The sequence below is a fragment of the Ichthyophthirius multifiliis genome (assembly GCF_000220395.1).
Source record: "Ichthyophthirius multifiliis unplaced genomic scaffold scaff_1120509251309, whole genome shotgun sequence".
Classification (NCBI taxonomy): domain Eukaryota; phylum Ciliophora; class Oligohymenophorea; order Hymenostomatida; genus Ichthyophthirius; species Ichthyophthirius multifiliis.
In genome coordinates, this window is record NW_004086000.1 from 19,010 (window position 1) to 87,642 (window position 68,633).

A 68,633-nucleotide genomic window follows, 5' to 3' on the forward strand; every position below is an offset into this window, starting at 1 on the left:
TAAGATTATCCTTAAAATTATCAGAATAATTATTAATGGATACCATTGTATCTTATTCGTAAGTTAATTTTACATTTTAATTGAATTTTTCGAATTATTAAGAATTAAAATATTACTTAAGTATTTCGTCTGATAAATTTTATTGCATATTATGCTCTTTTAAAGTTTCAGAAATTTTTTTTTGGGGACTAAGAGCTAGTTCTTTTAGAGTTTTATTCTCTTTTATTAATAAAGAGTACATTAAAATTATTAAAGATGTCTAATTGCTTTATTTCATCTGAATATCGTGTTTTAAAATTGCGTCTTAAATTCCTTTCCATATAGTTCTGTAGATTAAACTGAATTGAGTTAATAATCTATATGTATTATGAACTATTCTTATTACTTTTTATTTGAACATATTTGCAAATTGTATTTAATAATATGGTGAATTCTATATTGAAACGTCATTATCGTTTTAGTTTAAACTAGCCAGATTTTCAATTTAAGGAAGATTTACTTCTTATATTTCTATTTAATTCAACTGTGGATCATAATTACTTATATTAATAATTTAATTAGTATTCACACTATTTATTAAAGGATTTTAATTATTATTCTTGCCAGAAATACAAACATGCTATGCTACCTAAAATATATATATATATATATATATATATATATATATATATATATATAAATATTAAGTATATATACTTAATTCCAATCATATCTTTTATTCTCATCTTTTTCAAGCATGTGTTTTAATAAATCTTTTACAGCCTCTGATCTTTTTACATTTAGATTAGGATTAAGATCTAATTATTTTCTCATGACATTATCATATAACTAATCAACATTATCAGCATAGAAGGGAAAACATTAATAAAGCATATAATAAAGGCAAACACCAGCACTCCAGACATCACCTTTCATTAAATTATATTCGCCATGAAATTAAAGAGCTTATGGACACATAAATATTGGAGTTCCAACTACTGTATTTTTAGTTTAGTTCTAATTAACTTCTTTTGCAAAACCGAAATCAGCAAGTTTTAATTAATTATTTTTTAATAAAATATTCGCAGGTTTTAAATCTCTATGGACTATATTTTTTTTAGTCAAAAGTTAGAAGGCATCTACTATTTAACGAAAAAAATCTAAAACCTCAGTTTCAGATATTTATTTATGTTCTTTTAAATATTGCTCAAGATCCCCTCCATCGCAATATTCTAAGAAAAAATAATATCTAATTTAATATAAATATTATATATATATATATATATTATTTTACATTTTTTGGAGTTTCTTTTACATCATAAAAATCTATTATAAAAGGATGCTTAACTTTTCTTTATATACCAATTTAGCGTCGTATTTATTCAACTTATTTATCATATAGTTATTAATCGCCTTAACATGATTAAAGTATTTAGTCCTTTATGATTGTTTTGGCAGCAACTGGAGTACCGTTTTATAAAAAGGCCTAATATACTGTAGCATATTGACCTTTACCTAACACAGTGTTGTGTATTATGAATTATCCTACTTGCTTTTATGTCCAACTTTTGTCCATTTTATTATTTTTGTTTATTTAATTTTTTTTTTATTTAATTTTATATAATTATTTTTATTTTATTTATTTTTACAAAAATTATGTATTAAAAATAAATTATATTAAAAAATGTGTTTATATAGTTTTAATATTTTACTTTTTAATATATATATATTTGTAAAATTTATAATTTTTTTTTTAAAAAAATCTTTTAATATTTATATATGATATAAAAAATTTAAAAAAATAAATAAAAATATTAAAGAATTTTTTATTTCCATTATTATAGGAATGAAAAAAAATTAGAATTTAAATATTTTTTTTTATTTATTCATTATGTTAGATTATATGAGATTAAAATAAGAAAAAATTAATACTAAAAAGAAATTTTATTTATAGATAAGATTTTAGTTAATAATTAAACATTTTTTTATTTGTGGTTAATATTAATAAGGAATAAAAAAGTTAAAAAATTGATTTATATATATATATATATAATATTTTTTATTAAATATTAAAAATTAAAAAAATTAAATTATAGAATAATATAAAATAATTTAATAATTAATAAAAAAATAATATATATCATAAAAAATATATAAATTTTATATATTATTTAATTATAATAATATAAAAAATATTTTTAAATATAATTTTTTTTAAAAATTAATAATAATTAAATAATATATAAATTTATATTTTTTATATTATTATTAAAATTATATTAATTTTAATAATTTATATATTCTTTTATTTTAATAATTTATTTTATTTTAAACATTTTATCTTTAAAATTTTTTATTATATATTTATTGATTTAAAAAAATAAATTAAAATATAAATATAATATAAGTATAAAAATAAATATATATAAATTAACTTATATTATAATTTCAATTTTTTTTTTTTTACTATTTTTAATAAATTAAATCAAATTAAAATATACTATTTTCTCATTTTTCTTTATATATATATAGTTTTCGATAAAATTGGTTGCCATATATAAATAATTATTTGTAACTATATATAAAATAAAAATATTTTTTTTTTATTTATTTTAAAATTTATTTTTTTGGTAATTTTCTTTTTTTTAAATATCCATAATACAAATATATTAAAATAAAATATGTCTGATGATTGTAATGAAAATTAATTCCCAACATAAAATGTTTCATATGTATTATCCCAATCTGGTCTCTAAATTCTTAATGGTCTTTAAGGAATATTTGTGAAATAAAAATTTGAGGCTTTAGAGGTCTTATTAGGTTGTGATTTTCCAAACGTTTACAAAGTATTTGCCATAGACTCCAATGGAGTAAAAATAGGTCAGTTTCCATTATTTAAATGTAAAGAAATAAGTAATTGTTGTGTTCGAAATTTTCTTCCTGGAGACTGTCGTCCTTTCTAAATGCAAGTTAGTAATAATTTAGGTCAAGTAGGCTAAGTAGGCTTTGAAAAATCTATGTTTATGATTCTTGAAAGACCTTTTAAATGTACTTGCTGTTGTTTAAATAGACCTATTTTAGATGTTAATATAGTGGAAAACGGTAGTTCATAAAATGGTGTTATTGGTAGGATTTTTAGTCCATGCTTAGTTTGTAGTCTAGGTGTGGATATATAAGATGCACAAGGAAATCTGAAATATTAAATTGAAGGTAATATCTGTCAAGCAGGTATTTGCTGTAAAGCATTACCATGTGACAGCTGTTAAACTGTAAATTTAGAACTAAAAGGACCAGATGGAAATATAATTTCTTAAATCACTAAAACTACAGCTGATTGTTTAATATCTTATATATCAGATACTTCGAATTTTTAAGTATAATTTCCTACAGATGCTTCAGCAGAAGATAAAGCACTTATATTATCAGCAACTTTATTTTTAGATTTTATGTATTTCGAAGAAAATAATTAAAATAGAAATAGAGTAGATGATTGAAGAAATAAATAGTTATTGATTTTTAATATTAAAAAATGTATTTTATTATATATAAATTAATTTATATAAATATAAAATATTAAATTATAAATTATATAATAATTAAAAAAAAAAATTTTAATAAAATAAATATATTTAAATATATGTTAAAATATGAAAAAAAATAGGTATAAAAATAATTATATATATATATATATATATAAATATGAATATATATATAATTTTATTTAATAATATAATATATTATTATTATTTATTAAAATAAAATAAATATAGACTATTATTTCTTTTATTATAAATTTGTTAACATAAAAATATTATTATATATTTTTCTAATAAAAAAAAAATATATATATATTATATTGTTAAAATATAATGAAATATAATTTGAAAATAGATATATGTATAATTTCATTAAATTAATAAATTATATAATAAAATTATTTAATACGATATATATTCTTATACTTATTTAAATAAATATTTTGCTTAAATAAAAAAAAAATATTATTAATATCATAAAAATTTAATTATATTATTTTAAAATTAAAAATTATTATATATTTAATCAGATAAAATTATATATATTACAAATAATAGATTTTATTCTATTTTTTTGTTTTAAAAAAATAAATTTTAAATATATATATATATATATATTAATTTTTTTTTTTTTATATATAAAATATATATTTATTAGATATTTAAAAAATTAAAAATAATAGAAAAAAAGAAATTTTATAAAAATTCTATATTTGGAATTTTTTATATAAAATATTTATAATATTATATATATTGTTTAAAATATGTTTTCGTTATGAAAATATGAGTGAGGATTTGGGCATAATGTTATTTTTGAAAATTGAGTTTATTAAAAACATGTTTAATATATAAAAAATATTTTTAAATAAATTTGATCTTTTATTATTTTTTAAATAAAATTATTATAATATATTAATAATTATTATTATAGATACAAATTAAATTATTATTTATATTTATATATTTTTTTTTAAAATAAATATTTAGTAATAATTTATTTTTAATTTTTTGTTTGATGAATTATTATTTACTATGCTTTTGAAAGTAAAATTTATATTTACAATTACTTAATTATTTTTTATTATAGAAGATAAAAAATAATAATATAAATTATAAAAAATATATAACAATTTAATTTTTTATTTTTTATTTTTTTATATATATATATATATTAATAAATAAAAATAATTCAAATATTAATTATTATAAAATTAAAATTAAATTATATAAAATTTATTTACATATTTTTACATTTATTTAATATGTAAATATTTTTTAATTTATTTAAATAAATGCATTATTTTTTATATATTTAATTATGAAATAATTTTTAAACTTAAATGCATTCATTATTTTTTTATGAGTGTTAATATTTTTTTTTCATTCAAAAGATCTATATTTTTATAAGGAATAAATATAGACAATTTTATTCAATAAATAAGGCATTTATATGTAATTTTTTTATATATAATTTTTTAATATATAATAATTTTGATGTTAGGTCTAGTACCCTATTTGTAGTGAATTATATTTTTTCTAAATGCCTGAAAATTAAATTTTTGGACAAACATATAATTTTAGAAATAATGATAATATCATTATGGAAGTTAAAAACATGCATTTTAGATAATGAATATGAATACTATTATTTATTTTTGTTATTGGGTTTGCTTTGATTTAATTTCAATATTCTATAGGATATTGTGGAATGGGTGGGTATTATTATGCTTTGACATATTAGTTATTAATTTTTTTTTTTTCAGAAATAAATTTATATTTTATATTTTTTTCGATAGTTCATATTATTTATAATATATTTTTTTTCGTTTTAATTTAAAATATTTTTTTTATTAAAATATTGATATTAATATATTAATATTAATATAATTTTTAAAATAATTTATATAATTAAATATTTATATATTATATAATATCTTTAAAAAAAATTAATTTAATTATTTTATATCATTTTATTTAATATAAACTTAATTTATATCAATTTTTTAAATAATAATTTTATTATAGTTTAATATATTTTTATGGTATTTAATTTATAAAAAATAAAAATACGTAAATATAGAAATTTATTATATTTTTTGTACAATAATTTCTCAGGATATTTATTTTTAATGAAAAAATTATTATATGGTTATAAATTTTTAAAAAACTTATTTTAAATTTTATAAATAAAAATCCATAAATATTTATTAATAAAATATTAAATTATATATAATATTAATATTCATGTATATTGTTTTTTTTTTTTAATATTGAAATAAAATTTATATATCTATTTAAATATAAAATTAAAATAATATTTATTCAAAAAAAATTTATTTTACTATATAAAATTTAAAAGAAAAATAAATATATTTAAAAAAATAATTAAATAAAGGAAAAAAAATAAATATTATAAATTAATATATAAAAATAAAAAATAATTTAAAAAAAAGCAAAAAAAGAAAGAAAAAAGTAAAGCACAAAATGTCTGATTTAGATATTGACCAACATTTAGAAAAGCTAGCAAACTCCAAATATTGTATACCCGAGCGACAATTGCGTCTCATATGCGAGAGAGTAAAAGAATTATTAGCTGAGGAATCAAACGTTTAACCTGTTAACTCTCCTGTGAACATATGCGGAGATGTACACGGTTAATTTTTCGATGTTCTAGAGTTATTTTAAAAAGGAGGAGAAATACCTAATAGCCGTTATATATTTATAGGAGATTTTGTAGATAGAGGACATAACTCTGTTGAAACAATAGAATACTTAATATGTTTAAAAGCAAGATATCCTGAATGCATTACATTATTAAGAGGAAACCATGAATCTCGATAAACTACTTAGGCATACGGATTTTATGATGAAGTATAAAGAAAATATGGAAACATAAATCCTTGGCATTACTTTTGTGAAGTTTTTGATTATTTACCTTTAGGAGCTATCGTTGATGGAGAAATTTTCTGTGTACATGGGGGACTATCTCCAGATATTAAAACTGTAGATTAAATAAGAACTATTCATAGAAAATAGGAAATTCCTTTAGAAGGTGCTTTTACAGATTTATTATGGTCAGATCCTGTAATAGATTAATTAGATTATTTATATTTATATTTATATTTTTATATATTTTTTTTTAATTTAAAAAATAAAGGATGATGTTTCAACTTGGGCTATTAATAGTAGAGGAGCTGGTTGGCTTTTTGGAGATAAAGTAGTTAGCGATTTTAATCATATTAATGATTTTAAATTGATTTGTAGAGCACATTAATTAGCTCATGAAGGATATTTATATTGGTTTGAAGTAATTTTTTTTAGTTTTATATATATATATATATATATATATATATATATATTTATTTATAGTAAAAAAATCTCTGTACTGTTTGGAGTGCTCCTAATTATTGTTATAGAATGGGTAATAAAGCTTCTATACTTAAATTAGATGAAAATTTAGAAAGAGAATTTATTATTTTTACTGAAGTTGAATAATCTAGTTAGGCTGTTCCTCCAAGAAAAGCTTTACCTTATTTCCTTTGAAATTTGTTTTTTAACGAAACAAAAATTTGTTATTAAAAAATAAAATATATAATATGAAAAATATATATATTTATATATGCTTTAAATAAAAATATTATATATTTAATATATATCTTATTATTTCCATTTTCATTTTTTATATTAAATAAATATTGTTTAAAAAATATTATTATTTTCTTATAACTTCTTTATTTTATTTAAATAAATATTCTATATAATAATTTATTAATTTCTAATTTTTTTTAATTTTCATTTTAAATTTTTTAAAAAAAAAATAATTCAATTTTTAAAATGATTTTTTAAATTTTAAATTTTTTTCTTTTATTTTAGAAAATAAAAAAATAGGAATTATATTATTTATTGTTTTGTAAAAATAATTATTCTAAAAAACCAATTGTGAAACATTATAATATATATTGATTATTATAAAAGAATTCAATTGATTTTTTTATATTCAAAATTTAAATTTAGTATATTAAATAAAATCAATATTTTAATCTCCATTAAAATTATTAACCCAAGGACTAAATTATAAATATTCATTTTATTAAAAGTTAGTCTAACTTGTTTTTTCAATACATTTTTTATATGATTTTGGTTAAAATTAAATTTTTATTTTATCTTTATTAATATTTTTTCTTTAATTTTTATTTTAAATTAACTGATTTTTATTTAAGGAAGAAGTTTGAATATTTTATTTACTGTGTAAAAATTATGATTGAGTTTTAATTAATTTTTTTTACTTTTAAAAATCTTTCAGTTTCTATAATAATTCTAAATTTTAAGATTATTTATTCAAACTTTATGATATTTATTCTACTATTTCATTAGCATATTTATATTTTTGTTATTTTATTAGATTATTTAAATGGTTTTAAAAATAATATTCATTTTTTGGTTTATAATAGTCTTATATATTTTAATTTGTTTTATTAAAAATTCCATATTTTTTTATATTTTAATTATTATTTTTATGAAATTTCTAAAAATAATTATTAATTTCATTATTTTTATTATTAAATTTATTAGTTTTTATAAAATAATTTCTCATTATAAAAAAATCATCATTTTATTTTAATTCATCTTATATTTGATTTTCACTATTAAATTTTTTTAATTCCTATAAGCTTTAGATATTTGATTTTAAAAAATAATCATTTTTTTATTATTACTATTATTAAATAAAAGGAATAAATTTTTTATTTAATTATTTTTATAAATATGTTTTAGTTCTTTAACCTGATTAACTTATAGCCCTTTAGACATATATATATTTTATTTTTTATTCAGGATTATGTTAAATATTACTTATTTAACTTACTATTTATTGATCTAAATTATAACTTTGTTAGATTAATAGTTAGTCTTATTCATATTTATTTAATTACTTTTAATTGTCTTTAATATTTTATTAGGAATTCAAAAATATATTTAATTTAATATTATTAATGTTTTTTCGAGTAATTTAATTGTTTCTTTATATATAAATATTGTTTAATGAATTTCGTTCAGTATTAAATTTATTTTAAAAGTTATTTTAATGCAAATTATTGTATAAATTTAATTTCTAAACTATCATTTAATAAGAAAAAATATATTTTATTAATTTTTGTTTGATTTAAATATAAATATTATATTTTAAATCTTTTTTTAAAAAAATATATAAATATATAAATTAATTTTAATAAAAAAATAAAAGGGTATAATTAATATATATATATATTATTAAATATAATAATTTATGTAAATTTAATTATATAATTTATTTTTACGTATTTTTAATATAATTAATTATATATTTAATTTATTTAATAATATATATAATATTAATAAATATATCATTATATTTATATTAAATTAAAAATTTATAAATTTATAAATTATTTATTAAATTATATATAAATTTACTTAAGCAAATTATTTAGAGATAATCAGATTATTTAATTTTTAAAAGAAAGTTAAAATAAATATTGTAAAATATTATTATTATTATTTAAAAATTCGTTTAATTTAAATATAAAGTATAAACATTTATATTTATAAAATAAAATTATAAATAAAAAATAATATTTATATTTTATTTATAAATTTTATATAAATAGACAATATATTATTTTAATATAAAACAAATATATTAGATTAATATTATTTTAAATATAAAATAAATATATAAATATAAATATAAATATAAATATAAATATATTAAATATAAATAATTTTTATATCTATATTTATTTATATTTATATTTAAATTTATATTTAATTTTTTGTTTTCTTTTATTTGTATCCTATTTTAATTTGTTAATCTCATATTATATTTATTATCTAATACATAAAAATAAAACTTATATATTATATTTATTTTAATATCTTTATTAATGCTTATTTTTTGAATATCAATTTTTTTAAAATATTATATAATTTATAATTTCTTATTTATTTTCAATATTATTTATTTATATTATTAAAATATTAATATAATAAATTTAATAATTTTTCTTTGTATTTTTATTATAATTATATTAGATTATATTAAACTTTTTATATTTATTTTTTATATTTTATTAATTTTTACTAATTAAATTAATTTTTTTATTTTTCATTTTCTTATAATTTTGTTTTTAATTTAATAATTTTTTTAATATATTTTCATTTAAATAAAATATTTTATTAATGTTATTTTTTATTATAAATTACTTTTTCGTAAAAAACATTTTTGATTAATAAGTTATTTTCTTATCTTATTATCATTATCATTATTTAAAATTTATAGTTCAACATTTTAACAAAATTAATCTTTTTATTTTTATGAAAAAAACATTTTCTTAAACTTAATTATTTTCAATTTCTTTTACGGCCTTTTAGTTTTTATTTATTAGTTTCTGTTTTTAATTATTTAATTTATTATAAATATTTATATCTAATATTTTTCCTTAATTAAAATATTTATGTAAATTATAATAATTTAACCTTTTTTAAAAAAAATAAGAAAATTAGATTATTTTAAACTAATATAAATTTAGCTTGGCATTTATTACAATTTTTTCTAAAAAATTCAAATTATATGATTCTTATATGCTTTATTAAATCTTATATTTAAAAAAAATATATAAAGATTCTTTTACATATTAAATGTTAAAATAAATATATATATATATGATTTTTAAAAAAATTATAATAATTCTTAAATATAATATATATAAATTAAATATATTTTTAATAAATAATAAAAAAGAAAATCATAATAAAAAAAATATTTTTTTAATTTATATGATTATATTATATATATTTAATAGATTAATTTTCATATATTAAATTTTAAGTTATATATCATATCGCCCGCTTAGCTCAGTCGGTAGAGCGCAAGACTCTTAATCTTGTGGTCAGGGGTTCGAGCCCCCTAGCAGGCTTATTTTTTTTTATAATGTTTTTTTTAACATTATATATAAATATTTATTTTTTAAATAATTAATAAAATATAAAAAATTATATTTTTATTTATATATATATATTATATTATATACTTAAATTATATATATATAATTTTTTTAATCAAAAAATGGATAAATATATAAATTATGGTGATTATATAATATTATACACTTCCGATTATAAATATTTAATGGCACGTTCATTATAAGAAAATTAGGTATTTTTAGTCTAAAGTAGTCCCAATAATCTATTATAAGATGATATAACACACTATCCATATACATGTGATTTAATATTCGCTATATATCCAAAACATAATTATATTGCGTAAAAAATATATGAGAAATTCATAACTGCAAATGAAGGTAAATTATAATCAGTTTCTATATTAAAAAAGACTGAAACTCTATATAAACGAAAAGAAACCGAGAAATAATTAAATGATAAAATAATGAAATAATTAATAGGATAACCAATTACTATAGATTAAGAAATATAATTATATCATATATATTCAAATTCTTTTTTAAAAGCATCAAGTGAAAAATATAATGATTTATTTAAAAATGAAGAAAATATATAAGAAATTTAAGAATTTTCTAAAAATCTTTTTCTTTAAAATTATCAAAAATGTCATCCTCTTAGACTCATTTTTAGATAAAAATAAGCCCTTTTTAAATTTTTTAAAAAAACGGGGAATATATTTAATATTAGGATTTTTTTTATTTTTATAATTAAAAAAATGACTCGATTTTATAGAATTAAAATTTGCCAAAAATTCAATAAGTTTTTTCCAAAAAAAACATTAATATTAAGTAAAATCTATAGATTTTTTAACCAAAAAAAAGCCTTTTGTATAATCTATATACCGCAGGTCATAAAAAAAATTCCATTTAAATTTTCAGAGCTTTTTTTATAAGAGAAAATACATAAATTATAGAAATAAATAATATATAGAATAACTAAAATAACCAAAATTCGTAAAAAATTCTACATTATGGAGAATATGTAACTATAAAACACATCCGTAGGGACAACAAATCTTCCACAGTATTAATTTCCGAAAATAATCTTTGCGGATTTTACCCTAATGTACTTCTAATTAACGATAAACCTTATATATATCATGAATAAATACCTTCTTCGAGTATTTTTTAGATACTTCCGGTAAATGAAGACCTTTTAGGAACCCCTATTATGTTTGATTGTTAAGATTACGGGAAAGTTAATGTCAGAATTAGACATTTTAATACTTAGAGTTATCTTAAATTTAATAATTAAGGAAATGGTGTGGGATTGTCGATTCCATTATAAGACGCAATTAAAGAATTTTAGAAAACTTATAATATTAAAAAGTAAAGTATATATATATATATATATTATTAGTATAATAAAATATAAAATTATTTAATTATAATTATAATTAATATTTTAAGAATATTTTTTATAATAAATTTAGTAACAATATAAACTTTTAATAAAAAGATGAGGTTAAGAAGTGGTTTTGCTTAAATAATGATTTAGTTTTGGAAAGTATAAGTAGAGAAGAATAATATTTACTTTCACTTAATTCTTTTAGTATTAAAGATTCGAAATTTAGTAATTATATGTGTGCTAATTAATAAGAAGGATATGTTATTGAGGATTTTTTAGGTATTTCAGATAGTTGTTTGGATGAAGGATTTATTTCAATGTTTAATAATCTTAATACTTTAAAAAGAAATTATAATTCACTATATTAAAATAGTTTAAATGGAGATTTCTTTTTCTTTTAACCTATTCCTAATCATATTATATCAAATATTATTAGTATTATGTCTTAAGTAGAAGTTATTTTTGAAATACTAGAATAACCATAAAAAACATTATATGATTAAAAATATATTGAAAAAACTGAATAATCATTAATTAATCTTAATTTATGGATTTGTGATATTATAAAAAATGAAAAAGTAATTTTATATATAAATTTATATATATATATATATATAAATAATTTTTATAAATTATATATTTATTATATATATATATATATATATATATATATATTATATTGTCTTTAAGAGTAAAAATATTGTATATACAATAAATTAATTACCTGTTCATGAGAAATAGAATTATTTCCGAGAATTAGGTTTGATTGATATTTTTATGAAATTAATAGAAACTATATATAATGAAAAATTTCTTCTTGTAGATGTTTAAGGATAAAGCTATATTTTCTAATTTGTTCATTAAGTTTTGATATTTTTAGAATTAATATGTTAATAAGTTTAAATTTTTATTTTATTTATAGATATTATTTTCTTTTTATAAAAAAATATATGTATAGAATTATGCCAATTCTGTTTATACATTATAATGGTATAATTTATTGAAAAAAATAATTTTAGACGAGAATATTATACTTGATTTAAGATTTGATTTATTTTGTTTTGAATTATTTAAAATGACTAAACTAAATGTTTCTTTTTAAAATGATTTCGAAATACTTACAACTTATATTTAATTTGAGGCTTTTAATATTAATGCATTAAATCTACTACTTACTTTTTGTTAGTATAATGAATATAGATCAAAAAATTAATCAGAAGAAATTATTAAAACAATAATAGATTGCAAAAGTAATATATTTAGACCTTATATAGAAGATAATGATGAAGTAATAATAAATATAAATATATATATATATATATATATATATATATATATATATATTTATTTATATATAATTATATATATAATTATATATGTATATATCTAAAGGTTTATTTATTAATAAACAGCCAATTAAAATATTGTATTAATAAAGATTTAGAAATTTAAGAAAGAGAAGTTTTTGATTATAGTATAGTTGTAATAAATTTAATGATAGAACTTTGTAAAGCAAATGTTTCTTTAGTTATTTTACATGTAAATGAATTATACCCTTTTTAAACTATATTCAAAATTATTAATAATAAAAAATTAGCTGAATAATATAGAGTAAATAAAATATACTAATAATATATACATATACATAAATATTTACTTAAAGGCTATTTTCTTAAGTTTATTGAAAGAAAGTTATATAAAAAATGATTTTCGTTAAATATTTAAAATTAATTATCCAAATTATATAAAAATGAAAAAATTAAAACAACCAAATTCACATTTATATTAAAAATGTTAATATTAAAGCAATTAAACAATATATATAAATAATGAAAATAGATTATTATTAAAATAGTTTTTGGATTAATAAATATTATCTGATATAAATAATAATCAAAAAAATTCTAAATTAATTCTATCTGTTTTAAAAACATATAATTTTTTACTTTAGAGGTAATTCTTTTCTATATATGATATAATTAAATTAAAATAAACTTTAATGAATTTTCTATAATATTAAATTTCCTTAATGGAATTAAATTAAAGTAATCAAAATATTAATTAATAATAATCCGCTATCTATTCTTCTTTTTTAATAAGCCAAACATAATATTAATTTAATTATAGTAAAAAACTAAAGGTTTTGTAGTTTAGTCTATTGAACATAAATAATGGATTTTATGTTCTTTGAAAATTTTATAATAAATTGAATATATATAATAGAATCATTTATTAGAATTATTATATTAAATGAATGAAAAATAAGGTCTATTAAAAAATAACTAAAGGTAAAATAAAGAAAAGGTGAATAAAATTTTATATAATTAAGAAATTTTTAGCTATAACGAATCCTATTATAAGTAATTGATTGAGATTTTAAATAAGATTCTACTTTTTAACAATATAGAGATAAAATCTTAGGTTGTTTTTAATATTTATAATTTATTTTCAAGAAATCATAATGTTTATTAAAGTATAAATATTATATAGCCTATAGAGGATTCCAATTTTAAAATGTATAATTTTTTTAATAAATTTATGAATGTATACATTATTCAATTGTTAATATGAAGTATATTCCTAATTATGAATGTGCTAAAAAATTAGAAATTTTAATTTATTTATAAAATGCTCTTAATGAACTCTGTGATAAGATTTTTGTTAAAATAAATTAATTTGAGAATGTTTAAAGACTTAAATTTAATACTGTTTGGGAAACTAGTAATTTAATTTAAAATGATGAAGGTTTTAATATACTTTAAAATAATACTATGTATAAAAATAGAAATAATACTTAAATTAAAAAACCATCTAATATATAAAAAGTACTTTATATATATTTTAGACTTCATATAATTTTATCAATATTATTTAAAAATTATAATTAAAAATTAATTTTATTAAAATATTATTTTTATATTAATTAAATATATAGTTTAATAAAGAATATGTTGAAAAAAACTATTATAATTTAGCGGATGAATATTATATAGATTTAAAAAATTTAAACTAAATCTAAAATATGATGGCTAATATGAATTTTCACTAAAAGTTAATAGTTTTATTAGACTTTTTATTTAAAGAAACTGATATAAAAAATTAAAAAAAAAAATACTTATGTTATGTATGCCCATATTAATATTTTTCTGTATAAAAAACGAATAAAATCAATAAATTTTGTTAGAACAAAAAAATTTACAGGTTAAAAATTCTAAGAAGAGTAATCTGAAAAAAGCTTAACTTTTAGTTTAATATCTACCGATTCTTAAGTTTAATAATTATTTTTTGTACTCATATCATAAATATAGAAAAATAATTATGGATAATTAATGAGTTTTTTATCTTCAAAATCTTAAATGAAAATTATTTTATAAGAAATAATGATATAAATAGTAAAAAGAATACCAGAAGATAAGTCTTATTCTATTTATTTTTTGGATATGTTAAAGTACTTTTTTACTATTAATAATAAAATAATTCTTTAAAATGCGAATTATATAGTTTCATAAATACAATAGAGATATCCGGAATTCAGTTAGAATATTTAAAAAAGTTTAAAATAAGAATTAAACAATTTACCTAGTTTAAATATGTGTATTTCTTTGTAAAAAATTAACTTTTAACAAAATTAAGAATAAATAAATTAAAATAATTAAAATTAAGAGATTAATGTAAATAAAAATATCACTTAATAAGATATCAAAAAAATAGACTTTCCCAATAATTCTTGCATATTGATCTGCCTTTTAAGAACTTTCAAATTAATGGCTAAAAATGCTTCTTAGTAAATTTATACTTTTGTTAGAGGATTGTTTTCTATTAAATAAATTCATGAAAATTTAATTTTTGCAGAATATTTATACCCTCTTAAGTATGAATTTCTTTAATTTCTATTAGCTACTTATATCAATTAAAAATAAATAGAATCTTAAGATTATGAAGAAGTTTGTTAAATTTTGAGATTTTTGTAAAAGGAACTGATTACTTTTATTGAGATTAATAAAGTTTAAAGTGAAGTTGATAAATATTAAGAGAATTACCTATTTTCGGAATTTAAAAATATCTTCAAAGAAGATTAGTTTTATTCAGATGAGTATTTAGTTCAAATTAATTTATATTAGTCGTTTAAACTTTATATATTAAATGGAATTATTCCAATGATTAAAGAATTTATAAATAAAGTATAAATATTAATTTATTTCGATAATATATATATATATATATATATATATATATATATATATATATATATATATATATATATATATATATATATATATATATATATTTATAAATTAAAGATACCTCCAGAACCCATAGATAATGATCGAAAAATTATAGATATGTAATAAAAATAAATATTTTGTATTTTAATTAAAAATAAAAGATTTTTATAATTAATTAATATTTTAAATGATTAATAAGAATATTGGAATAAAATTAATCATGATTTATTATATCAATACAATTAAATTAAAGAAGAAATATGTTAAATTTATAATATAAATGATTAACAAAAAAAAACAACTATAGTAAGTTTAAATATATGTATATATGTATATATGTATATATGTATATATGTATATATGTATATATGTATATATGTATATATGTATATATGTATATATGAATATATGTATATATGTATATATGTATATATGTATATATGTATATATGTATATATGTATATATGTATATATGTATATATGTATATATGTATATATGTATATATGTATATATGTATATATGTATATATGTATATATATATATATATATATTTATATATATATATATATAAATATATATATATATATATATATAAATATTTTATACTTTTTTTAAAAATTATAGAAATTAGAATAAAATAATCTTACATATAGATAATCTACTATATTAAATATTCAATAAAATAAACAATAATTAAACAAATAAGTATTTTTTTAGATAAAAATAACAGATAAAAATGAAATATAATAATTACAAATAAAAAATAATAGCCTTATTAAATTATTAGAAAATTTAGAAATTTAACTTTTTTCATAAACATTTATTGAGAAATAAAATAATAGAAATATAATAATTAAATTAGAAAAGAAAAATAACTTTTAATATTTTAATAAAAAATTTATACAAAGAGAACATGATATAGAAATAAAAGAATATATATAAATACTTATGTCTACTTAACAAAAATAACCTGAATAATTTAAATAAATTTTATTAAGTTACATTGAAGTTTTGGCTTAGTAAACAGGAAAAAGGGAAAATTAAGTCACAATAAGAATGCTTGCAATGTAAATGTTAAGAAAAATATCAAATTATAAAAGAAATGAATCTATAAGTAATATTATTTAAACAGATTTAAGTGATGTTGGATATTTGAACTTTTTATGTGATTTAATTGTCCATGAAGATGATCCTAAAATGAAATTGGAATATATTTTAGGATATAATAATTTTATGAAAAAAGCAAACAATGATATATTACATAAATTAAAAAGATATCTGCAAAATGATAATTAAAATTAATTTATACGCACGATTCATTGTTTTATAAAAGATAATTTCAATTAATTTAAAAATTATATCAAAAATAATGATGAATATATATCAGATAAATAAAATGAAGAATATTTTAATTATAATAATGTAATTAAATTATATATATATAAATATTTGTAAATAAAAATAAATTCATTTTATATATATATATATATATAATAGATTATATAATAAATATAAGAAAATCTTATATATACTATTGAATGTATAAGACTATCTTGCGAGAATCATTTTTTATTAATGTAGAATTATTTAAGGGTACAGACTGATATTAATGATTAAGTAAAATCAAATTCGATTAATATTGTTATTTTCTTGAGTGATATATTCTAAAAATATTATAAGATTATGAATTAAAATAATTTTAAATTGGGGCTTTAAATTTTAAATACTTTAATAGAATTAACGTAGGGGCCTTGTATTGAGAATTAAAAAGTTTTATGCCATTCAAAAATATTGGAGAATTTAGAAGATATTATAGCAGAGTTTAATGGAAAAAGTAAAAGATTTAAATTCAAATAAAAGAAAAATAATTAGATAAATTCATAGTTTTCCTTAAAAATAATTCTTTTTATAAAAAGTTTATTTGATGGTAGTGAAGAAGTAGAAATTATTTAAAAATTGTCATCTTAAATAGATTAATATTAATATATTAAAAAGATGCAAAATGCTTACTTTAATTATAAATAAATTTATAAAAAAATAAGTAAATATATAAATATATATAAACATAAATATATATATATATATATATATATATATATATATATATTTATATTATTCATTTTTTTGCATTAAAACAATAGAAAATAAGCATTTAGGACTGAGGAAGTTTTTAAAATATAAATAAGACGAAAAAAATTTGGAAATTTTAAATGAAGATTATGATTCTGACTATTAAAAATAAAATTAAAATAAAAAGTTAAAAAAAGCAAATGACTTTGGGCTTTAAAGTTATCAAAAAAACTTAATTAATTATATAAATAGCAATTTACATATAAACGAAGGATTCAGTTGTTTCATTTTATTTAAAAACTTGAAATATTTAGATAATAATTTTAGGAAGAATTATAAAAATATAATGATAAAAATAGTAAAATATATATATAAAAAATAAAATAATTATATTTTTTAAAAAAAAATAAAGAATAAAAGTAATGAAAAAAACGATAAAAATATAAAAAACTCGTTAATTTTTTATAAATAAAGAACTATATCTATAGAAATAATAAACTAGAAAGGAAATCTATAAAAAATATATTTCCGAAAACCAAAATTAATGAAATATTTATCCTAAATAACAAGAGAAAAGTTTCTTGATTTTTGTGATAGAGAAACAGCCAATTAAAAAATTTAAGGATTTCTTTAATAAGAAAACTTTTTTTTGGATGAAATTAGATATTTTTTGTTATTAAATTCTAAAGGATTATTTTTTAATTTAACTTATCTTTCTAGATTAAGAAATTTTAATTTATTTATTGTCTTCATTATTAATTTGTTAAATATATATATTTATATTATTTTTTTAATTAATTTTCTAAGGTTTATTCTTTTAGATATGGTAAAAGATAATAATACTAATTTGAATTAATAGTATTTATTACTAATATAAGTTTTAGAGATAATTTAATTAATAACAGTTCTCATTATTTTTATTATATGGATTATATTTTAGTTTCCTTTAGAATATAAAAATACAATTAATAAATATTCGTAAAGTTTAAATTTTACAAATAGATATTCATTAGAAATTAATAAAATGAAATAAAAATTAGACACACAGAAATAAATTTACATTGTAAAGAAAAATATTAAAAAATTAAAAAAAAAATATAAATAATTAGTTAAGAAATTTTATTAAGAAAATATTTTATATGGCAATAGATTTATTATTTATAGAAAGTCAACTTTTATATTTAACTATTTTTATTATTTTAAGTTTTCTTGGATTTTATATTAATCCTTTATTTTATAGTCTTACATTATTAGATATTATTGAAAGATCAGTAAATCAAAAAAAAAAATTATTTAAATATTTATAAAAAAAAGGTTGTATTAAGAAATGTTATAAAGGCAATAACTTTAAATTCAGTGTCTTTACTAATGACTGCTGTATTAGGAATGATAATAGTTTATATATATTCTATATCTGCTTATTTTTCTAATGATCTAAAAAATTCGTTTTAATTTAATGGAAATAATAATAATTTATAAGTATGTGGAAATAAACTTGATTGCTTTTTACTTTTTTTGAATTTAGGTTTAAGAAATGGTGGTGGAATAGGTGAATCATTTGATTAAGTTTATCCTGGTTAAAATTAATATTATGGAAGATTTATTTTTGAGTTAAGCTTTTTTTTAGTAATTATTGTTATTTGGCTAAATATAATATTTGGTATTATTATTGATACTTTTGCAGAATTAAGAGATATTAAATATTTTAAAGGTAAATTTTATAAAAAAAAAAAAATGTAAATGAAATAAAAACATATAAAAATATATTTATATATATATATATAAATTTTAGATAATGATTCAAAAAATAAATGTTTTATTTGTAATTAAGATAGAGCTGATTTTTACAATTTGGGAATAAATTTTTAAAAACATATCGAAAAAGAGCATCATTTATGGAATTATTTGGCATTTATTATAATGATAAAATAAAAAGAGATAAATGATTTAGATGGGACAGAATATTTTATAAGAAATAACTTGGATACTTAAAATATATCATGGTTTCCAATTGGGAAATCTATTTCTATATAAAATATGATGTAAAAAGAAGATTAAATAAAAAAAATAAAATGATAATAATAATAATCTTTAAATTAGATAAAAATAATATAATATTTTAAAAAGCATAATTAAAATTTTAATTAAAATATATATAAATGCATATATGAATATATATATGTATTAATAAAAATATATATTTATATATATTTAAATAAATAATATATATATATATATATATATATATTAAATCATTTTTTAAATATATCTTTATTTATTTATATAATGGTAATTTTTTATATTGAATTTATTTAATATTTATTTTAATTTATTATTCTTATTTTTTTTATATAAAAATAATAATAATTATTTTTATTTATATACATTATATATGTTTATAAATTTTCATTTCTTATTTTATATAAATATATTTTTTATAATTATAATTTATTATATTATTTTACATTTCATATTATTTATTTTCTTCTTATTTTTCTCATTCTTTTTATAAAAATATTAAAAATAATTTTTTTTTCTATAGATAACTATTAAATTTTTAATTATGATTCTATATATATTTATATATATATATATATAAATTATTCATTTTTTAAATTTTAATTTTATTTTTTTTAAATAATATTTTTTTTATAAATAAATTATACATATAAATTTAAAATTATTTTTTTAAAAAATTCTTATTATTCTTTAAATATATATATAATCCTTCATTATCTTAATATTTTACTTACAATCTTTGAATATTTAAAATAATAATATATTTTATTTATCTTTATAGAAAAAAATCAAATATTAAATTAAAATTACATTTTGTTTTTAATAAAATAATATCAATATTTAATATATATATAATGTATGGTTATAATTAAAAATTAAATCATTATAAAAAAATTAATAAAAATATTAAAAAAATAACAAATAATTAAAAATAAAATATTTTAGAATATATATTAAATGAGACGATCTTTAATATTAAATAAATTGCAAAATCATACATAAGAATAGTTAATGTATAAATAATTTTAAAAGTAAATATTTAATAAAACAAAAAATAATAATAGATAGAAACTATGTGATATTTAATATAATACAATTTATGAAAATAACAGTAAATATATATAAAGAATATATATTAAAAAACAATATAAAAGCAAATTCTTAAATATTAAAACAACTATCAAAATAATCTAAAGTTAACGGAATATATATAGATAGTAATCATATATTTCATAAATAAAGAAAATTAAAACAAATTGAATAAAAAATTAATCTGTTGAAAAATCTAATGAAATTTAAAGTATGAATAATAAATAAACATTAACAGAATAAAATTATATAGAAAATTAATAAAAATGTAAATAAAATTAATAATAATAATAATAATAATAATAATAATAATAATAATAATAAAGTTATAATATATAAACTTAATAATAAAACAATTACGATTTAATTTTATAATAAAAAGTTTAAGAAATTTTTTATAATAATAAATATAATAATAAAATTTGTAATAATAAATTTAGGAATTATAGTTGTAATAATAAAATTACTAATCTTAATAATCTTAATAAGAATAAAATTAGCTCCATAATTATAGAGCATCTTTTAAAATAAGTTAAGCTAAGAAAATATAAACGTAAAAATATAATCTTAATTTTTAAATATATATTAAAATATAAATATATAAGTCTTAAAACTAATTAATATAATTCTATTATAAAGCCTTAAGAAAAAAGTATTTATACAGCATATGAAATATAAAATGAAATTTTTTTCGTAGTTCTGTAGAAATAAATAAATATATAATAAACGGAAGATTAGATTATAGCTAATGCTAAATATAATGCAAAATAATAAAACAAAGTAATTAAAAAATTAGATATGCTTATATTTTGAATGAATTTTTTTTAATATGCAAAGTAATATAAATTTTATATTTTAAAACATAACAATATTAAAGGAACCGTTTCAATAAATACCTTGTAAAATTATAGAATTAAAACCAAATGTAAGAATTGTATGGAATTTTAATAAAAAAAAATAATAATAAAAACTTATAGGATTTCATTTATTAAGTGATGATAAAGTATATGAATATTATTGTGAAGATATCTAATTATTAAAAATGAAATCATTATTAAATTAATAAATATTCCAAGCACGATTTTAAGACGAATATGATGTGATATCTTATATCGGAAAAGGAAATTATGCTAAAGTATATGCAGCTGTACATAAAGAAACTGGAATAAAATATGCTGTAAAATGTTTTGAAAAATAAAAATTATTTGAAATTGATAAAGGAATGGTAAATTATAAAAATATGTAATATTTATATGTATAAATTTATAAATATATATTTATATTTATATATTAAAATATTCAAAAATTTACTTATTTTTATATATTTAAAATAAATATTTTAGCTTTCTTTATATAATGAATTAAAAATAATGAGAGATTTAATTGATAATGAAAATGTAATTAAATTATTTGAAGTTTTTGAAGGGTAAAATAATTTTTATTTCGTAATGGAAATTTTAGAAGGAAATTCCTTATAAGACGAAATAAAAAAAAGATCAAATAGTCCTTTTACAGAAGATGAAGTATAAAATATAATTTAAATGGTATTACAAGGAATTTATTATTGTTCATCTAAATAAATAATGCATAGAGATATTAAACCTGAAAATATATTATTTTCTTATTCCTAAAATAAAAAACCAATAATTAAAATAATAGATTTTGGACTTGCCTCATATGCTAATGATATTCCTTATATTTTCCCAAAATGCGGAACTCCTGGTTTCGTTGCTCCTGAAATAGCTAATTTGGTAGATAAAACATAAGGCTATTCTTTAGTTTGTGATGTATTTTCTATAGGAGTGATATTTCATATATTGTAAGAAATAAAAATTATATCAATATCAATATAAATATAAATATAAAATATATATATATATATATATATATATATATATTTTTAATTATTTTTAATTATTTTTTTATTTAAAATAATAAAAAAATTATAGAATTACAGGCGAAGCTGTATTTCCCGGAAAAGATTTTAATAATGTATTAAAAAAAAATAAAGATTGTGAAATTAATTGGAATAAGAAAGAATACGAAAACTTATCTAAAAATTGCAAAGATATAATGATGTGTATGTTAGAAAAAGATCCTAATTAAAGAATTTCGTGTTTTGATGCTTTAAGACATCCATTTTTTAACAATAAAAATAAATTAAAAAGGTTTTCTATAGATGCTAATTTAAATTAAAATGAAAATACAGACTATGATTAAATCCCTTAATTAAGGGAAAAATATTAATCAATGTTTATAAAGCCTTTAAGGATTCCATATATTTAGAAGGATTAGATTAAGAATATAATGATTATGGATGATGAGGCGAACACTTTAATTTCTAGTGACCCGATTATTAATGGGGATTAGGAAACAGATCAAAAGCATTATACAATAGGGTAGATAGAAAAATATAAATCTATTGAAAATATTATAAGTTTTTTTTTTTTTTTTTGTTCTTTTTCTTTTTCTTTTTTTTTTTTTTCTTTTTTCTTTTTTTTTTTAGTTTATATTTTTTTATTTTGTTATTTTTTTTTTAGAAAATAATTAAAAAGATATTATTAAAGAAGATAAAGAAGAAAAAGAAATAAATAATAATAAATAAAGGAAATATATTGTTGAGAGCAGTTGATAAGAAAAATAATTTATAATAAAAGTTTATAAATTTTTATATATATATATATTATTATAGATATATAATTGAAAAAAATTAATCTAATTTTTTTATGATTGTACATTAAAAATTAAAATATATGTTAATTTTTATATATATTTAAATATATATATTTATATATTACAATTTTTTTTTTTTTTTTATTTAATAAATATAAAAATACAAAAAGAAACTTATAATAAATGGGTAATATTTTAAAACATATATAATAATATAAATTTATGAAATAATTTTTTTAAAAAAATGAAAATATTATAAAGATAATGCAGGTAGTTTTATTTATAAATAATGAATAAAAAATCACATATTATTTATACCAAAAAAATAAAATTTATAAGTTGTACCAAGAAGATTTAGACTATTAGAAGAATTAGAACGTGGTGAAAAAGGAATAGGTGATTAAACAGTATCTTATGGTTTAGATAATGGTAAATATAACCTGTTTTTATAGCAAATATTTTAAAAAATAGCCGAAGATATGACATTTACTAATTGGAATGGTACTATATTAGGTCCATATAATGTAAAAAAAAGAAAAAAAAAGAAAAAAAAAGAAAAAGATGCAATTTATAAAATAAAATAATATATATATATAAAATAGACTTCGTTTGAAGGAAGAATATATTCACTTAAAATTGTATGTGGACCTAATTATCCTAATTAACCTCCTTAAGTAAAATTTTTAAGTAAAATAAATCTTCCTTGTGTTAATTAATCTAATGGTTAAGTAAATATATATATATATTAATATTATTATATTTATTATTATTTTTGTTATTTTATTTTTTTTTTAAAAAAAAGATTGAAATATCTAAATTTGCGCCTTTGAAAAATTGGAAAGTTACAAATACTATTGAAAGTGTTTTAATTGGATTAAAAAATGAAATGAATGCAAATAAAAAACTTTCTTAACCTGCTGAAGGAACTAATTATTGAAAATATTTTTTTTTTTTTTTTTATATATATAATTTATATAAGAAATATTTTAAAAATAAAAAAAAAAATTAATAATATATAAAATATTAATTCCTTTTTTTTTTTTTTTTTAAAAAAAAAATATGTAAATTTATTAATATGAAAAAAATTCAGAATAAATTATTAAATTAATCCAATTAAATTAAGTTTAAGGAATAGAATAAATTTATTAGTTTTTTTAAGAAAAAACATCATATTTTAGAATTTTTACAGATCTTTAATTAGGTAATCTTTTTTTAGGAATTTTTGAATAATTAATAGTTTATAATAATTCGAAATGTCTAAAAATAATATAAAAGGCTTTATAAAGTCATGAAAATTAATTTAATAAATATAGGAAGGATATAAATAATAATTTATAATAATATCAACAAACAACATAGAAAGATTTTCAGTAAAGCTTTAAAATATAATAAAAATAAATGATAGAAATGGAAAATATATTGCGTATAAATAATTTTTATCTAACAAATAATAAATAATAAGAGGAGAATTATTTATTAGAGGTTTTTGTTGGAAAAACTACGCCAAAATGTAATATATAATTACTCTTTGAGTCAAAATTTAAACACACAAAATAACGAATAAATAGTAAATAATAATATGATTTAAATGTTAGTCGATTTTTTTGAAATAAATATAATGAAAATAGAATATAACAAAAATAAAGAAAAATACGACATTGTATAAATAAAAATAAAAAATCGTAAATAAACTTAGTTGTGTTTATTTTCTAAAAAAATAATAAAAATATATTTGTATAAAATTAAAACAAAATTTAAATTGCAAAAAATTTATAAAAGAATAAAAGTAGTTGTGAATTGAAATAAGAAAAAGAAAGTAATAATAAAAATAAAGATGAATATATATTAAAAAAATACATTTATAAATATGTATAAAAATAAATATAAATATTAAAAAATTCATATAAATATATATAAATATATATAAATTTATATAAAAATATATATATAATATATATAATATATAATTTAATATTTATTTATTTATTTTAATCTTTGTATTAATTTAATTAGATAAATTATGTTTAATATTGTGACTTTTGTTAATAAAACACAAAAGATTTCCATTTTTTAAATTGTGGGCATTGTTTTTGTGGTTTTTGCATTTAGAAATACAATAATAAATTTTAAACTTGTATTTTTTTACAATGTTATATTATTTATGATAAAAGTAAATTTTTTTTTATAATTGAAAATTATAATATAATAAAAAGAATCAATTTATCTTTGCTAAGTTTTTGACAGTATATATTATAAAGAAAATTTTATCTAAAATGAAGAGTATTTGCATAGAATTTGTGCTAATTATTTTTCTAGAAGTAATAAATAATAAAAATAATGTTTTTTAAAAGTCTTTAAATATATAGTAGATATGTTATAAATATAGGAATAATTAAATAATATATTAAGCAAAGAAAAGATAAAAGAAGAAGAATAAATAGCTTTAAATATTAAAAATAATTAATAATTAAGTATATAAATTTAATGTTTATATTGTTAAAATATGCAAATAATAAAATCCTAAACATAATTTTATTTATGTTATAAATGCAATAAAAGTAAAAATAATATATAAATATTATTTATGTATATATATAGATATATTTATTTATAAAATAAATAATATAAGATATATGTATTTCTCATAATAAAAATATAAATGAATGTTTTTGTTTTTGTTAAATATGTTTTGAAGAATTTTAAATGATTAAATTTACAGTAATTTGTAAAAAATGTAAGTATTCTTAATGTTTAAAATGTAAGAAGAAATATTAAGATGAAACTGTTTGTGAATTTATATGTGAAATTTGTGGTTTTATATTATAAGAATAAAGTAAAATATGTATTTGTTTATTATAAGTATTTGGATTTTGTTTAAATTAATTCGAAAATATTTAATTGAATTTATAAGAAGATTCACTAATTAGAAAAATCTAAGATTGTTCTCATAATATATGCAATATTTGTTATGCTTAATTTCATGTTTTAAAATATTCATAATTAAAATGTATACTTTGTAAATGATTAGTATTTTTTTAAAAAAAATGGAAAATATAAATATAATAATAATAATAATAATAATAATAGCATTTTATTAATAATTTCATTTTAATTTTATTCTAGTAATATTTTTTATTGTACTTAATAATTTCTATTATATATACATATAGTCATATTAATAAGTTTCATCTAATTTTTTTTTAAATAATATTGGATTATCATTAATATGTAATTCTTTTTATTATAATTCTTTAGTATTTTTTTTATTTTTTTATTAAAAATTATTATTATATATATATTAATATATTATTTATTTACAATTATTTAAAATTTCTTAGTTTTCTTTTTTTTTTTCTTACAAAAATGAATTTTCATGATATAATTTTTCATATTTTATTTATTTATTTTTTATTTACGTTTAACATATTTAGATTTCATTAAAAACATATTTTTCCTCATTATTTAAGTTTTCTATTTAATCACAAAACTACAATAAAATAATTTTATTTTTCTAAATATGTTTTTTATTCATATACATTTCCATTAATTTTTATAAATAATTAAATGGTATTTTATTGGATAATATTTATTAAAAGTTTTTATTTTAATTAGACAATTTAAACATATTTGTATCTTCAATTATTTTTCGTGTTATTTTAAATTAATTTTTTTAATAAAAATAAGTTTTTCTTTTAGGTTTTCCTTTTTTAAAATTAAAGAAAAAATTTCTTTGTTTAAAAGTTAAAATTCTTCAATTAATATTTGTTTTTCGTTGCATAATTCGCTAAAATTTCCATTTTTTTCATTTAATTTTTTTTTTTACTGATTCCATATACCTTCTATGAAAATCTTATTGAAAAAAAATAATATAAAAAACAAAAAAAAGCCTTCCATAATAATAATATAAAATGAAAGATTTAACCAAAATTTAATAAAATTTTAATAAAAATCTTCCAAATATATATTTATTTCACTCTCTGAACAACATTGACTTTTTCCCATTTCCTCATATATATCTTTCTTATAATAAATTTTCAAAAACATTATAATATTAATACAAATTCTAGAACTTATTAAAATAATAAACACTATATTGAAAAAAAAGACGCATTTTTTATTGAAATAAAATACAGTCAAAAAAGGCAAAAATAAACCAAAAAAGAAAAATATATAGACATTAATAACTATCGAAAAAGCCAAATATAAACCTATTTCATCAAAAAATTCAAACATATATATAAATTCATCGAATAAAATAGTTCTACATTTCCCATATTAATTCCATAGTACATAATTTTTTAAATATATGTTATAAAAATAGTCTTATTATCCATAATTTTATATTGCATTTATTTAAAAAAACTGTTTTTCATTTAAATAAGGCAAACTATTTTAGATTTAATTTTTAGGTAAATAATTTTACTTATTACAGACTAAAAATTTCTCTTTGTTTAAAAAATATTGATTTCTTCCGAAAGACATGTTCCTTTCTTACTCGTAAAATTTACAAACTTTTCCTCCTTCTGAAACTATTCCCAAAAAAAAAGGAAAACCATCTTTTTCTTCACGAGAATATACTAGGAACTTATCTTTTATTTAAACTATTAAATTCTCGTTTTTTAGAGGCCTGTTCTCACCGTAATATAATTTATTTATAGGACATTTAGTATTTTAAGGCACACAATAGGTATATTTATTATTTTTTTAACCGATTTTACACTTCTTAGTATTTATAGTGGTGCAATTAGAACTCAAATAATTATAATTAGTCATTTTCTCAATACAAAATTGAAGAATTTCTCCATCTAAATACCAATGAGTTAAATTTTTAGCTTACAAAGGAAGTTTAGTTTAACATTTTTAGTCTAAAAGTATATCAGTACATTTATTTTGGTATATTTTGTTCTAAAGGTCTACATTATGAGATGTTGTACAATCACAGCCTTAAAAAGTGCCTTAAAATCTAAAATTTATTAAATATTCTTTACAGATATTTTTATTTATATTTATGTCAGAAATGGGGCTTTATTACCATTCTTTTATGATCTATTTATGATATAAAGAAGGCTTTTATGAATATATTTGTATTATTATTTAAAGTAATAATTAAAAAAAAGTAATTAAGTTAATAATTATATAAATTATTTTTTATATTAAAGATTAGGTTTTTAGTATTTTTATTTTTTATACATTTTATTTTTATTTAAGATTTTAATTTAATTATATAGGAGACATTTTTTTAAAAAATTTTTCTTTTTTATTATATTCAAACTCTTTTTTGTATTTTATTAAATTATAAATAAAACTAAATTTATTTATTTTAAATTTTAAATAATTTAATTAAAAAATACTTATCTATTTTAAAAAAATAAATAAAATATATGGACGATTTATTTGTATATGGAGGATTAATATTAGTAGGATTTTTATGGGGAATAACTAATCCTTTCATAGAATAAGGCTCGAAATAAACTAAATTAGATTAATTTGATATTTCATTTAAATTCTTTATATAATTATTTAGCAAGATTGCATTTTTATTGCCTTTTATTATAAACCAATTGGCTTCTATTTTATATAATTTTTTACTTGGAAAAGCAAGATTAACTGTTGCTTCTACTTTGAGTAATAGTTTATGTACTGTGATAACTTTAATTACTGAATCTATTATAAAAAAATAAAAAATAAATCTAAAAAAATAATTAGGAATATCTTTTATAATTATAGGTATTTATTTATGTCTATTTTCAAATGAAAAAAAATGAATAATATAAAATTACAATAACAAATTGTAATCTATATTATTATTAAAATTAAAAAAAAAATAAAAAAATATAATAATTATTATTTTTATTTATATATATAAATTTTCATTTATTTAAATTTAAATTTTTTTATCAAAATATACTAAATATATTATATTAAATATATATATAAATATAATTTATATATTCAATGTTATTAATATCCTGGAGGAGCTGTTTCTTTGTAAACATTATATTAATAAAACGCTAAAATAATCTTTTATTAATTATAAAATAATATATATAAATATATATATATTTTAATAATATTTATAAATATATAATTATATTTATATTTTTTTATATAACTAATTATATTTTTATTTAAATACCTTAATTATTATTATTATACTACATATAATTAGTGTAAATATATGATATCCTTCAAAGTTGTTCCATATTATTTATTTTGTGTTAAACCATGAATTCATATTCATTAAATACCATAAAATATCAAATAAAATAAAAATAATATTTGAAATTAAAAACTTTTTTATTTAAATAATACAATTATGTTTTTTTACAATTTTATAATGTTAGCTATTATATCTTGTTATCCATAAATAATACATAAATAAGTATAATGCGCAATTATAATCCATTTTCATTACACAATTGAATATACTAATCCACTTTTTGTGATTATTATATTATTTTTTTAAATATTTATTTTTTTATTACAGTTATAATTAATAATAGTTTCTCTATTTTAGACTCTGAAGGATTTACAAAATTTTAATTAGGATTATGAATTTATTTATTTTAAGCTATTTATTTATTTTAAATAATTTATGCATCCATATCATTATAAGAATTATTTAAATTATCGCTATTAAAATTATGCATATATATATAATAAATTGTATTTTTTAAAAAAATAAATATTAAATTAATAAATTGTTTTATTCTTACAAAAATTTTAATAAAATATAATAATATTTTTATAGTTGTAAAATAATTTAAACAAAAATATATTAAAAATTTATTTTTTATATAATTAAAGAACTTTTAAAATATTTATATATTTTAAAAAAAATAAAATATATTATTAAATATTTAATCTTTTTTTTATATTAAATAATTTCTATATAAATTGAATATATTTTATATTTTTTTTTTCAATTAAATATATTGTTTAAATATCCCATTACACTTTTGTTTTTCCTTTAATTACATCCTTTTTATATATTTATATTATTAATAACTTATAAATATTTTAAAAACAAAAATATTTACTCATTTTATATTCTACTATTCTTTTTTAAACTGAATTTTCTTAAGGTATAATATCATAATTTTCCTAACTTATTATATTATTATGAGTAGAAACAACTATACTATTTTTTTCTGAACAAATATTATTAAATGTTAATTTTTATAATTTATCAATTTCATCTTACTATTAAACATTATTTTATATTTATTTTTAAAATTATCTATTTTCATCTTTAAAAAGCGGCAAATTAATACTCTTGTTAAAATTTACTTATTGCATTTGTACTGATTAATCAATTAATTTTACTTATTGTACTTTTTCTGAATGTATTTTTAAATGTCTATCTCTTAAATAATTCTAGCAAACTACATTTTTTTACAAAAGTCCCTATTCCCACATATCATAATATTACTTCTAGCTAATTAAAATTTTATTTGGATTATCATTTTCTAGAAAATATATAGGACTGATTTCTTAAGGAGGCCTTTTTTTTATTTTATATATATATATATAAATAATAATATCTGTATATTAATTTTTTTCTAAAAGAAAAAAACTAAAATTACCAAATATTTTATTAATTTAAAGCTGTCCCTCCATATTTTTACTTTACTTAAGAAGGGTGTGCATGTGTAAAAATTTTATCTGGTCTCTGATTTTAAAAAAAGCTTATTTTATTTATAGTATTTTCAGTCAAAAAACTTTTAATTATGTTCCATGGTATAAATATAGAAGAAGGAGTGTTAACAACATATGTAGCATACATTCTACTCCTATAATTGTTTGATAAATATTGCATTAGTCTTTTTAAAGTTGAAATAGGTAAAGAAGCTATACCTATATTATTTAAATCTAAAATGACTATCCAGTTTTCTACTTAACCTGGCAACATCAAAAATTTAATGATAAATTCAAAAAAATAAGTTATAGATTATAATAATTCCTCAATATTAGACTGTAAATAAATGTTTGAATATATATATATATATATATAAATATATATATATATATATATATATATATTTATATATATATATATATATTTAACAACTTTAATATCTATTTTCGACGCATCTATGATAAGAATTGGACGAAATCGATTGTCTCTTCCATGTAATTAAAATGCTCCACTTGACTTTTTTTATTAAACTTTTATTTTAGAAATTATGTTTTTTTTTTTTATTTTTTTTTTTACAAGTTATCGTTCTATAGCTTCATTATATTCAATCGGAATTGTCTTTTCTCTCCACTCTTAGTGTTATTTTATTGTTTAAAAAGTTTTATCCAATTTAAAATTATTAGCATATAAAAACCTTAATATACATTAATCTTGCCAACTAAATATAGTGTTTTACATATTTTTTTATTTATTTATATTTTTACTATTCAGTTAAGGTAAAATTTTATCTTTCTATATATTTTTTCATTTAATTTATTTATTCTTTTTCGTCTTCATCAAATTTTATTTGTCCTTCGAAAATTCTTCTTACTGTTTTTTATTATATTCCAAATTTTATTTCGTTTTCTTTTTTTTTATATATTTTAAGGCAAATGTTTCATTTTTAAATATTTACATTATGGAAAATAATAATAGGCGTCCTTAGGCATTAAAGGATTTAATTCTAATACCATAGAATTATGATAAGAATATTCCATTAAATATGTATATATGTATTATAATAAATTTTTATTAATATAAAATAAAAATATATTGATTTTTTTAATTTTTAATAAAATATAAATATAATAAAAAAAATGTAAAAAGTAATTTTTTTTATAATTTAAAAAAAAAAAAAAATAATAAAATATAAGTTAAAATTATAATGTATTTAAATCAATATATAAATTATATAAATAAAAATAAATTTTATAGATTTTATAAATTAAATAAATTATATAAATTATTTAAATTATTTAAATAAATATATATATATATATATATATAATATTTATTTTTTTATATATTTATATATATATATGGATTAAATTTATTTTTTTAGTATTTTATGATAAAATATTAAATAAATTTTTTTTTCCTAATAAAATAAAATAAAATAAAATAACCAATATTAATTTTTAATATTAGTTAAAAAAAATATATATACGATTTTTTTTATTATATCAACCCGAAAATATAAAAATGTCAAATTTTAATCCTGAATTACTATTTCGTTAATAAAAAACCCAATTTTTTTTAGCAAAAATAACTATATTAACAAATAACCAGACGATATAAAATAATACACAAGAGATTTTAATAGTAATATAAAAGAATAATAATAAGAATTATATAATATAAAAGATAATTATAAACCTTATAGTAAATAAAATTTTCAATACCAATTGATAATTAAGGAATTTTTTTTTTTGAAAGATTTGGTGTAAAAGATATATAGTTATAAAATAATTAAACAATTGGGAATAAAATTAAATAGAAAATTACAAAAATTATTAAAAAAATAACTAAAGAAATTAAGTAAATACTAATTTTGATATATAATATAATAATAATTATTGTTTCTTTGAGAAATTCTATAAAGAGGAAACTGAATAAGAATAAAAACAAAAAGAAAAAGCTTATAAATAAGCATTTAAAGAATAATTAAACAAATAAATAGAAGAGAAAAATAATCAATAAAAGAATCTTTATAACAAAATAAAAGAAATTCGAAAAAATAATTGGAATAAGAATAATAACAATAATAATAGTTTTTACATAAAATATAAGAATAATAAAAAATAAATCAATATTTATAAAAATAAGATGGAAATTAATAGAATATAAATGAAAATAATTTAATAAATGATCAATATATATAAAAAAAAGACTAAAATATATAAAAAAATGACCAAAATATATAAAAAAAGACCAAAATATATAAAAAAATGACCAAAATATATAAAAAAATGACCAAAATATATAAAAAAATGACCTAAATATATAAAAAAATGATCTAAATATATAAAAAATGACTAAAATTTATAAAAAAATGGCCTTAATATATAAAAAAATAACCAAAATATATAAAAAAATAACCAAAATATATAAAAAAATGGCCTAAATATATAAAATAACCTTAATATATAATAAAATGACCTAAATATATAATAAAATGACCTAAATATATAATAAAATGACCTAAATATATAATAAAATAACCACGAAATTAATTTTTAAGTATAATAAACATAAATTGAAGAATTAGTAAAAAATAACTAATAAATATAATTCTGTAAATTTTTAATGGAAGAACGATTAAAAATACTGAAAAAATCTCTCCAAGAATAAATAGAAATTTAATAGTATTACATATATCTAGAAAATTTAAAAACAGATATCGGAAAAAAGAAAAAATTTAATCTAATTTTGAATATAAAACAAACTAAATAATAGACTCAAATCAACTCTCTTAGTGTCTTATTTCCAAAAATAAACATATATTTTCTTAAATAGAAACCTTTGAAAAATTCTATATTCCAAATTACCTAAAATATGGCTTTTTTAGATTAATAAAATGAAGATTTTGATAGTTCATTACCTTACAATACTAAATTTGTAGAATTAGATGACATAGATGAGGCTAAAATTAGTTATCTGGAAGATTTATAAACATTTAATGAGAATAGTTTATCAAAAACATTAAAGTCAATAATATATGAATAGAAATAAGAAGAAGAAAAAGCTGAATAAGTCGGATATTAAAAATCTAATTTTTAAATAAATACACTTAATACAGAACTTATTAAAACTGCTGATTATTATAAAATGTTTTAATAACACATAATTTAAGATGGATATAGATTTTAAAAATTTAATGTCAAAATTAAAGAAAAAAATAAAAAACATAATCCTGAAAACGAATTGACTTTATAAAGTTTAGATTTTGAAAATACAGATGAAGAAGGAATGTAAAAAAATTAAAATCGAAAACATATAAATGTATTTTAAAATAAAAAACAATAATACTATGAAAATGAAAATTATGAAGAATTATAAAAATTTTAAAAAACGAATGAGAGAGATTTATTTTAATATACTAAAACAATAGATAATTAAAAAAATAATGTAATGCTATAAAATTATTTTTAATGAAGATATATAGATATATTTATTAATTTTGTATTTTGTATTATAATTTTAATTTATGCTTTAAAAATATATACATGTGTAAAATAATATATAAATATATATTTAAATAAATATCAATATATATTTATATATATATATATTTATTTGTTTATATATATTAATATTTTTATATTTTTTTTATTTATATTATTTTTTTTTATTTTTAAAACATATCTTTTATTTTAAAAATTTTTATATTTCATATATATTTTAATATAATAATTAAATAAAATATATTTTAAAATTTTACAATATTATATACAACCTTAATTTTAATTAAATAGAGATTTTTGTTTTAAATATTAATAAAAATTGCGTCGTTATTATTATAGTTAATATCATATCATAATTAGATTATTAAATGTGTCATAAATTTAAAATTATTTATCAAATAATAACAAGAAATTCAATATTATTTTTTCTTAAATTCTTTAAATTATTTATTATACTATTTTGAAATATAAAATAATTAAATTACTTAATTCTAGAATTTAAAAAATAAAATAAAAAAAAATGAAAGTAATTATAATAGAGATTAAATTAAAATAAAATAAATTATGTATTCTATAATAGTATATAGGATGATATCTGAATAAAGAAATCATTAAGTTTTTTTAAATCCATATGAAAATAATAATAATTTTATATAATTAATCAAGAATTTTGATTAAATAAGTTATTTAAAATATAAATTATATCTTACTAAAAATAATAAAAATTTTAAGTATATAGAAATAAAATTTGTGTTCTGATTTTGATTGAAATTCAAGTAATAAATTAAATGTGGAATACTTATGTTATCTTAATACTATTTTAATAATAAATATGAAATATAAAACATTTAAATTATTAAAAATAGGTTATTTGATATAAAATATATATAAAAAAATAAAACAAAAAAACTTATAAGATTTATATAATATTTAATAATCATTTCCCTTTAAAATTTAAAATGAAATTAGGTTTATAAATATAAAAAATTATAAATATTATATAGACAATAAAATCAAATAATAATAATTTTATAAATATAATTAAATATAATAATAATATTTTTACAATCTATTTAAACATGTGATTAATAATATATATATTTTTTTTTTAAAGGATCACCTTTTTCGTCTTATGAAGCTTTTATTTTTATTTGTTTTATTAATATATATTTCTAGAAAGAATATATATCATTTTTAAAATCTGGAATACATAAAATATATATTCTTTTGCTTTTAGTTCATTTATATTTGAAGTAAAAGTATTCTTTAACTCAGAAATTTCATCTTATTTTTTTTTTTAATAAATTTTTATTTTAGAAATAATACTCTTATGAAGTTTAATGTTTTGTCTAATATATTTAATTCATAATTTATTTTGATTAATTAAGTTCTTAAAATATCCTTTTCTCCCGTAACCGTTTCTAGATCTTTTTAATAATAATAATATAATAATTCATAATAATTCTAATATTTTAACATATTTTTATAAACTAAACTATTCTTTAGAAAAATTATATTAAATTTTAAATTAAAACTTTATAATATAATAAATATTAAAAAAATTTTCCTGATAAAAGTAATTTAATTTAAAATAAATATACCTAACTTAAATAATAATTTCTTTATATTAATAGTTATTTATAAAATTCGTTTTAAAATAAAATAATTAATAACAATTTAATATGATTTATACTTTCTTTCTATTATAAATTAAAGATTACAAATTTAAATCTACTTATTATTTTTTTTTAAAGAAATAAATTAATAATCTAAAAGTAATAAAAATACATTCTTTAAGTATATGAAATATTTATCTTAAATCTTAATTTTAAATTCTAGAACTTATTAAATTTAAAATCTGGTATTAAGATTATTAATATATATATGTATATATATATATATATATATATATATATATATATATATATATATATAAGTAAAGTAAAAGATAATTAAAATTAATTATATAAAAGTGAAAAAATATATATACGAAGGAGAATGAAATAAATTAAAAACACACAGAAAACGAATTCTATATTTGAAATATGAAAATATCTTTATATTTTTGAATGGAAAAGTAATAAATCTAATATAAATTTCATAAATGATAAATTTGGATACAAATACTTACGAAAGACAATTGATTTTATAATGGGAATGAAATCAGAAAATGCAACTTTTATTAATATATTATATAATTTTATATTGAAAATTGTCAAAATTATATTATAATTTCAAAAAAAAAAACATTATTATTAATATTAAGATAATAGTAATTTAAAAATATAACTAATAAAAATAGTATATTTATGTTATAAAGCAAATATGATATTGGTTAAAAAACAAATAATATTTAATATAAATATAACTAAATATATTTACACTTAATAATTTGAAAACAAACTATAATATATATATATATATATATATATATATATATATATATATATATATTTCATTTTTATAAATATTAATTTGCTACAAAAGTATATTTTTTAATATTATTATTAAATATTTTATTAATTTCTATTTTGTCTTCAGTTTTTAACTAATTATAGTCATCTGTAAGATATGGAAAAGGATTAATTATAAAAATTTTTGCCATAATTTATTTTAAAATAAAATTTCCAAAATGGCATGTTTTTCAAGTAAAATTTCATCATTATCCTCCGAATTTTATTCTATTTCTAAAAATTATAAAAAATTTTCATTTTTTTTAAATCCTTAATCCCCAAAATGTTAAATTATCTATTTAAAACTTTCCACCTGGATATTTTTTAAAACAACAGTTATACCCTATTCACTTTTTTTCTCTAATTTTTATAATAAATAGAACATATAATAGTCATTTATAAACTAATAAACATGAGAAAAAACCAGAGGAAATACCCAGCTAAAATTCTCTATATTTTTAAGGTTTTATTTTTTACAAAAAATCAGCATTTCTTAAAAAATCTACTTTATTTATTCCAAAGATAAATTATTTGCTAAATATAATCTTTAATATAGACATGGAGTTTATCCTAAATATGATTATTTACCAGATAAAAAACTCAATAATAAGGATTATTTTAATAAATAGTAAAGTTCATTATTTTCCGGTTATATTTATAATTAATCAAAGAAGACTTTTTATTCTAAAATTTCAAAGAATTCTTGAATTTTTTAAGCTTTTTAATTTTCGTCTTGTGAAGTTTCTATTACTTCATAAAAGTATTTTGTAAAATAACCTTAAGTCTTTATTTCTTCGGATTTTTATGTTAGTTTTTACATAATTTCAATCTTTTCTTTATTAGTACTTTTATATAAATCTAAATAAATATATCTAACTACAAATCTTATAATTCTAAAGGAAAGTAGGATTTTATTCTAAAATTTTCTATTTAAATTATATATATATTTTTATTTTTGTATTTTTTTTTTTTTACTAAAGAATTTAAATTTTCGCCTTTATATAATATTTATGACCTATATTTTTTCTAAAAAATCCTTTTTTCATATAAATGGTAAGTGGGATCTATTTATAATAATGTGATTTCATTATTTAATGTTTATTTAAATAAGTCATTTAATTAATTCATATTTTTTTCAAATTATTGTTCGTCTATGACTTTTATTGGAATTCCTATAATGTCTATTGGTTTATTTTTGAAATCTTTTTATTTATTTTAATTATTTTATTAAGTAAAAAATAAAAATAAAAATGCAAACTTAATTATGAATGGATTATTTCTTTATTAGTAGAATATTTTTCCTAATTCTCATCATGGAAATTTTAATCGAACAAAATTGAAGGATGAGTATAAATTTAAGGCTTATTTGAAGAAACAGTTCTCGAAAAAAGCATTTTTATTTTTTTAAAAGACATTTTTTTTTGTTTTTTTTTGTAAAAAAAATAATAATAATTTAACCTTAATTTTTTTTTATATATATATTTATAAAATAAAAATATTTTAACCTTTTTTTTTTATTTTATTTAAATAAAAAAGCTAATTTTTTATAGTTAAAAAATTCAAACAAATATATATAAATAACGAAAAAAAAAAAACATTTTGTTAAAAATAAATTAAACCAATATCAATGATCTATTATCTCCTAATCATTCATTTTAATAATTAGTAAATTTTCCATTTTTTAATAAAAACCAGTAATTAAGTGTTCCTATTAAGAGATCTACATTGAATTAATCAATCTAAAGTAATTTTATTTTTAAACTCTGAATTCTTCTTATGATTTAAAATCAAGTTCAACAGTTTTTTTTTCTTCTTTATTTGTTATAAACACTATTTTTTAGTAAATCTCCTAATATTATTTTGTTCTTTAATTTAACAAAAAAGACAATTTTTTTTCATTAATTTAAGCTAATTTACTAATAATATAATTAACTAAAATTTAAATCAATAAATTCACAAGTAAGTCAAACAAACGAGTATCTTTAAATAGAGTTTTATGTAAATGTTTACTCAATTTAAATGAGATTTTTTACAAGTTTTTTTATTTAGTAAACTTAGCTTAAAGTGTAAATTTTCTTTATTTAATAAAGAATTAAGTAATCTTAAGACTTCATAAATAAAGGACAAAGCCTAATAATGTAAAACTAATAATTCTACCCAAGAAGTATAATCAGTTAATCTTTATTAATTAATATAATTTTATCTGTTATTTTTATTATGAATTTGAAATAGTTTTATCTAAATCAACTTTTATAAGTTTTAAATTATTATCTAAATTTACAATATTTTTTTCACTAGCGGAATTAACTACTCTTTGTAATTTTTCGACATTATATATTATTAATTCTAATATACCATTATTTTTATTAAGATGTGTGTTTCTCTGTTTAAGTAATGTAATTATTATTTGATTGTATCAAGTAATTTACTTAAAACTTAAGATGATTTAACTTTAGGATTGTTCTTTTTTTAAGGTATTTATTGATTTTATAATTTAATTTGTGGGTAGTTTAGATAAAGAGAAAGATGATGTGAATAAACAGATTAATAATAAAGCGGAGATTTTCCTTTTTTTATCATTTTTTCATTTTTTTTTTAAGGTAATATTTTTTAAATATGTGTGTGTTGTGTGTTTTTTTTTTTAAAAAAAAAAACAAAAAAACGGATATTTTTTACAAGTTATAGTTAATTTATTATTAGAATTATGTGTATATGCTTATATTATTAAAATATATATTAATTTCATTTTAGTTTATACAAATAATTTGATTTATAAAATTTATTAAAAAATAGTTATATTGTTTTTAAAAAAATTTATATTATTTATATAAATTTTATTTCTTCGTTTATTTTTTTTTATAACTAAATCAAAATATAAAAAAATTAATAAATAATTAATCAATAAAATAAAATGTATTAAGAATATTTTAGATAATCAAATAAAAAAAATTAAATAATTTATTTTATTCTTTATAATCTTTTAATTTTTATATATTTAAATATCCGTATTTAATAATTTTTTATTTTAAAAAATATTAAATATTTATTATAAAATTAAAATAAATGTATTTATATATATTTATTAATATCTTTTAATACTAATCTATAAATTTCATATTTTTTAAATATTTAATTTTATTTTATTCTCATTTAATTACATAAGCTTATTAAATTTAGAATTTAAATTAAATTATTTCTAAAAAGTTGATTTATTATTAAATAATACTAAATTTTTAAAAATATTTAATGAATATGATTTACTAGAACTAAATAATACATAAAATATTTTTTGTTTTATTTAAAAACATAAAAGTATTAATTACATTTATAATATTATCTGAAATATATATATATTAATTATAACTTATGAATTTATTTTTTAAATTAATTGGGAAAGATAAATATATGTTTTTTAAAATAAATTATAATAAAAAAAGTTATTTAAAGTCTAAAAATAACATTTTTAATAACATTTCGAATAAAAACATATTTATTTATTTTATTCTAAAATTTTCGAAATTTAAAATTTAAAAAATTTTAAATTTAAGAATGTAAATATAAAATAATATTTTAATTATAATATAAAAAAAATAACAAACTCTAATTATAATCAACAATTAATATAAAATATAAAAAAATTGTATCAATACATCAAAAAATATTTATATTAATAAAAAAATAATTTAAAATAATATATAAATTATTAAAAAATACATAAAAAATTAATGGTTCACTTTCCAGAAGAAATTGAATACAGTGATAAATACAGTGATGAATATTACGAATATCGTCATGTTATATTACCTAAAGCATTATTTAAAAAAATTCCAAAAGGAAGATTACTAGATGAATTGGAATGGCGTTCATTAGGAGTATAATAAAGTCGAGGATGGATTCATTATGAAATACATAAACCAGAACCTCACATTTTATTATTTAGGAGACCATTAGGAACTGATTTATAAACAGGATTACCACCACCTGGATTTAGAGCACTCTATTGAAGAATATATAAACATTTTAAATTTATCTATTTATTTATACGGTTTATTTATTATCTTTTTAAAAAAATAACATATAAATATTATTTATTTTTTAGTATTAGTTTGGTAAAAAAATATAAAAAAATAATAATAATATATATAAATATATATATATATATTTATTTATATATAAATATATATATATATTTATATATTAATATTTATTTTACTATTAATTATAAATTTAAATAAAATGTTAATTTATTTTTATAATTTTAATACTTATAACTTTTATAATATATATTTTTTTTTTTTCTAAAATTTAAAATTTTTTTTATTATTTTTTACTCACAAATAATTTCAAATTTATATAAGAAAAAATATAACTTTTACTCTATATTTTATATAACACAATTATTTAAAATATCCTAAATAATTTATTATTTGATTTTTTTTTTTTTAATTTTTATTTAGATAAACATTACTCAATATTATCTAAAAACATTAAATAGAGTATATTTTTGAAATCTTTTAAAATAAAAAATATTAAAAATACATTTATTTGTATAAAATCCAACTCTTTTATGACATTTATATATATATTTCGAGCATAAAAATTTAATATTTAAATTATCAAAAGAATTCTAATTTATAAAACTAGATTTTCTCTTAAAAAATACAAAAATTATCTATATTTATTTATCCAATTTAAAGAAATCTTAATCATCTTTTTATTATTAATTTATAATATTTGATAAAATAAATTTATAAATAATCAATTTTTATTGAGTTAAAAATATATTAATCCTTATTAGTTATAATGCAATAATATATAAAATTTTAATTTTAAGTTGTTAAAATAATTTTCTAACAAACACAACTAATTAATTAATATTAAGATAATTTGAAAATTGATTTTTCAGATATTAAATACCTGTCTGAGTATTTACTTTAGGGATATTTAACTATTTTTTCTCCCGAAAAATAACTTAGAACACCAGATATGTAAAACTATAAAGTTTATTAATTTTAATAAATGAATTAAACAATTATAAATTACTTATGTTTAATTAAAACAAACTCTTTTGATATAAAATATATTCCTAATAGGAGCAGCTAATATAGATACTGTAATTTAATTATATAAATTTGATGTATTTACTAAAAATATATTATTTTTAAATATATATATATAATTTTTTTCATATAAAATTTGCTAGATTTCATCCCTTTTCGAAATTTCAAATTGACTTTATATTGCCATAGGAGAATATAAGATTTTTTTTAAAAAAAATAATACTTTTTTTTTTTTTTTGGGGGATTGGATTGCGGATGGAATAAGGATAAATTCTTGTTTTTAATTATGATTTGTTTTTCAAGAATTAAAGGATTAGAATTTTGGAAAATAATTTTTTATTTTTTTAAAAAAAGATGGAAATAAGTATTTATTTTACGATTATTTGGAAAATATATTGGTATAAGGGTATAAGGGTATAAGGGAAGAATAGTTTTCTTTAGGAAAGCACGGTTTTTAAAAATAATAAAGTTTTTGTTTTTTTAGGATTAAATACATAGATATCTTTTTTTTTATTTTATGCTTTTTTATAATATAGATAGTTAATTTTTTTATTTATTTATTCTGTATGTTTTTTTTTTATTAATATATATTAAATAATATAATAAAGTGTAACTTTTAATTAAAAAAAAAAAAAATTAAATAATATTAATTAAAAACTAAAAATAAAAGAATAAAAATTTTAATGTTTGAAGGAACAAGACTTTCTTATATTGTACCTGGCTATACAGGGTATATTTTTTTTTTAAAAAAGGCATGACTTTATTTAATAAAAATATATAAAAAAGTCATATTCCAAATATTTAAAGAGATGATGTTTTAGTAATTAATAAATAAGATCCTCGTTATTAAATCCCTGGTAAAAAAAAATATTATATGTATATATATATATAAAAAAAAAAAAAAAATTAAAAAGGTTATGAAGGATATGTTAATTCAATTAAATGTGAAAATATATTCGGAAAAACATACGGAAAAATAACTTATGCTATTTCTGCTGGAGATTTACATTAAGGATAAGATGTTCCGCCTTCTTAAAGATATAAAAGTATGTATGGTGATATATATATGAATTAAAATGAAGTACTATAAAGAACTGCCGCAGAAATTGTGGGCGTTTAAGCAAATAAATTTAACTATAATTAAGTATATATATATTTTTTATATATATAATTATAACAAAAATATTGTTTTTAAATATAAAAGACTGAAAATCTTAAAAATAGTAACTTTTGGTAATAATAATAATAACTTGTAGAAAAATAAAAGGAAAATTAAAATAATTAAAAAGTTTAAGAAGATTTCTAAAAAAGTGTGAGTTAATTTTATGGAGATGAAAATAAATAAACATGTATTTTTTTATTTTATTTTATTTTTTTTTGACAAAAAAATAATTAAAAAAAAAAGTAAAATTAGGAACTCCTTTACCTGGTTATACTGGAACTAATAAAAGAATTGTAGCAGCAAATATTTTCGGATAAACTTTCGCAAATGCAAGGAAAACAGCTATTTAAGATTAACATAATATTGATTAAGAAAGAGTTAAAAATTTTATTACTCAATCAACTTAGATTCCTAAAATTGGTAAATGAGATAGAAAGAAAAGCATAAATATATATATATATAAATAATATTTTATTCAATAAATTGATTTATTTAATAAGAATTTTATAAAGCTTAAAATATATATATATATATATTATTTTATTTTATTTTACGTTAAAAAATTATTTTTTATTTATATATTATTTTAATTATTTTTTATAAATAATAAAAAACTATAATTATATTTATGTTTTGAGCTAATTTTAAATAATTTATTATATTTAATATAAGATTCTTTTTTTTTATATAAAATAATTAAATTTACACAATTAAAAATGATAGTTATAAGAAAAATCTTCTAATATAATAAATAAGCTTTTAAAAAAATATGTATGTTATTATTATTTATATTATAAATACTATTTCCAATATTTTAGAATTTCAAAAGAGTTCCTTTATCGAAGGTTAAGATTAATAAAAAAAATAAGGTTTGTTCAATAATAATTATAATTAAAATAAATAATATCAAAATGGCAAACAATAATATAATTAAGATTAAAAATAATAGTAATAATATCCAACAAGTAAACAAATAAAAATTATAGTAACAACTAAGAAATTAAATTTGCTAAAAATTAATCTAAAATTATAATAAAATATTAAACTTTATATAAATATACTATATTTGTATTTATTAAAAAGTATTTTAAGTATGGAACGATTCTTTGTAATTTGCAGGAGAAACACATACTTTATATATTTTACCAATTCCTGTATTTAAAATACATTTTATTTATAAAAATATACAAAAAAGAATTGATATATATATATATAATATAAATATATAAAATATCAATATATATATAAATATATAAAAATGTATATAAATAATTTTTTATATTTATATTTTATATATATATTTAAAGCCTGTTATTAAACAAAATAAATTATAAGCTAATAATATGAAATATTTTTCAGGATTAATCTTAAAATTTGAAGAAATTCCTGCTATAAAAAATACTGAAAAATATTATCCAGTTATTATTTTATTTATTATTATTATTTAATTTTTTTATATCTATTTAGGACTTAAGTTCTAAATATTTTAGATTGCCTTTTATTTAAATTGATTAAATTTTAAATTTTGATTTATCAAATAAAGAAGAAGAAATATATTATTGTTATATTATAAAATATTTAATTTATTTGTTTAATATTTTTTTTTAAAAAAAATAAATAAATATATAGAATCAATATAATTTAAACCTAAATATTTAAAAATTGAAAATGTTTTAAGCGATAAAAAAGTTAAATTTTAATTTTAAGAATGTGATAGTTAAGGGAAAAAAATAGGAGATTAATTAATAATTGATTTAACACATTCATAATTTAAATTTTTATAATTAAATATTTAAGTAAAATATTTATTTATTTTATTTTTAAAAAATTTAAAAGTACTCATTACCTCATTTAAGTGGATGGGCATTTTCTTGTTCTTTATCTTAAAAATAAAATATAAAATTATAATAAGAATAATTATAAAAATAAGATTATTAATAAGACTAACTATGAGCAGATATAAAATAAGAAATATATATAGATATATATAAAAATATATAAAAAGAATTATTATATAAATATGAATTTAATATATATTAATTTAATTTTTTTTAATGATTTTACAGGTAAAATTAATTATTTATACAACAGAGAGATTATTATAGTATTAATTATTCTTCTTTTAGAAAAATAAAAAAATTCTATTTAAATTTTTTTAATAAATATATAAATATAAAAAATTTGTAAACAAATATAATTTCTTTATAAATTATAATCTTAAAGAAACTTTTTTTATTTATAAAATAATTATTAAATATTTACTAAATTAATATTTAATAATAAACATGTATATAATGTTATCTATTTCAAATTTATTTTATTATTTTTTTATTTACTCTTTAGAAATATAATTTTATAATATTTTCTGAGATAATTAATTATTAAAAGGAAACTAAATAAATTTATAATTAATTTCTATAGAAATTTCTATAATCTTATATAAATATATACAAAAGTCTTTTATTATATAAAAATATAATAATTAAGAGAAATAATAAAATTGAAAATAATAAAAAAAAACTAACAAATATACAAAATGCCTAGAAGATGTAATTATATAATTTACCAAAAACGAATATATATTAAAAATAAATTAAAAAAATAGCATCATCATCAAGTAGAACATCAAGCTCAAGAAGTACAGCAACAGCACAAAGACCCGCATATTAGCCCACTAGACCAGTTTAATAACCACCCGTATAATAATAAAAATCTGGTGGTATTTTCTCAGGTTTAGGAAGTACCCTTATGACAGGAATGGCTTTTGGGGCTGGTTCTGAAGTAGCACATTAAGCAATAAGATCAGTAATTGGAGGAGGTTCTGGTCATGGACAATAATAGGTTGAATAATAATAACAACAATAATAATAATACCAATAACCATAATAATAATTATGTGGAGATGAAACTTAAAGTTTTACTAATGTAATTATAAAATTATATAATTTAGTTTATATTATTAAAATTTTTTAGTGTTTAAAGAATTATTAAGAAATCTCTATGTGTCAAACTTATATGGATATTCTTAAGGAATGTTAAAAAAGAAACATTTGAAAAATACAAATAAATTAATATATATTTAATATTTTTACAAATATATACAAGTGTTTTTATTTATTTAAAAAATTAATTAGACATTTTTTATTAATTATTAAAATTTCTTTAAAAAATTATATAAATAAAATTTTAAATAATAAAATATATTAATAATATTTAGATTACTAAATATTATGTTTTTATATATTTATTATAATATATATATGTATATATAAATATATATAATTATAAATATATATGAAATATATATTTTTATATTTAACATTTTAAATTTTTTTCATGATTTAATATTTAATTATTTTTATAAATCTATATTATTATGTTGAATTTTTTTAATATACTTTTATATAAAAATTATACTAAATAAAAAGTTCAGAAATACTTTTCAAATATTAAATACGAAATAATATTAAATATATTTATATTGATTATATTATATTTTTTAAAAAATTAATTAATAAATAATTAAGTTTTTTATCTAAGTTAATTCTTCACATTTCACATTTCACAATCACTATCATAATTATTTTATTATTAAAATCGCAACTTTTTCTTTATATTTCTAATTATTATTATATTCCTTATTATTAATATTATTCATAATCTGAGCTAGAATTACTATTATCATGAGAATCTGAGTTTTTACTTATTTTTTATAGACCACCTTATTTTTTTTATTTTTATTCTTTATTTTTTTTATATTTATTTTCTTTCGTTATCATTATAATCATCATTATCACAAGAATCATCACTAAGTTAATATTTGTCATCATTATAATATTAAAAGACTTAATTTTCGCATTCATTCCAATCTTCAAAATGTGTAATAGAATTTCTTCTTTATAAATGAACAATATTCATTTTTTAAAATGAAGCCTATTTAAATAATTTAGGAGAACATTTATTTATTGCATCATTTAAATCATCTTATAAATGAATTAAACCCTTATTATCTGGGAATTCTTTTAAATAGACTTAAATACTTTCCTAAAAAGATATTAATAATAGTTTTCCTTCTTTAAATTGTTAGTTAGTGGCTAAATCAGTCGCTTCTTTTATTTTTAAACCTCCCATAGATCTTTAATAAGCCACAATTAATTCTTCGTAAAACTCTTCTTTTTTATTATTTAAAGCATCCTCTTTTTCATCCACAAACTTTACTTCTAAAAAGGCCTTTTTATAGACTACAGACTCTTAATTAAGTAATTTTACTTATAAATTTGCTTATATAACATTACTATTAGCTTAATTTTAATAATTATTTGTATTTTTTCCTTTATATTCACATTCAAAGACGAAAATTTTCTTATCTCCTAAAATTATAAGTGGAATTTTCAAAATATAATGTTCTCCTTTTTTTTTCTCTTCAAATTATTAATCTCCTGCGAAAAAATTAACTATAGAAAAATTATTATTATCTTAAACTTTTATATTAATTAAAGCATTTTCCCCCAAAACACTCAAAAGACCCCCTACAGACAAAATTAACCATTCAGAGACTTTTTTCACATTTTCAATATAATAATACCCTCCTTTATTTTTCTCGGCTATATTTCTCATTTTAACTGCATCATGATAAGACCCATATCCGTATGTATTTATAAGGAAATTGTCTTAAATTTAATAAGAATTAATCAATTATTAGGCTCTTATGTCTATATTGGGTTTATCGTCTTATCCATCGGAAAGTAAAAACAAACAAGTGAGTTGATTTTTGCTTTATCTTCCTTAAATCATTTATAATCCAGCTTGTAGACCTAAATCTATACGTGTAGAACCCCTGCCTTGTATTTATTAAATTGCAGCTTTTAATTCGACCTTGTTCTAGTCGTTTATTTTCAAAAAAGGGGTCAATATAGTAGCTTATTAGTCAAAACTTATTAAACATATTCGGTCGTTTTAGCCTAGAATTTTTAATAAGTATTTTAATGACTTTCTTACTAGTTAGGCTTTACTAGACATCGAGCCACTATCGTCTATTACGCAAACTAAATCCATTGGGACTTTATTTTTTTTTTAATTCATGTGTGTTTTTATACTTATACTACAAATAAAGTTTTTTTTTCGGTTTTTTAAAAAGTGTTTGTTTCGCTTAAAAACTAGCACTAAATAGAATTTTCTGCTTCTTCTAGTGTTAGTTTTTGTTGTTCTTCTTTTTATTCTATAGGTTAGTTTTATAGGTTTACTTTATCTTCACGTTTTTACATTTAGTCGTAGTTTTTTATATTTTAAGAATCTAATTGTATATGGTTTTAGTTTTAAGAAGTTTAAGATTAAGATATGGATTTTTTGGGCTATTTAGAAAAAAATTGTTTTAGTCTATTAAACATCTTTAGCTTTTTTATTTTATTTTTTTATAAAAATTTAATTTTTTTGTTTTGTATTTGTTTATGCTTTTATTTTTTATTTTTTTATAAAAGTGGCGTGGCTATTATAAATTATTATTTTAAAATTGAAATAATGTAGTGTAAATAATTAAATAGTAAAAATTATTATAAATATGAAATAAATTAATTAAATTCTGATAAATTTTATATAAAATTAATTAATTTTTTTAAGTTATTTTTTTATATTTTCGATACTATTAATTATTATTACTAATAAAAAATTATTTTTTTTAATAAATAAATTAATTATCTTTAAATTTGATATTTAAATATTAAAATATATATAAATAATTAATTAAACAAAATTATAAAATTTTCATTTTTTTTTAATTTAAAAAAATTATTTAGAAAATTAAAAAAAATTAAGAAATTAAAAAAATTTAATTAAATTATATATATAAAATATGAAAATTAAAATAATAACATTTTATTTTATAATTAATTTAAATATGATTATATAGTTTTAAAAAATAAATTAAAAATCTATTATTTAAATATTAATATATTTTTAAATTTAATAGTTTATTTAACAATAATTTTATTATTATTTTTTTAATATACAATTAATTTTTATTTTTTATTTCGTCAAAAATATTATCTTTTTTACAAAACTTTAAAAATTTAAATTATATTCACAATTATTTTTAATGTTAAATAATATCTTTTTTTCGCTATAAATATTATATTTTAATTATTTATGTTAAATCAATCATTTATAATATTAATCTATTATTCATTTAAAATTAAATAAGAAGTTTATTTATTTACTTTATTGCTTATTTTATGTATATTATGTAATGTAAATATAAATAAAATTAATTTTTCTTATTATTTTAAACAAATTTATTTAAAAAAATTAGTTTGTTTTCATTATTTTAAATTTTATATTTTTAAAATTATTTTTTATTAATTAATGTAAAATTTATTAATTAGATAATATTAAATATATATTAATTGCAAAAACATTTTTCGATTTTTCTATAATTCCTTAAATATTTAAATTATATAAATAATAATATGGAAATAAAAATTTAATAATGGTTAAATACAATATTAAAATTATATATATTTTACCTTTATTTCTGCATATACTTATTCTTTTCTAAATTTTTAAAATATTATAATTTTATTTATTTTTAACTATACATTTATTTTTTATAAATAAATATGAAATGCTTATTTATAAATAAATATTAGATTTATTAATGTTTTTATGAGAAGCATATAACAAAAAAAACCAAATTATTATATGAATATGAATTATTATATTTAATGTCATTTAAATGTGTTTAATTTTTTTTTTTTAAAAAAAAGTTATGAATTATTTATGTAATTACCAAATTAAAAGTTTATAATATATATATATTTTGTTAAAAAAATATAATTTATTTAGTAAGCAGTATAGATTTTATATAAATAATTGGTTTGAAATTTTATTTTCTCATAAATTTTATAGATATGATTTTGTATATAAAAATTGAATAGATTTAAATGATGAATAATAATCTAGCACGATTTTATTATTATTATTATTATATTTATTTTTTTAGATATATTCTAGTATTTTTTTTTATATATATAATCTTTATTTTTTATATGATAGTATTTATATAGTTAATAAAATAAAAGCATTAAATTATATAAATATTTATTTAAAAGAAATAATTACCACAAATTTATTATATTTAAAATCTAAAATTATAATATATGTTTTTATTTTATTTTTACATTAAAATATAATAAATAAAATTCATATTGTTTTTTAAATAGATATATAAATATAATTTTAAAATATTTTTTTTAAAAAAATAAAAATTAAAATAAATGTATTTAAAATAAATAATATAATTTTTCTTATATTTTTTAACATTTATTTTTATAATATCTATTTTAAAATCTAGTCTTTTCTCTTAACATTCTATCTCCAGTAGAAACTTTACGAAATGGATCTAAAGCCCAAGTAGCTTAAAATCCTTAATAATAAACATAAACCCTTCCGTAGACTAAAACTAATCTGAATAATGGCTAAAAGACATAACCAAAGCAGCTTAAAAATATCCTTCTTTTTGCAACTCAGGGGATGAATAAACTGATAAAAAAGAATTCGCTGCTTTCCTATCAATAATAGGTGCAGAAACTTCTTTTGGAGTTGGATTTCCTTGCGTTTAAGAAAACGGATGCCCTAATTGTAGCGTATGTTTTTATGATACAAAAGGTAAGGAATGTGAATAAAATCCTAATAAATAATATTACGGGAGGGGTCCTTTATAAATTTCTTGGGATACAAACTACAACGAATTCTCTAAAAGCTACTTTGGAGATACTAGAGTTATCGAAAACCCGAATTTATTAAATAATAATACGGAATTATGCTGGGCTTCTGCGCTTTGGTTTTGGATGTAATAACATAACTTTGGAGGATGGTGTATGCCCTAAGCAGCTTGGCCTTTTAAAAACTAATGTGATTAAGAATGTCCTTTGGGACCAGGAAATAATTGTGGAAATTAAAATTGCAATAAAGATCATTGGATTGATTTAAATAAAGAAAGTCCACACAATGCAATTGTTAAATATAATAGTATTGGAATGGTTATTAATATTATTAATGGGGGATATGATTGTTGTCCATCTACTAGTTATTTTAATTAATATGGACATAGTGTTTATAGGATTTATTGGTGGGCAGATATTCTTAAGTAATGGGGAGAGAAATTACCTTGGGATGTACTAAAACCGGTACCTATTGATTATTGTTAGGCAGCTTATAATAAAATTGATTGTAGTAGAATGGGAAGTGATAGTTGTTATTATAATTGTTGTAACTCTATGTGATTTTGTTTGTTTGTTTTTTTCTTCGTTCTTTTTTATATAAAAGTTATTTAATAATTAGAACTTTTGTTATTTCTTTAATATTTTTATATGATGTAAGTTTAGAATGATTTAATATAAAATTATTCCTACTAATTTTAATATAAAAAAATAATCTAAAACTTTTTATTTTAAATTTATTGTTAATAAATATTATTTTTAAATAAAAAAAAAAAAAAGTTAAAGAAAAAAAAATAAAAAATATTTTTTGTTAAAGTATTTTTACATAAAATATATAAGAATTTAAAAATTTATATTAAAAATAACAATTATCTTATATTTATAATATACAGCAAATTTAAATAATATAATATAAGCAAACAATTTTTACTAAACCATAAAAAAAGAAAAATAACTAACTTTTTAAATAAATAAAAATATTTTTTACGATAATTAGACTAAAACCAATCTATAAATTAGGAAATATAAAACTGAACAAATTTTTAATAAGAGAATCGATACAATTCTTAAAGGTGTAAAAATATATGAAACATTATATAAAAAAATATTCCTGAAGATAACAATAATTGTGAATATATTGAATGTGATAGCATTTTTTGTTCCAATAATGAATATTATTATTAAAGGAAACATAAAACATTTATTTTTGTGATTTTAAGAAATTTAGTATGCCAAATCATATTAAATTTAAATATTAATTAATGTAAGAATAAATCTTAATTTATAAATAAAAGATATATAAATAAGATATAATAAAAGATTAATTAATAGAAAAATAAAATAATAGTAATTATAAATTTTATAATATATTATAAATTTAGTAATAAATAATTTCGTATATTTAAATTAATAATTTAGTCCTTTAATTTTATTTTAAAATAAAATTATATGTATAAATATTAAATTAGAAATTATATTAATATAAAAAAAAATTGTATTATATATATAATAATATTAATTTATATTAATTTATTTTTATTTAAATTTCTATATTTATTTATTATGTTTTTGTTATTTATTTATATTTTTTAAAAATATTATAATTAAAATAAATGAAATAAAATTTAATATATGTTTAAAAATAAAAATAAAATTAAATTAGGAAGGATGGAAGAAATTATTTCTTTATTTTTTTCAACGAATAAAACTTTGAACATTAGGTATTTAAATTTTTTTTTCATTCCTATCTATGCTTTCTCTAAAACATAATACTTTTAATGACTCACTATTTTTTTTTTTCTAATATTAAAACAAAACAGAATTTTCCATTTAAATAATTTCATTATCAACATTATCTTATACATTTTTTCCATTCACAAATTTTTATTAAAAGCATTTCATTTAATTATTATCAAATTTCCCTTTCCCAAAAGAATGAGAAACAGCATTCATTAATCCCAACTTCTACAATAAACTGAAACTTCCATATGAAGCAGGTGTCTATCCGAAATCATTTACGGCATTAAGATCACCACCATTTAAAGGAAATTTAGAATAATGCTTTCATGTACACTTTGAAAGGCTATATGTAAGGGAGTATTCGAGTTTTAGCATTTAATATTAACGTCAGCACCTGATTTTAACAAAAATTTAACAAATTCATCGTCTTTTTTTTTAGTTACGTAATATAGTGGTGTATTTTTTTTTTCATCTTGAATATTTATGTCTCTAGGGTAAAAAATATAACCGGAATTTTTCACCACTAAAAGATTGCCTTATTTTGCTGCGTTAATTAGTTTTTTTTATTTAATTAAAAGTCCTACTTTTTTTTCAGAAATGTAACTTCTTTATGTATTATTAGTTTGATATTAGATACTTTCTGTAAATCTGGTACTTTATGGTTCATCTTGTAAAATTAAAGAAGATTTTTTTAAATTATTATTTTTTTTAAATGAATTATTTGTTAAAATTGTAAGTTTTTCTTAAAGGGAATTTTTATGTCTTTTTTATTGTTTTTAATTAGATTATTGAGTATTAATAGAGTTTTATTAATTGTTTTATTATTAATAATTATAATCATTAAATGTTAAACAATAGTTAATTTTTTTTCTTTTTTTAAAAGCAGATAATTATTCTTCTTCTCCAACTTTTTATTATGACTTTTTTTATTTAAATTGGTCTTTTATGAATTACATTAAAGCTTTATTTTCTTCGTGTTATTTTAAAGATTTTAGAACTTTTTTTTCCTCTTTTTCTCTCGAATTTTAAAGTAAATTTCTATATTTTTTTACTTATAAATACTTTTTAATCCATTTTTAGATTATTATACAGGCTTGTTATTATATTTCCTTATTTGTTGTTTTCGTTTATGTATTTATCTCCTCATCATTTTATGTAAAGGCGAAAATATTATTATTTTCTAAAGAAGGTCCATTACTGTAAAAATTAATAAAATGCTTTTTATAACAAGTTTATTCTTTTTCTTTTATTTTCCTTTTATATTAATTACTTAACTTTTTTTAAATATATAATTATTTTATATGTTTTTCATCATAAACAGTTTTTTTTAGAATTTTTTGATTATTTTCTTGTAATTAATTTATGTTTTAAAGTCCCATTATTAACTTTATTTAATTTTTTTTAGTTTTTAATTTTTTTTTTTTTTTTTACTTTTGAACTTGGATGATATGTATTTTATGATTATTTTATAGTTATAATATTTTGTTAGTATTTATTATTATTATCTTAAGCGGTAAAGAAAAGTTTTTTTTGTTAAATTTTTTAAAGATCTTCTTAATTCTAATTAAATTATTTCTAATTCAAAGGCTCTTTCTAAAAAAAAGATTCAGATTTTTTAAAGGCTACTTTTTTTTTAAGTTAAATTATGAAATGTCTAACAAAATAATTATTTTTGATTTTTTAAATATGCGTAATATTATCGAGAACATTCGAGAGTTTTTTTTTTATTTTTTCCAATTATTATTTTTGGTATTTTTTTTTAACTTTTTTTTAAATTTAAACTTTTATGTTTTATAAAACATTAAAATCTTTTTATTTTTCTTTATTTTCTTATAATTTCTATTACAAAAAAATTGTCCTTTATTTTTTAAATTCTTAAAGAATATTTACATATTAATTTATTATATTATCTGAAATTGCCAACTCGATTTTTTGTATTTCCTATATGTTTATTTCATCTATTAATTTCTAAATTACGTTTTTATTTTAATTCTATGTTAATAATTTACTCGTATTTATCATAAAAATTTCCTCTTTTTAGGTTAGAATATCTCCTTCTTTTTATTTTTAAATTAGAAGTTCTCTATATAAATCTAGTTTTTCATAAACGCAGAGTTGTTCTTTTTTAATTGGTAAAATTGAGATATGAAAAAAGTTGTTTTTTTTGCTTTTTTTGGTATATTTTTATTTATTTTCATTTTCTAATTATTAAAAAGTTTTCTCGAATTTTTCATTCCAAAAAATTTTTTAATTTTAATCATTTTTTTCATCGTCTTAGGCAAGAAACTAATTTAAAAAAAGTGAATTTTTTTCATGTAAAATATCAAACAAACACATCCTTAATTTAGGTTTTAATTCATCATATTATGTTTTTACATTTACCCATTAAAAAAGATTTTTTTCAATACTTTTTTTTTGGAATTTTTATTATTCTGTCTTTTCTTGTTTTAAATTAATTTACATTCTACTATCTATTTTTTCTAGTAAAAATTATATTTATTCACTCATACTTTATTTTATTTATTAAATTAAATAATTTTCTTTCTATTCTTAGTTTTTTAGTTTTTCTAAATAATTCTTATTTATATTAAATTTACTAATTATTTTATCTGTACTCAACTACATATATTATTCATTTTCATTTATAAAATCTTGAATTAACTCCACTAAATAATTTATATTATCACTTTTAATGCTTTTCTTTAAATTCATTGTTAAACTCCTTTAAATAAGACTTTATTTTTTATTTTCATTATTTTGTATTTAATCATTTTTTCTGTTAAATTTTATATTTTAAGTTAATTTAAATTAATCTTTTTAACGACGCGCAGATAAAATTTTTCGGGAAAAAAGGCTCTATTTATGTTCAAAAGATTAAAAATATTAAAATCTACTATGAATATTTTAATATGTATCTAATCCTTTAAATTCAATTATATTATCTAATGATTTAGTTATTTTTTTCATTAAATATATGCCCAAATATATAATTTAATAAAGTATAAAAATAATATATACAATAAATAAAAACTAAAATAAAAAACAAAACAAAATTAAAAATAAAAATCATAAATAAAAATAAAAATAAAAATAAAAATAAAAATAAAAATAAAAATAAAAATATAAATAAAATTAAAAAAATAAAAAAAAATAAAAAATAAAAAAAAATCCATTATAAATAATATATATAAATCAATAATTTTCATTATTTATTAAAGCTATAATAGATGTCCAACCAGTAAAAGGATAAGAATGTGTCCCAAATCCATTCTAATTATAATTTTCATAAAAATATCCATCCCTTTCAAATGTTCCACAAACTAATTAAATTAAATTATCCCTTAATTTATTATATAAACTAGCAACATTTTAATTTTCAAAATAATATTATTTTAAACCTTTTAAAACTAAATAATTAATATGAATCCAAATTGGTCCTGTCCAATAATTCTACCCTTTTTCGAAAAAATAATCGTTTTTAGCTAAACTTCTAAGTCCATATTTTGTCCAAAGAACATTCTCATTTTATATGTGTTAAACAATAGTCTCTAATTCTAAAGTATCTTAATTGATAAGTCCTAAGGCTAAAGGCAATATATTTGGGTATCCGAAATGAGAACTAAATTATAATTATTTATTATTTTTAGAAAAAAGCAGGTCTTTAAAAAGATTATCTTTCGAATCTAAAAAATATTTATAAGTTGCTTCTTTAATATCTTATTATATATTCTTATAATAAGCTTATTTTTCTACATTATTCAATTTCTCGAATAATTCTTTAAGTACATATGCAAAATAATACATCCAACTTTAAGCATCAATATGTCCTATAGGCTAATATTAAGGTAAATATTAATCGTTTCTGGGATAATCATCCATACCACTATTAAAAGATTATTTTAAACCTCCATTTTGGTCCCACCATTTGAAAACGAAACTTTCATTTTTTTTTCAAATATATCAATATCGTTTATCATTTAAGTTCTCATATACCATTAAAACCATTTTTCTATTTTTTCAACATAACCTTCATTTTATAATTCTTTTATAATATCCATATGTTCACGGATAAAAAAATCTATAGTTAAAATTAAAGATGGTGGATTTCCATCACGATTATCTTTCCATAAAAATTCGGGACAATTACACAATTTCTCGGCTTCTTCCCCTCTCGTTTGTTCGCGGCAAATCCAGCCGTCTTCTGTCATTGTGTCTAACCAGCTTTTTATTATTTCCTTAGATATATTTTCCTCGAATTTGCTAGCTATGGCATTATGAAAACCATCATCCCATAAAAATGACCAACTGAATCTTTACCTTGAAGGCGTAAAACTAAATATTGGTTTAGGGATTTAGTCTTTTTTTAAAAAAAATTAAAAATATAAATGACATATGTATATTTTATTTTTTTACTATGATTAATTTATAATAATTTTAATTAGCCATATTTAAAACTTAGGCCTCCAAAAAGATTGGAAACAGCAGAAACAGTACATTTTTGTAAGTTTTATTAACTTTTTAATTTCTTTTATATATTCTCATTATATCTTTGGATTAAAATTTCTTCGATGTTGTAATTTTTTTTTTTTTCTTCCAAAAATTCCTCTTTTAAAAATTCTTTAATATTTGATGAATATTTTATATTAATTTCGTAATTTTCTTAAGGCTGAAAAGTAAATTATAAGAAAAGAAGGTAATTTTTTTAGCCTTCTTAGCATATATTATTTTCTAAAATTAGTTTATGTTTATTTTAAGGAATATTTTTTATATTATTTGATATATCCCAGCTTTTATAATTATAAAAACTACTATTTTTTTCGCAAATACTTTAAAATGAAAACACATCGTTTTAATCTAAATTAACTATTTTCTCACCGTTATTTTAAAGTACATAAAAATAAAAAATTCCTTCTTAAAAAACACGTCCTTTTTGGCTATATTTTTTTACTATTTTTACATCAAAAATCGATTTTTGAATTTCGAAAAAATCTATTTTTTCATTTTACTCATTTTAATTATAAAACTCCTTCCCTATACTAAAAATAACGCTTTATTTTTATCCTGTTTTTTTTATTTTATTTATAAAAATCCATTCTTGTAAATTTTATTCTGCGGAAGTTTTAATAAAAGTACTATTTAAAAAAACATGTTTTTTTGTCTTAAATCTCAAAAACAGAAAAAGAGTGCCCATTATTACATAAGAAATTGAAATTTATGTCTTTTTCAGCATTTTTATCTCTGTAATTTAAAAGCAATTAGTTATAGGTTGATGTTATGTAACTTAAGCTTATAGTTAATGGGTTTATATCCTTTTGGGTTAATGATAATATTAGTTAAGGTTTGTAATGCCCCCATAGTAATGTTTATTCGTTTATTGGAAATTCTTTTGGGGTTATCTCAAAGACTTTTAATAATGAAAGGCTTTAGTTTAGACTATTTTATTCTTATATTTATAATTATTAAAGATCTTATGAATTATCTTTGTTTTTTTTTATATTTTTATTATTGGAGTTATTTTTTAATACTATTGTTTGGATTGTTATATAGAATAATAAAAGTAAAATTAACATAATAAATAAAACATATTTTTTGCTTCGCTTTTTATTTAATATTTGCTAGTCTTCTTAGTATATATTTATTATTTATTATTGCCTTGAAATTAAGTTTTATATTTCTTATTAGCTTGTTTGCATTTTTTTTATTAAATTAAAAAATTAATAATAATCAACTTTTTAATTTAAAAATATAAAAATAACAAAATTAATTTTTTTATAATTTAAAAATAATACATTTTATAATTTAAAAATTATATATTTTATAATTTAAAAATTATATTTTTTATAAAAAAAAAGAAAACAAAACAAAAATTAGTCTTAAATTAAAAATATATAACTTATTTAAGTTTTATTACTTTTTTAATTTTATAATTTTTTTAATAAAACATTATTTTTTATTTTATGGTCAATTATATACTTCCTAAATAAATAAAAAGTGTATTAATTTTGATTTATAAATAAATATATAAAAAATTACTAAAAAAAAAAATGATATACAATCAATAATTAAACTAATAAATAAATTAATTTCTTTATAACAAACATCATTTGTTTTAATAAAATTAATATAATAACCAATCTTTATCTACAGATCGCTAAATATAAAGCGATAGGTGTTCATTTATTACAAATAATAGAATTTAATAAAAAGATTATAAGAAAAAGAATTCTAAGCCTAAAATATATTAAAATAGTTAAATTTTAATATTTTATAATTTTTTAATACAAAAAAAAATAAAAAAAATAGATTAATAAAGTACAAGTAAATTATATAAAAATGATTTGTTTGAATCCATAAAAAAATAACTTTAAGGCTCGCCCTAATAAAGCTAAAGTCAAAAATCAAATGAATAATCATTACATAGTTAATTAAAAGTTTTACTTATTTAATAAGGTTAGGCAAATTAATAACATTAATTCATGATTAGTTAGTTATAATAATAAATTATTGAATTACAAAATGAAATGAAAGTTAATAATAAAAGCTAAGAAACACAAATCAATTAGTTAAATTATATTATAAACAATTAATAGAAATAAATTTTATTTGAGTAATAAAAATAATAAAGATTGGAAGAAGAATATAAATAAAAATGCCTTTTAATTGAAAAATAATAATAAACTATATAAAACAGAAATGATTAAATAATTTAAGTATTTATTTTAAAGATATATTAACTATTATTACTTTTATTTTTTTTGAAAATAAAAAAAGTTATAAAAATAAATTGAAACATTAAATATAAAACAAGAAAATAATAAATAACTTTAAGAAGATAATGTATGATAAAAATTAAAATATTCTCTACTTTTTATATCATCAAAAAACAAAAAATTAATTTAATAATTAAAATTATTTTAATAAAATATAAATAATTATTTTTATTTTTTATATATTATAAATAATAAATATAATTTGAATCAAATATTTATTAGTTAATATTATTTATAGTATTTTTTTAATAAAAATCATTTTTTACTTTACTTGTCTAAACATAATCTCAAAGCCTAATTTTCTGTGATTAAAGTAAAGGTTAAATCTTAAAAAAATTAAACTTTTCCTTTCATAATATTATAATCTACCAAAGCAATTTTTAATTTAATTAATTTCTTTAATAAGTTTATTATATTTTAAATATGCTATTATATATAAGAATTATATATTTTATAAAACGAGAGTATTTAAATTTTAATTATTATAATTTAGTAATGTTTAATAAGTATAAAATTATTTTATTTTTTATGTGTATAGTAGATTTTAAATTTCTATTTTTTTGAAATAAAATTATATATTTAGATTTTATCTTATTTTTGTTACTTTTTAAATTTCGACTTGGGTGTTTAAAATTTATTTGATTTTCCTTTAAATTACTTCAAGTTTTAAACTTTTTTTGTAATTCTTGTTATTATATAATATTTTCAAATTAATATTATTTAAAAAAACCTTAATTTTCAAATATTTAATAATAACTTAAATTTTTTTTTCATTTCTTCATCTCAAAGAAATTTTTAAATTAAAATTACTAATTTTATTCTAATGATTAGTCTCAAATTATCAAAATTTATTATTTATGCTATTAAATCTCAGCTTTTTTATAAAATTTATTAAATAAAAGTTTTGTATTTTTCTACACTTTTCAGATAAAATGATATTTAATATTAATTATTACGAAATTAATTTAAAAATGTGAAATTATGTTAAATTAAGATTAATTAAGTATTATGAATTCGAAGTTTTATTATAAATTTAAATTTTATTATCTAAGTTTAAATTACACTGATTAATTATATTATGAAATTAAAAACTATTTTATTTTGTATCATATATATAATTCAGATATTAAAATTTAAAATATTTATAATTAATAAGAAAAAAAAAAAAAAAATTAAAATTATATTTTATATAGAATATATAGAAGAAATATTTTATATTTATATTATTTATAAAAATATAAGTGTAAAAATTATCAATTTTATAAATGTTATATAAAATTATATATTTTATATAATATATATATATATATAAATTTATATTATTTTATATTTTTATCCTTTATTTTATTTTTATTTTAAATATTTTTTATTTTTATTTTTATTATATTAATTTTCTAAATATTAATATTTTATTACTATTTAATTTTAATATTATTAACTATATATGTTAAAGATAATATTTTAATTACAATTTATTAATATTTAAAATTTATTATATTTGCTATTGATTTAAAATTTATAAAGTTTATTTTTAAAAAATTAAGATATAATATATAAAATATAAATATGTTTAAGATATATATATATAAAATAATATTTTATATATATAATTTATATTTTTATAATATTTTTCTTTTTAATTAAATAAAATATATATTATTTATAAATAATTAATTTATAATTAATAAATTTTAATAATAAATAAAGAATTCTTATTATTAGAAAACTTTAAATATTATTTTTATTTTTTATAATTTTTTTTATATAAAAAAAATATAATGCTATCATTTCAATAAACTAGATAAAACCTAATTAAATCCACTAGTGTCCCCTTATTCTTCAAATGAGAAATAAATAGTAGCTATTTTCGATAATATCTATATAATATTTATTAAAAAAAATATATATATATATTTAAGTTATTTAAAATATTTACTTTTTAAAATGATTTATCTTTTTTTATGATTGGTTCATATTTATTATTTAATTTAATATATGCTTTTCTACTTCTTAGTTTGCATGCTCTTATCAAATATTCTTATTTAAATTAATATATAAATTATAAATTAATAAATTATTAATATATATTAATTAATCTATATATATATATTTATTTATATATTTTATTCACATGTAAAATTAAATAAAGGAGTGTCATTTTCAAATTTAAAGTAAATTTTAAAAGCTTCTTCTACTTTTTTATTAACTAATTTCCTTAATATTTTTAAATTCATGTTATATATAAAATAAAAATATAAACAAAAAGATACAAAAAAATATATCTGCAGACTAAAAATTCAATTTCAACATCATTTTCGTTTTTATTTAATTTTTAAATCCATTTAGTTAACAAATTAATTGAAAAATCTATATCATCTAAAAAAATAATATATTTTTATGCCAAATGATAAAGTCCATTATTAAATAAATCGATTCCTACAACTTTACATATTTCTAAATCTCCAATAAATAATCTTTTTTTATAAAATAAATTTTTAATATATATATATATATTTATTTTACTCTTTTAATAATTTATTAGCCAATTATATTTTTTGTTAATTTTAAGGAAACATAGAATAAATAGATAATAAATGACCTTTAAAATAATAAAAAAAATTGAAACTAATTTATTTACTTTTAAGATTTTCATTTATAAATTCTCGATTATCCTTAACTAAATCAAAAATATTTTATATTAAATCATATGATTCTTGAACGTCTTTAAAGTTTAATAAATTCTTAATCCCTTCAATAAGCAAATATATTGCTTCTTGCGTTTTTTTCATTTATTATTATCTTTTTTTTATTAATTTTTTAAATTAAAAATATTTTATATTACCGTAATGAAAGTGATTTTATTTTTTAAGAAAATTCATAAAATTTTTGATCTTCTAGTAATGGTTTGTGTTTATCGATAGTCTGGAATTTTATATATAAAATATAATTTGATTTATATGGTAAGTTTACTTATTATATTTTGTTGGTATCCATTTTTGTATTAAATATATATAGTTTTATTTTTTAATTTCTATTTTACTTATAAATATTTAAATTATAAAAATATAAATATATTTGTATATTTAAATATATATATTTATTTACTTAATGTTATAGAAACTTATTTCTTAAGTTTTTATTTATAATTTAAGAATATTATATAAAAATTATATTTTTATTATATATATGTTTTATTTTTTGGAATAATTTTGTTTTGTTTGTTTTGTAATATTTATTTTTTATTTAAAAAAATACCAAAAAATTAGAATTTTTATTAAAAAAATCTTTTAAAAAAATTTTAAAATATAAGTATAAATCTAGAATTTTCTTTATACAAAAATAAATACTAAATATATAAAATAAATAATAGTACTTTTATAATATATTGATTTTCATTATTTTTTTTAATTATAATATTTTATTTAAAAAATATATAAAATAAATTATTAATGTTTCTTGTTATCTTTAGTTAATGTGAATTTAATAAATATAAATTTATCAAAACATAAATAAAAAAAGATTTTTGATTTTAATTAATTTAATATTAAAAAGTAGAATAAAAAAATTAATGTTAAAAACAATCAAAAAAGCTCCAATATTATTAAAATAAAATACTAATATTGATTATTCATAATATAAAATACCACCATATTATCAAACGAAACCCATATTATAAGTATTTTTTAATAAAATAAGTAAAAAAATAGTAATTAAAAAAAAAAAAAGAATGAATATCCTCAAACTCCAAAATTAAAAATTCCATAGAATATCTCAAGACCTGAATACTTAAGTATTTAAAATATATTTTAATTTTCCAAAATAAATAAAGATTAACTAAATCCCATATATGGATTATATTCTGGACCACCTGTAAAGCACGATAAGGAAACAATAAATCGTAAATATACATATAATAAAATATATAATTTTCTATTAAAAAAAATGTCTTAATGGTTTAAAAATAAATGAAAAAATATTATTAATTTTTATTATTTATGTATAAAAATGAATTTATTTTAATATATATTATTTTAAAAAAACTTATATGTAGGAATTATTTATCTATTATTAAAAAAGGTTTAAGAAAAGCAGGTAAACTAGCAAGTGATGCGTTAAAATATATACAAAAATAAATTAAAGAGGGAATAACAACTGATGATATCGATAAAATTTGCCACGAATTCATAATTAAAAACGGCGCATATCCCACATGCTTAGGATTTAATAATTACCCTAAAACTATATGTACGAGTGTCAATGAAGTTTTATGTCATGGAATTCCTGATTAAAGACCTTTAGAAAATGGTGATTATTTAAATTTGGATATTTCTTTATATTTAAATGGAGTACATGGCGATACCTCCATAATGATATAAATAGGGGAAAAAGTTCACCCAGAAATTTAGAAACTAATAAAAACTACTCAATAAGCTCTATATGAAAGTATAAAAATATGTTAACCAGGTAATAAATTTAGATAAATAGGAAGCATTTGTTAAAATATAGCTAATAAAAATAAATTTTTTACTTAAGAATTATTTTCAGGACATGGAATCGGGCACTTATTACATTTACCACCTGTTATTTATCATTGTAAAAAAACGTAAATGGAAAGTCCCTATGTAATGGAAGAAGGGATGGTTTTTACTATAGAACCTATTTTTACTATGTAGTTTTAAGATTGCTTTATTTGGGAAGATTAATTTACTGTAGTTTCGCCTTTTAATCCATCAGCTTAATGGGAACATACTGTTTTAGTTACTGATAGTGGATACGAAGTACTTACTCAAAGAAGTGATGAAATTATTTTTTGAATAATAAATATATATATAATTAAATATTATATATATATATATATGATTTATTTTTTGTATCTAAATGTTTATAGTTTATATTTAAAAAAAAAAAATATTTGTAAAATTTGATACTATATATACTAAATTTATAATTATTTCTTAAGAAATTTTTATATATTAAATATTTAATAAAAATATGCAAACAAATTATGATAATGATAATTAATAATTTAAATTATAAATGGTACAATACTATGAAGAATATTTTAATGATAATATAGATTAATTTAAAGTATATATATATATATATATATATATATATATATATATATATATATATATATATATATATATATATATATATATATATATGTATTTATATTTATTTTAATTATTTATATTAAAAGCATGAAAATCCTATACACATATCAATTTAAAAAATATATGAGATTTTCAAAAGTGACCGTGAGTTTTAATTAATATTTGACTGGCATCATATAAAGAATAAATCTTATACTGAAGTTCATTTAGATTATCAGAAATTTATTCAAAATCCACATGTTTAATTAATTTAATTAGAAAAGATACATATTTAATAACTTTTGAATATTTTGAATTTGTCACTACATATAATAAGAAATTTAATAATATAAACAATTAAAGATTTTCATAAAAAATTAATAATATGTCGTTTATATAATGTTTTACCTGTAATTTCTTTAGAAGATATAAATGCGAATTAAATTAATGAATTTATATCAATTAAAGGGTTAGTATTGAAGAGTTCTCCTATATAAATTTATATAAAAAGTATAAATTTTACATGTTTAGACTGCAAAAGTAGTTTTTAGTAAAAATTTTAATATGGAATTTATTAAAATCCACAAAAATGTGAAAAAAAGAATTGCAAAAGTAATAAATTTAACCCAGATAAAACTTTTGCGAATTCCTCTTTTTTTTAAAGAATAAAAATATAAGAAATATAACAAGAAGATAAAGGAAGTGGAAAAATTCCGAGAAATCTAGACTGTGAATTAGGCGAAAATTTAGCCGGTTAAATCAATAATGGAGAAGTGGTTATTTTAAATGGATTTTTGAAAACTGAAGTAGTAGATAATTCAGGGAATAATAAAAAAATGTAAGGAATTTAGTCTAATATTTTATACGTGAATTCTTTAATTAATGAAGATTCATCCTCTTTTTAGAAAAAAAAATTTTAAAATACATAATAAAAATAATAAGAGTAAGAAGAAGACGAAGAATGTATTAATTTAGTTTAAAATTTATCTAATAATCCTTTAATTTTTTATATTTTAATTAAATCTTTATGTCCAACAATTTTCGGACATGAGTTAATTAAAGCAGGCCTTCTTTTGGCTATTTTGGGAGGTTCATAAGATTCTTAAAAGAGTAATTTTTACAAAGAAAATGATAAAAATTAACTTAATTTTAGAACTGATTGTCATGTGCTACTTATAGGAGATCCGGGACTAGGAAAATCTTAATTATTGAAGTTTATAGCTAATATTTCATAGAGATCGATATATACTTCAGCAAGTAGTTCTTCAAATGCAGGACTTACAGTAAGTATTTGTAAAGATTAGATTACTGGGGAAAGTACTTTGGAAGCTGGGGCTCTTATTTTAAGTGATTAAGGAGTGTGTTGTATTGATGAGTTTGATAAAATGTAGTCAGAGCATTATATTTTATTAGAGGCTATGGAATAATAATCTGTTTCTTTAGCAAAAAGTGGAATTTTATGTAGTTTGTAAGCTAGATGTTCTATTATTGCAGCAGCTAATCCGAAAGATGGACATTATAAGTTAATATAAATAAAAAGATATAAATATAAAATTATATTAACAAAAAATATAATAATAATAATATAAATATAATAATAAATATAAATATATTATTAATAAAATATTTTTATATATTTATATATTTATATATTTATATATTTATATATTTATATATTTATATATAATTGTTATTTCTATATAGTAAATAGAAAAATGTTAAGGATAATATTAAAATTAGTAACGCAATTTTATCTAGATTTGATCTTATTTTTCTATTATTAGACAAATGTGATCCATTAAGGGACTAGAAATTATCTGAACACGTTATGAAAGTAAATATATTTTAAAAATATGAAATATTTTAAATATTATAATTATATATATTTATATATATATATATATATATATATATATATATATATATATATATATATATTTATACTTTTATGCATATTTATTACTAATTATTAATAGTTACATTCTAGAAAAAGAATCAAAACAGAAAATTTTTAAGCTGAAGAATCATCTATTTCTTTTAATGTTTATGAGTTCAAAATTAAGGATTATATCTAAGATGTTTAATATTCTTCTTTTACTGAAAAATTATAAAAAAAATGTTCTGAAATCAATGATATTCTACCACCTTAAGCAATTAAAAAATACCTTACTTATATTAAAAAATATGCAACCCAAAGTAGCATTAATAATATAATTTTCCCATATAAATAATAAATATTTCATAATATCTATAAATTTATAAAGATTAAGTATTTAAGCTGCAGAAACTATAAAAGATTTTTATTTAGCCTTAAGAGAATAATATACTGAAAATTCATAAATTCCAATAACAAATAGACAATTAGAATCTTTAATTAGATTATCTTAGGCTCGTGCAAAAGTTGAATGTAGAGATGTAGTTACTAAAGAGGATGCTTTGGTATTAATAAAAAAAATTAATATTATTATAATGTAAATAAATAGGATATTATATAATTAATGTAAGAAAGTTTGTTTGATTGTCTAGAAGATTTAAATATTAATACTTAAAATTCTATGGGAAGATCTTTTTTGGGAAAAGGAGTTAATTTGAATGATATTTCTTAATTAGGAATAAATAAATAAACTAAAATTTTTTAAGAAAGAGTTGAGTAGGAAGCTATTATTAAAGGAAATCATTCTTTTAATTATAATGAATTAATTTAAATAGCAAAGGGAATGAATATGAATGTCGGAGATTTTAGTCTTTTTATAGATAAACTAAATAATTAGAACTTTTTTATTTTTAAAGGAAATAAGACTTATGAATTATTAAATAAAAAATGAAAATAATAGTTAATATTAAATAAAAAGTATAAAAATTAATACTAATATTTATATATAAATAATAATACTTATAAATATATATATAAAAACAAATAAATATATATATATATATATATATATATATATATATATATATATATATACAATTATAATAAACATAATTTTTATTTTCTTTGTTAATTTTGATATCATATTTTCTATTATTTTAATTCCTTACTTAGGATTTTTTTACTATGTTAAATCTGTAAAAGGCTAATTCTATCCAATATTATGTTCTTTGTCTTCAATAAAAAAGAGAATCAATTATATAAAGATTTTACTTACATATTAAAGAAATACAAGATAATGGATAAAATAGTAGGTTATTTGTTCATAATTATATTTCTAAAATAAATCTTAGGCATAGTAAACATAAATTTATTTAAGCGTTTATATTTATTTATAAGAAAAATATTATTATAAAAAATACTTTTTTTTTTTTTCAAAAATACAATAAAAATATTAATTATTAGAGATGGTATAATTTCATCAAAAAAATATAAAAATCGAGTATTAATAATTTTCCATTTTTGTTCTTTAAATAAAAGTATTCGGACAATTGAAAACTTAACAAAAATTATATTTTTTGAACTTAATAATGGAAAATAAATTAGAAAATATTAATTTAATTGAACTTTTTTATAAAATTTGTGCTGAATTTATTATTTAACCTTTTTTAGTATTAATTTATG

General features: G+C 15.6%; 14 protein-coding genes and 1 non-coding gene across 15 annotated transcripts in view, besides 144 other annotated features; 11 read left to right on the forward strand and 4 right to left on the reverse strand. All coding sequences in view use genetic code 6, as the record gives it.

The window, feature by feature from the left end:
- IMG5_179320 (protein kinase, putative) overlaps positions 1 to 915 on the reverse strand; it is a gene marked incomplete at both ends in the record, with an annotated part of 1,256 nt that extends 341 nt beyond the window's left edge. Inside the window, 2 exons of the mRNA XM_004027572.1 lie at positions 541 to 628; positions 697 to 915. Coding sequence (XP_004027621.1) covers positions 541 to 628; positions 697 to 915 — 307 coding nt within the window. The remainder of the gene's footprint in view (positions 1 to 540; positions 629 to 696) is intronic.
- Positions 634 to 695: a microsatellite.
- Positions 916 to 1,186: 271 nt separating the features above from the next.
- On the reverse strand, positions 1,187 to 1,555 carry IMG5_179330 (protein kinase domain protein; the record flags this gene model as incomplete). Its single annotated transcript, XM_004027573.1, has 2 exons — positions 1,187 to 1,228; positions 1,274 to 1,555. 2 exons carry the CDS (start codon positions 1,553 to 1,555, stop codon positions 1,187 to 1,189), a joined length of 324 nt encoding a protein of 107 aa, XP_004027622.1.
- A 7-nt stretch (positions 1,556 to 1,562) lies between these two features.
- Positions 1,563 to 1,597: a microsatellite.
- A 638-nt stretch (positions 1,598 to 2,235) lies between these two features.
- Positions 2,236 to 2,278: a microsatellite.
- A 21-nt stretch (positions 2,279 to 2,299) lies between these two features.
- Positions 2,300 to 2,332: a microsatellite.
- A 23-nt stretch (positions 2,333 to 2,355) lies between these two features.
- Positions 2,356 to 2,403: a microsatellite.
- Positions 2,360 to 2,413: a microsatellite.
- A 247-nt stretch (positions 2,414 to 2,660) lies between these two features.
- On the forward strand, positions 2,661 to 3,473 carry IMG5_179340 (scramblase family protein, putative; the record flags this gene model as incomplete). The annotated part of the gene is made up of 1 exon (XM_004027574.1): positions 2,661 to 3,473. One exon carries the CDS (start codon positions 2,661 to 2,663, stop codon positions 3,471 to 3,473), a length of 813 nt encoding a protein of 270 aa, XP_004027623.1.
- A 54-nt stretch (positions 3,474 to 3,527) lies between these two features.
- Positions 3,528 to 3,580: a microsatellite.
- Positions 3,581 to 3,653: 73 nt separating this feature from the next.
- Positions 3,654 to 3,693: a microsatellite.
- Positions 3,682 to 3,738: a microsatellite.
- Positions 3,739 to 4,759: 1,021 nt separating this feature from the next.
- Positions 4,760 to 4,849: a microsatellite.
- A 111-nt stretch (positions 4,850 to 4,960) lies between these two features.
- Positions 4,961 to 5,002: a microsatellite.
- Positions 4,969 to 5,008: a microsatellite.
- Positions 5,009 to 5,363: 355 nt separating this feature from the next.
- Positions 5,364 to 5,401: a microsatellite.
- Positions 5,402 to 5,865: 464 nt separating this feature from the next.
- Positions 5,866 to 5,907: a microsatellite.
- Positions 5,908 to 5,934: 27 nt separating this feature from the next.
- Positions 5,935 to 7,172, forward strand: IMG5_179350 (ser thr protein phosphatase family protein, putative). Its single transcript, XM_004027575.1, has 3 exons — positions 5,935 to 6,599; positions 6,673 to 6,822; positions 6,885 to 7,172. The coding sequence occupies exons 1-3, from the start codon at positions 6,000 to 6,002 to the stop codon at positions 7,056 to 7,058; spliced, it is 924 nt and encodes a 307-aa protein (XP_004027624.1). The 5' UTR covers positions 5,935 to 5,999; the 3' UTR covers positions 7,059 to 7,172.
- Positions 6,840 to 6,874: a microsatellite.
- A 493-nt stretch (positions 7,173 to 7,665) lies between the features above and the next one.
- Positions 7,666 to 7,713: a microsatellite.
- A 336-nt stretch (positions 7,714 to 8,049) lies between these two features.
- Positions 8,050 to 8,094: a microsatellite.
- Positions 8,095 to 8,766: 672 nt separating this feature from the next.
- Positions 8,767 to 8,817: a microsatellite.
- Positions 8,818 to 8,835: 18 nt separating this feature from the next.
- Positions 8,836 to 8,894: a microsatellite.
- A 35-nt stretch (positions 8,895 to 8,929) lies between these two features.
- Positions 8,930 to 8,963: a microsatellite.
- A 126-nt stretch (positions 8,964 to 9,089) lies between these two features.
- Positions 9,090 to 9,136: a microsatellite.
- Positions 9,137 to 9,209: 73 nt separating this feature from the next.
- Positions 9,210 to 9,273: a microsatellite.
- A 3-nt stretch (positions 9,274 to 9,276) lies between these two features.
- Positions 9,277 to 9,308: a microsatellite.
- Positions 9,277 to 9,324: a microsatellite.
- A 1,071-nt stretch (positions 9,325 to 10,395) lies between these two features.
- On the forward strand, positions 10,396 to 10,468 carry IMG5_179360. The gene has a single exon. It is a non-coding gene; the product is annotated as a tRNA-Lys (tRNA).
- Positions 10,469 to 12,449: 1,981 nt separating this feature from the next.
- Positions 12,450 to 12,544: a microsatellite.
- Positions 12,545 to 13,162: 618 nt separating this feature from the next.
- Positions 13,163 to 13,250: a microsatellite.
- Positions 13,251 to 14,691: 1,441 nt separating this feature from the next.
- Positions 14,692 to 14,725: a microsatellite.
- A 22-nt stretch (positions 14,726 to 14,747) lies between these two features.
- Positions 14,748 to 14,782: a microsatellite.
- Positions 14,783 to 15,488: 706 nt separating this feature from the next.
- Positions 15,489 to 15,528: a microsatellite.
- A 542-nt stretch (positions 15,529 to 16,070) lies between these two features.
- Positions 16,071 to 16,157: a microsatellite.
- Positions 16,158 to 16,213: 56 nt separating this feature from the next.
- Positions 16,214 to 16,269: a microsatellite.
- Positions 16,270 to 16,406: 137 nt separating this feature from the next.
- Positions 16,407 to 16,682: a microsatellite.
- Positions 16,683 to 18,107: 1,425 nt separating this feature from the next.
- Positions 18,108 to 18,191: a microsatellite.
- Positions 18,113 to 18,181: a microsatellite.
- Positions 18,137 to 18,204: a microsatellite.
- Positions 18,205 to 18,499: 295 nt separating this feature from the next.
- Positions 18,500 to 18,547: a microsatellite.
- A 1,000-nt stretch (positions 18,548 to 19,547) lies between these two features.
- Positions 19,548 to 20,237, forward strand: IMG5_179370 (inositol -trisphosphate receptor, putative; the record flags this gene model as incomplete). Its single annotated transcript, XM_004027576.1, has 2 exons — positions 19,548 to 19,872; positions 19,954 to 20,237. The coding sequence occupies 2 exons, from the start codon at positions 19,548 to 19,550 to the stop codon at positions 20,235 to 20,237; spliced, it is 609 nt and encodes a 202-aa protein (XP_004027625.1).
- A 73-nt stretch (positions 20,238 to 20,310) lies between these two features.
- Positions 20,311 to 20,409: a microsatellite.
- Positions 20,410 to 20,575: 166 nt separating this feature from the next.
- Positions 20,576 to 20,625: a microsatellite.
- Positions 20,626 to 21,065: 440 nt separating this feature from the next.
- Positions 21,066 to 21,115: a microsatellite.
- Positions 21,070 to 21,115: a microsatellite.
- Positions 21,116 to 21,507: 392 nt separating this feature from the next.
- Positions 21,508 to 21,559: a microsatellite.
- Positions 21,511 to 21,590: a microsatellite.
- Positions 21,523 to 21,620: a microsatellite.
- Positions 21,549 to 21,593: a microsatellite.
- Positions 21,621 to 22,191: 571 nt separating the features above from the next.
- On the forward strand, positions 22,192 to 24,879 carry IMG5_179380 (protein kinase domain protein; the record flags this gene model as incomplete). The annotated part of the gene is made up of 8 exons (XM_004027577.1): positions 22,192 to 22,494; positions 22,613 to 23,088; positions 23,219 to 23,668; positions 24,113 to 24,129; positions 24,204 to 24,212; positions 24,282 to 24,466; positions 24,545 to 24,670; positions 24,745 to 24,879. The coding sequence occupies exons 1-8, from the start codon at positions 22,312 to 22,314 to the stop codon at positions 24,877 to 24,879; spliced, it is 1,581 nt and encodes a 526-aa protein (XP_004027626.1). The 5' UTR covers positions 22,192 to 22,311.
- Positions 22,508 to 22,561: a microsatellite.
- Positions 23,105 to 23,164: a microsatellite.
- Positions 23,117 to 23,167: a microsatellite.
- Positions 23,165 to 23,191: a microsatellite.
- Positions 23,706 to 23,809: a microsatellite.
- Positions 23,708 to 23,807: a microsatellite.
- Positions 24,034 to 24,064: a microsatellite.
- Positions 24,469 to 24,502: a microsatellite.
- Positions 24,880 to 25,802: 923 nt separating the features above from the next.
- Positions 25,803 to 25,902: a microsatellite.
- Positions 25,813 to 25,909: a microsatellite.
- Positions 25,844 to 25,908: a microsatellite.
- A 604-nt stretch (positions 25,910 to 26,513) lies between the features above and the next one.
- Positions 26,514 to 26,568: a microsatellite.
- Positions 26,533 to 26,601: a microsatellite.
- Positions 26,602 to 27,001: 400 nt separating this feature from the next.
- Positions 27,002 to 27,028: a microsatellite.
- A 2,761-nt stretch (positions 27,029 to 29,789) lies between these two features.
- Positions 29,790 to 29,840: a microsatellite.
- Positions 29,841 to 29,844: 4 nt separating this feature from the next.
- Positions 29,845 to 29,884: a microsatellite.
- An 86-nt stretch (positions 29,885 to 29,970) lies between these two features.
- Positions 29,971 to 30,029: a microsatellite.
- Positions 29,980 to 30,038: a microsatellite.
- Positions 30,039 to 30,496: 458 nt separating this feature from the next.
- Positions 30,497 to 30,539: a microsatellite.
- Positions 30,540 to 31,853: 1,314 nt separating this feature from the next.
- On the reverse strand, positions 31,854 to 32,618 carry IMG5_179390 (hypothetical protein; the record flags this gene model as incomplete). The annotated part of the gene is made up of 4 exons (XM_004027578.1): positions 31,854 to 31,917; positions 32,014 to 32,097; positions 32,158 to 32,299; positions 32,537 to 32,618. The coding sequence occupies 4 exons, from the start codon at positions 32,616 to 32,618 to the stop codon at positions 31,854 to 31,856; spliced, it is 372 nt and encodes a 123-aa protein (XP_004027627.1).
- Positions 31,936 to 32,005: a microsatellite.
- A 173-nt stretch (positions 32,619 to 32,791) lies between the features above and the next one.
- Positions 32,792 to 32,875: a microsatellite.
- Positions 32,801 to 32,882: a microsatellite.
- Positions 32,846 to 32,941: a microsatellite.
- Positions 32,885 to 32,941: a microsatellite.
- Positions 32,885 to 32,970: a microsatellite.
- Positions 32,885 to 32,997: a microsatellite.
- Positions 32,998 to 33,000: 3 nt separating this feature from the next.
- Positions 33,001 to 33,025: a microsatellite.
- A 194-nt stretch (positions 33,026 to 33,219) lies between these two features.
- Positions 33,220 to 33,292: a microsatellite.
- A 471-nt stretch (positions 33,293 to 33,763) lies between these two features.
- Positions 33,764 to 34,124: a microsatellite.
- Positions 33,775 to 34,119: a microsatellite.
- Positions 34,125 to 35,133: 1,009 nt separating the features above from the next.
- Positions 35,134 to 35,189: a microsatellite.
- Positions 35,170 to 35,226: a microsatellite.
- Positions 35,176 to 35,256: a microsatellite.
- Positions 35,184 to 35,252: a microsatellite.
- Positions 35,216 to 35,256: a microsatellite.
- An 824-nt stretch (positions 35,257 to 36,080) lies between these two features.
- Positions 36,081 to 36,149: a microsatellite.
- Positions 36,150 to 36,960: 811 nt separating this feature from the next.
- Positions 36,961 to 37,019: a microsatellite.
- Positions 37,020 to 37,284: 265 nt separating this feature from the next.
- Positions 37,285 to 37,324: a microsatellite.
- A 164-nt stretch (positions 37,325 to 37,488) lies between these two features.
- Positions 37,489 to 37,538: a microsatellite.
- A 2,776-nt stretch (positions 37,539 to 40,314) lies between these two features.
- Positions 40,315 to 40,369: a microsatellite.
- A 674-nt stretch (positions 40,370 to 41,043) lies between these two features.
- Positions 41,044 to 41,093: a microsatellite.
- Positions 41,054 to 41,084: a microsatellite.
- Positions 41,094 to 41,182: 89 nt separating the features above from the next.
- Positions 41,183 to 41,260: a microsatellite.
- Positions 41,191 to 41,264: a microsatellite.
- Positions 41,221 to 41,263: a microsatellite.
- On the forward strand, positions 41,263 to 41,546 carry IMG5_179400 (hypothetical protein; the record flags this gene model as incomplete). Its single annotated transcript, XM_004027579.1, has 1 exon — positions 41,263 to 41,546. The coding sequence occupies one exon, from the start codon at positions 41,263 to 41,265 to the stop codon at positions 41,539 to 41,541; it is 279 nt and encodes a 92-aa protein (XP_004027628.1). The 3' UTR covers positions 41,542 to 41,546.
- Positions 41,547 to 41,665: 119 nt separating this feature from the next.
- Positions 41,666 to 41,741: a microsatellite.
- Positions 41,674 to 41,735: a microsatellite.
- Positions 41,674 to 41,745: a microsatellite.
- Positions 41,675 to 41,745: a microsatellite.
- Positions 41,675 to 41,767: a microsatellite.
- Positions 41,684 to 41,749: a microsatellite.
- A 1,227-nt stretch (positions 41,768 to 42,994) lies between the features above and the next one.
- Positions 42,995 to 43,020: a microsatellite.
- Positions 43,021 to 43,211: 191 nt separating this feature from the next.
- Positions 43,212 to 43,282: a microsatellite.
- Positions 43,281 to 45,827, forward strand: IMG5_179410 (hypothetical protein; the record flags this gene model as incomplete). The annotated part of the gene is made up of 9 exons (XM_004027580.1): positions 43,281 to 43,327; positions 43,384 to 43,454; positions 43,512 to 43,946; positions 44,003 to 44,179; positions 44,843 to 44,913; positions 45,067 to 45,177; positions 45,227 to 45,320; positions 45,389 to 45,555; positions 45,596 to 45,827. 9 exons carry the CDS (start codon positions 43,281 to 43,283, stop codon positions 45,710 to 45,712), a joined length of 1,290 nt encoding a protein of 429 aa, XP_004027629.1. The 3' UTR covers positions 45,713 to 45,827.
- Positions 44,960 to 45,004: a microsatellite.
- Positions 44,960 to 45,014: a microsatellite.
- Positions 45,715 to 45,759: a microsatellite.
- Positions 45,752 to 45,795: a microsatellite.
- A 165-nt stretch (positions 45,828 to 45,992) lies between the features above and the next one.
- Positions 45,993 to 46,038: a microsatellite.
- Positions 46,039 to 46,277: 239 nt separating this feature from the next.
- On the forward strand, positions 46,278 to 46,813 carry IMG5_179420 (p8mtcp1, putative; the record flags this gene model as incomplete). The annotated part of the gene is made up of 3 exons (XM_004027581.1): positions 46,278 to 46,308; positions 46,365 to 46,684; positions 46,733 to 46,813. Coding segments are annotated over 3 exons (432 nt in total), but the record flags the coding sequence as incomplete, so codon positions are not given.
- A 183-nt stretch (positions 46,814 to 46,996) lies between these two features.
- Positions 46,997 to 47,055: a microsatellite.
- Positions 46,997 to 47,066: a microsatellite.
- Positions 47,067 to 47,370: 304 nt separating this feature from the next.
- Positions 47,371 to 47,420: a microsatellite.
- Positions 47,421 to 47,481: 61 nt separating this feature from the next.
- Positions 47,482 to 47,523: a microsatellite.
- Positions 47,485 to 47,529: a microsatellite.
- IMG5_179430 (hypothetical protein) lies at positions 47,530 to 49,142 on the forward strand. Its single transcript, XM_004027582.1, has one exon. It carries the CDS (start codon positions 47,750 to 47,752, stop codon positions 48,746 to 48,748), a length of 999 nt encoding a protein of 332 aa, XP_004027631.1. The 5' UTR covers positions 47,530 to 47,749; the 3' UTR covers positions 48,749 to 49,142.
- A 45-nt stretch (positions 49,143 to 49,187) lies between these two features.
- Positions 49,188 to 49,231: a microsatellite.
- Positions 49,232 to 49,302: 71 nt separating this feature from the next.
- Positions 49,303 to 49,365: a microsatellite.
- A 37-nt stretch (positions 49,366 to 49,402) lies between these two features.
- Positions 49,403 to 49,453: a microsatellite.
- A 99-nt stretch (positions 49,454 to 49,552) lies between these two features.
- Positions 49,553 to 49,587: a microsatellite.
- A 100-nt stretch (positions 49,588 to 49,687) lies between these two features.
- Positions 49,688 to 49,733: a microsatellite.
- Positions 49,734 to 50,761: 1,028 nt separating this feature from the next.
- Positions 50,762 to 50,813: a microsatellite.
- Positions 50,814 to 52,230: 1,417 nt separating this feature from the next.
- Positions 52,231 to 52,272: a microsatellite.
- Positions 52,273 to 53,022: 750 nt separating this feature from the next.
- Positions 53,023 to 53,062: a microsatellite.
- An 835-nt stretch (positions 53,063 to 53,897) lies between these two features.
- Positions 53,898 to 53,934: a microsatellite.
- Positions 53,935 to 56,212: 2,278 nt separating this feature from the next.
- Positions 56,213 to 56,380: a microsatellite.
- Positions 56,233 to 56,379: a microsatellite.
- Positions 56,286 to 56,379: a microsatellite.
- Positions 56,381 to 56,413: 33 nt separating the features above from the next.
- IMG5_179440 (mannosyl-oligosaccharide glucosidase, putative) lies at positions 56,414 to 58,781 on the reverse strand (the record flags this gene model as incomplete). Its single annotated transcript, XM_004027583.1, has 4 exons — positions 57,625 to 58,781; positions 56,998 to 57,568; positions 56,610 to 56,830; positions 56,414 to 56,481 (listed from the first exon to the last, which is right to left on the reverse strand). Exons 1-4 carry the CDS (start codon positions 58,439 to 58,441, stop codon positions 56,414 to 56,416), a joined length of 1,677 nt encoding a protein of 558 aa, XP_004027632.1. The 5' UTR covers positions 58,442 to 58,781.
- Positions 58,782 to 58,978: 197 nt separating this feature from the next.
- Positions 58,979 to 59,055: a microsatellite.
- A 43-nt stretch (positions 59,056 to 59,098) lies between these two features.
- Positions 59,099 to 59,148: a microsatellite.
- Positions 59,108 to 59,144: a microsatellite.
- A 1,837-nt stretch (positions 59,149 to 60,985) lies between the features above and the next one.
- Positions 60,986 to 61,028: a microsatellite.
- A 199-nt stretch (positions 61,029 to 61,227) lies between these two features.
- Positions 61,228 to 61,284: a microsatellite.
- Positions 61,237 to 61,311: a microsatellite.
- Positions 61,301 to 61,364: a microsatellite.
- Positions 61,345 to 61,408: a microsatellite.
- Positions 61,409 to 61,639: 231 nt separating this feature from the next.
- Positions 61,640 to 61,684: a microsatellite.
- Positions 61,685 to 61,891: 207 nt separating this feature from the next.
- Positions 61,892 to 61,940: a microsatellite.
- Positions 61,904 to 61,940: a microsatellite.
- Positions 61,941 to 62,026: 86 nt separating this feature from the next.
- Positions 62,027 to 62,092: a microsatellite.
- Positions 62,056 to 62,103: a microsatellite.
- Positions 62,104 to 63,022: 919 nt separating this feature from the next.
- Positions 63,023 to 63,085: a microsatellite.
- Positions 63,086 to 63,708: 623 nt separating this feature from the next.
- IMG5_179450 (methionyl aminopeptidase, putative) lies at positions 63,709 to 65,189 on the forward strand (the record flags this gene model as incomplete). Its single annotated transcript, XM_004027584.1, has 4 exons — positions 63,709 to 63,771; positions 64,124 to 64,445; positions 64,527 to 64,775; positions 65,185 to 65,189. 4 exons carry the CDS (start codon positions 63,709 to 63,711, stop codon positions 65,187 to 65,189), a joined length of 639 nt encoding a protein of 212 aa, XP_004027633.1.
- Positions 64,796 to 64,839: a microsatellite.
- Positions 65,071 to 65,159: a microsatellite.
- Positions 65,190 to 65,913: 724 nt separating the features above from the next.
- On the forward strand, positions 65,914 to 67,516 carry IMG5_179460 (minichromosome maintenance deficient 8 , putative; the record flags this gene model as incomplete). Its single annotated transcript, XM_004027585.1, has 4 exons — positions 65,914 to 66,599; positions 66,782 to 66,911; positions 67,054 to 67,273; positions 67,342 to 67,516. Coding segments are annotated over 4 exons (1,211 nt in total), but the record flags the coding sequence as incomplete, so codon positions are not given.
- Positions 66,602 to 66,677: a microsatellite.
- Positions 66,603 to 66,669: a microsatellite.
- Positions 66,612 to 66,689: a microsatellite.
- Positions 66,645 to 66,699: a microsatellite.
- Positions 66,701 to 66,762: a microsatellite.
- Positions 66,955 to 67,020: a microsatellite.
- A 369-nt stretch (positions 67,517 to 67,885) lies between the features above and the next one.
- Positions 67,886 to 67,951: a microsatellite.
- Positions 67,931 to 68,043: a microsatellite.
- Positions 67,947 to 68,045: a microsatellite.
- The last annotated feature ends 588 nt before the right edge of the window (positions 68,046 to 68,633 follow it).